This window comes from Uloborus diversus, chromosome 3 (genome assembly GCF_026930045.1).
Source record: "Uloborus diversus isolate 005 chromosome 3, Udiv.v.3.1, whole genome shotgun sequence".
Classification (NCBI taxonomy): domain Eukaryota; kingdom Metazoa; phylum Arthropoda; class Arachnida; order Araneae; family Uloboridae; genus Uloborus; species Uloborus diversus.
The window spans coordinates 140,593,601-140,665,689 of record NC_072733.1 but is presented as its reverse complement, the minus strand read 5'-3'; the positions used below and the strand labels follow the sequence as shown (position 1 = coordinate 140,665,689).

The 72,089-nt window shown below is 34.1% G+C and overlaps 1 protein-coding gene across 1 annotated transcript; it reads right to left on the bottom strand.

Annotated features, from left to right (window-relative positions):
- Positions 1–14,485: 14,485 nt before the first annotated feature.
- LOC129218167 (probable G-protein coupled receptor 158) lies at positions 14,486–63,822 on the bottom strand. Its single transcript, XM_054852381.1, has 11 exons — positions 61,985–63,822; positions 59,816–60,201; positions 58,377–58,491; positions 57,406–57,753; positions 55,032–55,100; positions 52,201–52,310; positions 50,236–50,471; positions 45,744–45,885; positions 35,982–36,087; positions 23,898–24,077; positions 14,486–15,073 (listed from the first exon to the last, which is right to left on the bottom strand). The coding sequence occupies exons 1-11, from the start codon at positions 62,345–62,347 to the stop codon at positions 14,762–14,764; spliced, it is 2,367 nt and encodes a 788-aa protein (XP_054708356.1). The 5' UTR covers positions 62,348–63,822; the 3' UTR covers positions 14,486–14,761.
- Positions 63,823–72,089: the final 8,267 nt, after the last annotated feature.

Below are 72,089 nucleotides of genomic sequence, written 5' to 3'. Positions count from 1 at the left end.
AGAAGCTTTAATAGGTTTTTTGAAAAGAAGTGTAAGCATTTTAGTTAAAGAGAAATGGTCATTTCACATCGGAGGGGGGGGGGGGCGTGGATTTTTTTTTACCAAACGAATTTCCTCTAACTCTTAGCACGGGCATCGCCGTGCGGATACTGCTAGTATGATATTTAGCTGTGCAACTACTTTTACTTTCTTTTACAAGGTAAAGGAAAAATTGCAATAACTAAAATTTTCGACTTAAGTTTCAACAGAAATTTTATTTAAAATCACCATTTTCTTTACGCACGAAAAAAAAAGTATTGGCAACCAATTGTTTATACATTTCGGCCGTCTACTAATAACTTTACTTGTTTCATTGATGCGGATCTATCTTAATTTTGAGGCGTATTCCGCATTTTGCAAACTGAAGTACTGTCTTAAATTAGCGACATATCTTCAAACTTTCGTCAAATTTCTCACCAAAATTGACGTGCCGAGTTCATAGTTAATTTTTAATGCAGCCGATATTCGGCACAATTCCTATAGAACCAATGTTAAACACTCTATGTTTTTGTTCAACGTTGCATTTAAATAGAGGGTGTATAAATTTAAAATATTATTTTTATAACTCTAAGGATCGTTTTTGCAGTGTTGGCAGATGGTCAAATCCAGATTTCCCCAATTTCCTTCCAACTTTTCCCCAAAATGCGATGTTTTCTATCAAATTTCCCCAAATTCAAAAATTATTTTTCCACTAATATTTTCATAAAATGAATCGACTTCCTCTGATATTTTTGTCTCATGAAATTTTTTTTCCCCAAATAGACAAATTTTCTTATAAAATTCCCCAACTTTTTTTTTCTTCCCATTTTCGTTTTTTTTTTGTCTTTATCTTTTTTTATCTTTACTAATAATAAAGCTGAAAGTCTCTCTGTCTGGGTCTCTCTCTCTCTCTGTCAGGGTCTAACGCACATAGCACCTAGACCGTTCCACCGATTTTCAATAAATTTGGCAAAAAATTAGTTTGTAGCATGGGGGTGTGCACTTTCAAGCGATTTTTCGAAAATTCGATTTTGTTCTTTTTCTATTCCAATTTTACGAACATTTTCCCGAGCAAAATTATCATAAGATGGACGACTAAATTACCAAGTTATCATAATGTGGAACCGTAACGTGGGCAAGCGAATTGGCGAGAAATTCATCATGCATTATTTGTATATATACAGGGAAACCAAAATACCTTTTAATTTTCTACTACGGGCAAAGCCGTGCGGGTGCCACTAGTCATAAATACAAGCGCCTGACCGAGAGATAAGAAGTAACCAAATATTTTTTTCTACTCGCATTTACTACTCTGCTTCTGTATGTACATTTAAACTATGATTTTTGTATATATTTATCCAAGAGCATCCTTCATCACACTTATTTTTGCCTGTTTCACGTATCAACTAGTTACTCACGCAGAACTGTTAATGCGAATTCCATAAAGTTGAGCAAAGCTAAACCAACGCTGTTTGATACAAACAATGTAACTACCAGATGTCAAAACGCGAATTTAAATACGAAAAAAAAAAAAAAATTCAGGAGGTTCTTATTTTCCCCACGTTTTCCCCAAGAAAAAAATTTATCCCCAAAAAATTCCCCTCAAAACCCATTTCCCCAAAATTTCTCCAGAAAGCACCATATTTCCCCAAAATGAGGAAATTTCCCCAAATCTGGCAACACTATGTTTTTGTCAGAAAAGCAAATATTTCATTAAAAAATATATACTAATTCAGAATTACAACATCCAATGCGCGTTTATGAGGGAACACATCCATTTTTTATTTATTAAAACTATGCAACATCTGTACAAAGAAGTAATGTCAAGTCTGTATCAGATTTTGTTTCCCAAGTGGGCGATCTAACTAGATGTTCCGTCCAGAACTAAACGAGCTTACCTTCTTGTGTTCTAATATCGACTTTTTATAGTATTTAATCAGTATTCTCTAAAGACTGCAAATTATGCGAAACATACTTTTTCAAAACATTTTAAGCTGAGTTCCTGCAGCAAAATATGCCTCGCTCATCTAATGAAATAGATACATAAAAAATAAATAAACTAAGAAATAAAGTAGTAGCTCTTTTTTAACAATGCAACTAATATATTTTTTCCATTGAAAAACAAATCCTTAATCGCTTTCAAAAAGAAAAATAAAATAATAAGCTCATTAAAATTAATAAATTTCATTAAAAAAACAGTTCAAGCTCTTTTTTCCAAGTAACAAAATATACTTTAAAAAATTTATAATAAATAATAAATGTCCATTTAAATAAATAATTTTCATCATCAAGAAAATGCTCATTTCAAGCATCAAAGGAGGCATTTTTGCTCTATCCAAGAATACTTACCTGATCCTTTTCAGGTTTGATTATCAAATTTTTTCAAATTGACTTCTTTCAAAGCAAAAAATGACCTTCTATCCGAAGTAAAAATTGGATAGCATTCTAGTGTTTTTGCTCAAAATTTTAAAATTTTTTGGTCGTGCTTCCGACAGAAGATATTATTTGATAAAAAAACAAAAGAAAAAAAAATTATGTCTGTAATGTCCATGGGTATTGGCCATGAAAATTTTAAACTGTTCTTACATCGAAAAAACACTTAATTTTAATATAGAAACGCAAAACTACTTCATATACACTGGAGTAAGAAATTAAGATAATTTTCAGATTTGATCGATTATTTCCAGAACTACTGGACCAATTTCAATGAAATTTGGTATGTGCATACATTGAGACAATACGAACCAAATAGCCATCTAAAATTTAAAACACACCCCCATGGTCATATAAAACGCTCGTTATAGTCGGATGGTGTAAAACAGCGGTTGCAAAATTGAAAAAAGAAAAAAAAAAGGGTTAATAGGGGATATGATCCCCTGTAACAGACATATAGGCCTCGCAGTGTGACTCCTTACTTAAAATGAAGCAGTTTATGGGATCCTGGGGCAATTTTCTCCACTCGTTCAACAACGCTATACTTAGGCTGTAGAGGGTCCCCGAAGGGGTATTTCGAGTTGCTATTGCCCTCCCGAGAGCGTCCCAGACATGCTCTATAGGATTGGAGTCTAGAGATCTGCTTGGTCAATCTATCCTGGGAATATCCTCCCGTTCAGGAAATTCGTCGACCAGAAGAACTCTATGTAGTATTGTGTAAACATCCGTTAAAATTAACTCAGGGCTAACAGCGCCCTTCAAGAGGTGAGCGTAGGGCTCCAAGACCAACATGATGCCTGCCCAGACCGTCAAACCTCTTCATCCATAATGGTCGATTTCGTTGTTATTGGAGGGCAGGTAGTGGCTCCCGGTTCAGCTTAACCGACTATTATTGCCCTACGTTCATTGGATAGAAGCAGGAACCCACTACCTACCCTTCAATATGCGCGAAATCGACCATGATGTCGGTGGTGGTTTGAAGGTCTGAACAGGCATCATGTTGGGTGACCGAAAACCCCTCCATGTCTTTGTGAGAGGGGGTGATATCTCTTTGACAGTTTCAAGGAATAGAGATGTGGTCTTGGAGCCCTATACTCACCTCTTGAGAGGTACTGTTAGTCATGGGGTAATTTTAATGGATGTTAACGCAAGGCCACATAGAGCTCTTCCGGTCGACGAATTTCTGGAAGGAGAGGATATTCACTGGAGGGTTTATCCAAGCAGATCTCTAGACTCCAATCCTATAGAGTATGTCTGGGACGCTCTCGGGAGAGCAATAGCAACTCGCAACACCTCTCCGGGAACCATCCATAGTCTGCGAACAGCGTTGTTAAACGAGTGGAAACAGTTACACCAGGATCCCATAAGCTACTTCATTTCAAGTCTGGAGTCACACTGCATGGTCTATAGGTTTGCTAGAGGGGACCATACCCCGTTTAACCCATTTTGTTGTTCAATTTTGCTACCGCTGTTTCATACCATCCAACGCTAACGAGTGTTATTTATGATCATGCGTGTGTATTTAAAATCTTGGACGGTTATTTGTTTTGCATTGTTTCAATGTATGTACGAGGGTTTTTTTTTTTTTTTTTTTTTCAAGATCCGATCGATCGCGGAATGAAAATCAGAAAGTCAACCCGATTATACTGTGAGTAGATTTGTTGCGGAGTCTCTGAAGTAAGATACTGCTGTGCATCAGGTCGCTCTGTTTATTTCGGAGCACGCAGTGAACGAGAAAACATGCCTCGAACAATTGCATCTCCCGCCAAGTGTGAAGTGCGTGCTGTAATTCGATTTCTGAATGCTGAAAAAAAGGGCGACTCAGAACAAACGTAGAGGAATGTTGTCATTAGGCATTGTCCTTCTGCACGATAATGCGTGCCAACACACTGCTGCTTTAACCAAAAATCTTCTGCGACAGTTTCGCTGGACAGTGTTTGACCATCCTCCATACAGCACTGACTTGGCGCGTCTTCCGATTACCATCTCTTTGGTCTCATGAAACGCTGGCTAGGAGGACAGATGTTTGGCTCCGACGCCGAGCTGCAGATTAGCGTACAGAATCGGCTAAAAGCTTAGGCGGCTGCCTTCTATGACGAGGTGTCGAAAAATTGGTGCCACGCTGCGACAAATGTCTTAATCGGAGCGGCGACAACGTCGAGAAGTAGTTGGAAGGTGTGTGTACATATTCCATATAAAAGAGTTTCCATTGTCTTTGTGGTCTTTATTTCGCGATCGATCGGACCTTGGAAAAAAAACCCTTCGTGCATACTAAATTTCATTAAAATCGGCCCAGTAGTTCGACCATATCTGAAAATTCTCTTAATTTCTTACACCAGTGTAGATGAGTAGTTACAAATTGTAGATGGTCATTTAAAGTATCTGAATTCACGGATGATGAACCACTGAACTGTCACATGTTTTTTTTGCGGTAGTACGAATTGGTTTTTAGTAGTTGTTCACAAATTATGTCGAGAACTGTCTGTTCGTATATGTATGAGAAATGAAAAAGTACCATTAATTAATAAATAACAATATAAATTTACATTTATTCATTTCTGATACAATATGTCTAAATGTATTTCACAAGAAACATTTTACAACATAATTATTTCGTAACTAATTGTGTAAAGAAAAACAAATGAACACAAGTTGAGTAAGAATATAATGAGTATTCTTCAGATATTCTTTTTATTAAATCAAAATCTGTAAGAATGGTTTCACGCAATAAACTCATTGCATAAAAGCTCTTAACAATCATATAACTTTCTCTTTCTAAAAAAGAAACTTTAACAGATATTGTTATGCTGCGTAAAACTGAATTAAAATTTATTTCTTTCAAAAAAGACAAAGTAAAACATTGTGAGGAAACATAAGTACAATGGCTTAAAGACGACTTGTTGGCTACTGAAAATTAAATACTCTAAGAGGATATATTATTTATGAAATGTGTCGGTATGTATAGTCAGTATGTTAAAAGAAATACTTACATTCATTGAATTAAAAACACGTTGTCTTTTTAACCAATTCCCTTCTGATAATTCTTCTGCTTTTTGCTGCGGTTCGAAACACTGCGATTCTATAACGCTCTACTTAATTGCAGAAATAATTAAGAAGAGAAAAAAAAAAGCATCATAAGGTAATATTTTGATTTTTCGTTCAAATAGAAGTCTCATTTGCTTTACTTTATAATTTCTAAATGGCATAGACGGTTCCTGATTATGGTATTCTTCGATTAAACGCACCACTTGACAAAATTGTGCAAAAAAATAGTGCAAAATTGTAGCGAAATTTAATCATAAATTGTGGCAAAAGTTACATATACATATGAAGCATGATCTCAATCTTTCTTAAGTTATTTTTTACGAAAACATTAGTGCACGCTAGTGAGCGTGAGCACATGATCAGTAAAATTTATAAGTGAAGCTTTTGATTTTTGATAAACCAAAAAGATTTTTGTTGCCACCTTGAAATTGATTGCTGTCGGTTTTGTGTCTCACAATTTGGCGCAAAAAATGAATCTTCGAAAAAGTAAGCTTTATTGTAGTTTCTGTCAATCGAAAGAAATTAAATAAAACTTGCTTAAATATACAAGCTAGCTAAAATTGATTTTAATATTCAATTTCAAAACTGAACTGTGGATTACGTTTCGCTTATTATTGGAAAAAAAACCATAATTGTTTGATTGCTCAAAAAAAAAAAAAAAAAAAACTTTGATGTTTTCTTATTTGACGGAAAAAAATATATCGGTCAGAAACATTACAGAGGATTTTTACTGCTTATTTATTTTATTTATTTTTTGCTGTGAATTGGAAAGCAAAGCTGATGTGACGGGGAAACTGCAGAAAACAGTTTATTGCAGTTTCTTCAGTAATTAATTTAAATTTAAGTCTTTATCAGTGCTGGCAAGTTGCTGCAACCTGCAGTAGGTCAACAGAAAACGGCTGTCACATGTGGGCAGTTTTGAAGTTTTTAAAAATATATATTGTTTTCACAGTCTTGATCTCACTTTGAAGTATTTTACAAATATACTTTTAGAGTGAAAGATATTTCAGGCAAGTGACATAATTAGGATGACTAAAAATCTGCATTTTTTAAATTTTCACCTTAATAACATCACGTAAATTTAAACATGGAATAACAATAAAATACTATCTATATTTCATCTAAAGCTGAAAGCGTTATGGGGGTAAAACAATTTTCACAATTAATCTACTCAGCAAACATTCTGCTTTCAATTAGAGTTCGGAATTTTATTTAATTTTGCTGTTTTTGTTTTTACAAAATTCAGTAACAATTTTTATAAAACTTAATAATTCAATAATTCTAGATTTTGAAACATTTGATAGAATTTCAGGCTTTATTTTACAGATACTGCAAAAAAACCCCACTTGTAAGCTCTGGAGAGAAATTATGTTCTCTACTATTAATAAAAAGTTTGCCTAAAATCGTAGCTAAATGAAAATAAGATATTAAACTTTTATGGCATACGGTTTTGTCCACGCTCTGGGGTAAAATGTAGAAAATTAAATTGTGTTTTTGATCTTCATTTCATTTTTTGTTACAATGTACTGTCACAGTTGTATTTTCTATAATAATAGTACTACATGTGATACATTAAAACCAATCATTATTTTTTAATAACCAAAATATATGATGATAAAGTTAGCTATCTTGTTTTGGACAGGTTTTAATTATTCCTTGAAGGAGATAAAAACAGTTTTACAAGATAAATTACAAAAAAATATGTCCCAATCTGAAGAAAATAAAATAGATTTCAATGCTCATTTTTTGACTCGAACTTAGAAAAGATAAAATTTTAAAAAGTAACACGATGTGTTCCACAAAAGAGGTTAAATGTTTTGACGTAAATTGTTTGACTCAAAAAAAAAAAAAAAATTAACCTAAAATTGTTATGAATAAAATTTTACCGAGTTGGCATCATGACATTAAAATAATATTAACTCCACATTTAAAATGACAAAGCAAATTTTCATCTAAATGTGGACAACCGCATCAACATGCATTCCACGGTACCAACAGCCCATGATTTATTTAAAGCATTTTGTCTCCATTAAGTTGAAAAATGCATATATCTTTGGGAATATTAGAGCTTTTTTAATATACTTTTTTAGATATGAAATATACTATAGTTACGACATGACTTCCTCTTTATAGCAAAAATTTTAGGCTACTCATCTGCGAAAATAATATTTTGTGGTATGAAATTGTTTTCCAATGAGCAATTATTAAATTAGTATTTGAAAAAATAAGCTCATAACAGAATGTTTTCTGATGGGGAAACACTATGAACTAACCCTTATGTAGATATTCAAAATTTAAGCTTAAAACAAAAAATAATAATAATGATAATAATAAATATTATTATTATTGGGGTTTAAACATTTGTTGGGACTGTTCATGAACTGCATAACTTAGCGAATAAGAATGCCTGAAATTGGCTTTTGCTTGAATTAGATGTCCGGTAGCGCTTCGATACCATAGTAGGAGAGAGGAATCCACATTCAAAAGATCCCGAGTTCATCTCTCACCATTCTTTATCATGGATGTTGTTCTCATGTCAGCATACATTAAAACGACACATCAATTCAAATTGCACATGAACAAAGGTTCTTTAGCGGCTGAAAATCTTTTGCACTTATATTTGGTAAACCAATGAAACACAATGTGCCTCAAAAAATCACTATAAGCCTGGAGGTTAAAACTAATTCTGAGCCACAAAACATAAATGGAATTAGTGCACTATTCATAATATCCATGGCTTGGCAGGATTTATAGATAGGGGTATGGCAAAGGAGCCTAGTGCTTTACCACCTGTGTTTGTGAGTTGAAAATGAGAATTGAAAACGAAAAATTAGAGCGTTTCAGAATATAATATCCAGTTCACCACCAGCTTTCGCAAAACTGTAAAAATAATGCAGCATTTAAAAGTGGACTGAACCTTTAAAAAATGGAATGAAGTTTTAAAAACGGAATGCAGCATCTAAAAATGGAATGTAGTATTATTAAATACTCTTAGAAAGATAAGCCGGTGTAACCGGACAAAACCTAGCGGTAGCGTTTCATACCAGCAATGGTTGTACTAGAACCACCTCTTTTCCCCTTAAGAAACATAAAATTATGAGTTTTTGCCTGCACATGGTGTCACAAGATGGCTTAAAAACGTAACTGTTAATTGCGAGTTTATGCAATTTACACTAAACAAAATTTCATGCGTGAAAAACAATTTTAGTCCGGTTGTAAGAAAATGTTTAGAAATTAATCACGTGAGAGGGATTTGCTACTAACGTAAACATTAATTGATGGGGAAACAATCTTACTTATTTATAACACAATTTGTTTTTGCAATATTACTTAACGAAGGTTTCTGTTTTCAATGTTTTTAGTAAACTTTATGGACTTTAGTAAACTTCAACGTGAGCACCATTAGTTTCTAAGAGAACATTCTGTTTTTTCTCGATTTCCGCTTCAGACATTTAGAAACTTACGCAGCCATGGTAATTGTTCTTAGGAGAATCGATTTCACAATTCTCCAAAATTGAGAACGTCTGTATTCTAACTCGCAAAATCAAATCCCCATCAGAAGAAAAACCGAGTGGACTATATATCCTCCGAGTTATTAGTTGTGTTCACGGTGTACAAAATACACAGAATATGAAATGTATTTTTTATACTAAAAAATCTGAACTATTGAACATAATTCAAGATTTTTTTAAATCTAAACACTAATTCTACACTTTTTATAGAAATTTCCTAAACAGTGATTAATTTATTTACACTCTGCATGCATTTGAAGTAAACCTGCATCATCTTATATGTAATTATTATGATTAACTAGCCAATTATTTATAACTAAAGCAAGTAAGAAAATAATGTCTGATTCACGTTTAGAACATGCTTACTGTTGTAATTAATTTGAAACACATCATTTAAAGTTCACGATTATGAGTAGTTTGAGACAGCTCCAGTTTTACAGGAATTATTGTTACGTACTCATTGTAAAATGTTTAAATTTTTATAAGTTTCTTTATTTAATGTAATTTAAAAGTTGAAAAAATAGACTTGAGCAGGCTAACTTCAATAATGAAATATATTTTGTGAAAATATTCTGTAACGTTGGTCATCATACAGAAAATACAGTTTACAGTTAGGCTGGCAGTGTCACGATAAGTTCATTTTAAACATAATGTAAGTTTTGAAATGAGTACTTCAATATTAACAGTATATCTGTTTAAATAGTTATTAAAAAGATCTCAAATGCCATCGATTGATATATTTTATTGTTAGTGTAGTATCGCAATTGCAGTTAAGTAGCGTCGAGTATCTATTTTTGTTTATTTCTCTTTAGGACAGAACATTAACAAAAAGGAAACTTATTAGAAATTTGTAAGGTTAACAATCTTCAGTATTTCTAATGAACACGCATTGCATCAGACAACAATGTTTTTTAATCAAACAGCTTTAATTCTAAACAATTTTTCTTCGATTTACCAATGTTTGTGCTTTATTTAATATCAAAACGGCTAACAATAAACTGAATTTTAAATGGTTTTAAGTATGAACTGAGTAGCTTCAAATGTGGAATTTATGAACGAAGTTCACCAATAAAAGTAAATCTTACATAAGATCCGTTAGTGAGGGTCCAATTTTGAGACATTCACGCATTAGAGTTTTAAGGGAAAGAATATTGACACAAAAATACAAAATATCGTCGATGATATTCAGTGTCTATGGCTGAAGCAGGAAAAATGTTTAAAATTATTATATCAGACGAAATTTGACTTGAAGCAGTTGAATGAAATTTTTGTTCTCAATTATAAGAAAGAATTAAAGTAAACTACATTAATTAATTTAAAAATACTGCAAGAGTTCTCAGCTATACCCTGCGACGAATTTCATACCTTTGACCCCCTACTAAATTAAAGACTGAAAAAGCTAGAAAAACACAGAAAAATCAGGCCAGATGCCTGTGGAGTAGAGGATGACTATGTACGAATTACAGTTGAGCATTGAATTCTTGTGAAAGATTTGTTGTTTAAGTTGACAATGATGTGTTTCTCACAAAGCAAAAATATAGGTGCCAAAAGATCAGCAAAGAATGAACAGAAAGGTAAGCATAGCAAATTGAAATACCATTTTATAATCTTGTACATTTTGTACAATTTATAAGTTCTGTTGACTATTTTTTCTTTGAAAGTGTCAACTGCTAATACATTAACTACTGGTCGTTTGTCTAAACTAAGGACACCCTTAATTAAAAGAATAATTTTATCCAATTGAAAAATATTTAAGGAAATTGCAGTGAGCTTAAGATATGGATGTAAGGGTATTTTATACTGAGCTTAGACGTAAGCAAGCGCAGATGTACGAATCGATGCTTTAATTTTAAATACCATTATATTTCTATGATTGTCTAAATTTATATTTTCTTCGTTTGAATAAATTATATTGTAAAATAAGAAATAACAACGTCAAAAGGCACAAATTTCAGATTGAAAAAGCGCAATATGCAGTAATCTGTAATTTTTGCTTTTTGACATTGTTATTTCTTATTTTGCTTTTTAGCACAAGGGTATTTTTTTATTTATCTTAAACTATACTGATTCAGTTTAAATTAAGGAATCGTGTTGAAAAAGTTTTGTAGATTATCATTTGGATATTAACAGTAATGACGACTGCGTTTTAAACGGCACTCTGAACACTTATTCAAAATATGGTTATAAAAGTATTTTGCATACTCCGGAAGTAAACACTTGCACTGCGTTGTATAAAAGGATACAATTTCGCTTGAAAGAAAAATTATGCTGATTTCATTAAATTCTTACTGACTAAACTCTACCAAAAAATGTCAAAGCTTAGTAGACAGATGAACTGAGACTGGGTACGCAACACGTAAATAATGCCTTTACTTTTCTGTTATAATCGCGCACGCGTATGTGACCTATCAAGTCCGCTTTTAGGTGTTTTAATCAAAGGAACAAATGTTCGAAACACTGAATAATTTATATTATCGTTTGAAATTACCTAAAGTTATAGGAGATCTATTTTTATACCATACCTTTTAAAAAGAAACAAAAAAAAATATAAAAGGTCTCCAGTAACATGTTAAGGCCATTGTCACCTGGAAAGCACAAATAAGAACTTGAGAACAAAAGGTTGCTTTAATTTTCTAACATAATAGCTCATAATATTTAGTATCAGAAATCTGTACACAAGTTGAGTCGATTTGAAGTTCTTGTAACAACACGTGCAGTACTAATTTTGAGATAATTCCCAAAAATAGTTTGATACTTCGAATCATTACACAGCTAATACACTATTTAAAATCTACAAATTTCTAACATATGGCAGTCCTAGATTTAGATAATGATTGCATTGCAAAATGTCGTACCAAAATAATTCTAATTACTTTTCTCGAATGTAGTCTGGTTTGAAGAAGCAATGTAAGTTTTTTTTGACTCAGCTCAAGTTCAATATAGAACCTTTTAAGTATCACATAACAAGAAAGTCTACAAAAATGTTTATTATTATGAAATACTAGTTCTTAAACAATTTTAGAATTTAACTTTAATCAAGTAATTTTATTTCATGATACACTAAAAACTGGTGTACCGCTTGTGAGAACTGTGATTTAACAACGAAAAGCGTCTTACTGAAGGGAATGGTGGGGAAAAAGTGAGAGAGATAAAAAAAACTTACCTCTTTAAAAAAAAAGGATATTTGTTTTAAAAATTACAGTACATAAGAAAAAAACAACGCATGCTGTTAAGAAAACTTACAAAAAGCATTGAAATATTATTTTTCTCTTCTAGCAGTAATTATATACCTTAAAAAAATTGTGGAAAAAAGATTCTATTTGTTTATTAAAAATATTTTTCGTCAAATAAATGAATAAAGAGATGATAAAATAAAAAACGAATAAATATATAAATAAAATTAATTAATAAGTAAGATAAAACAAATGATTGAATAAATAAGGATATTAATAAATGAAGGAATGAAAATGACTTAACTAATAAATCATAATTAAGTGAGATCTAATGAATGAATGAATAAGTAAATGAAATGAACCATTTCACGCTGTTCCATTTCTTTTGCTCTGCGTGCACTTCCCAAATTGTACTAAAAATTTGAACTCAACACATGCCTGAAATTAAATAAACACTGCATAGGACATCAGTAAATCTCAATTAATATTATGAATACTAATTGCAAATTTTATCATTTTACATTAATGAGAATTATTTTTTATAAACTACAATATATTACAATATTTGTATCAAGTTTTGAAGATGACTTGTATTATTATTATATCTTGATCTTTAGACTTATTTATATTTTGCTTGGAATAAACTACATGTTTAATAACATAATTAAAATATTGCTAGATGGGTGACGCTATAAATTGTGTAAATATCACCCTTTCACGCTACCCGTTATTTCAAATTACTCCACTTTCCCATACCAAAAATTAGTTCACTGTCTATTACTCGGAAAGAAATGTTACTCATTTCTGCTATAGAACCGTCATTTATACCCAAGAATACAAAATATTTGTTCCAAGGAGAATTTTCTAAAATTCTGCTCAAATCTCTTTCCTTCATACTGTAAAACTAGAGCAAAACATTTTGCCATTTTGGAAAGCCAGGCAATAGCTTTGGATTTCAGTTTTGTCAATTGAAATGTAAACCTGCATTATTTCTTCCTTACCCCATATAAATGTTATTTAGAAAGAGGAGTGACTCTGCTTTGAAATTTGCTATTTCACAAAAATATTTCAGATTACTAATACCCTCTAAAATATTTTTAAAAAATATCCAGGAAAAATTACACTAAATGTTAAATGCAGAATGGAAATACTTCGAAATCTACCTTACATATGGAAAACTAGAAAAAAAAAACATATTTCAGTAAAATATTTTATGATAAACATACATGCATGCATGAATTATTCACATCTTTGACGAATTCTACATAAAAATGTCATAAGTTTTAAACCACACTACTTAATCCTGGATTTCTTCTGATAGTAAACATTTTCTAATGTCTCGCTTTCTCAAAATAATTGCGTGTTGCTTTAAAAAATAGGTAATAACACTTATCTTCTTCAGAAATTAATTATATTTCTTTTTCAAGTTTATGCAAACTTCAGAACGAAAACTACAACATAAAACATATAAACACACTTACTTCACAGTTACAAATTATAGTTCTCTGTTTTATATTTTAAAAATCTCATTTGGACTGAAGCAAAAACTGAATAAAAAATCATGTACATTATTTGCTTCAGAACAAAAACAAATATAAAAACAACAACAACAACAATTGATAAGCAGAGATATGCATTAACTGCAAACATAATCTCTGCTCTTTCCGCCAACTATCAACGGCAATGAACAGCTAGTTGAGCTTGTGAATTGAACAAATAGACCACATTGTAAAATGCTTTGTTTGACAAAAGAGCTTTTCACGAAATTTTTTATGTTAAAAACGTTGCTGTATAGTTCTCATTTGGATTTTCAATTTACTGCTGACCTTCAGAAATGGTTTCTATAAAAAATTATACGAATTACTTAAAAATTCAGATCTTTACTTATGATTATTCTATATGCACGACCCATTTTAAAATAAGTTTTATCATTCTCCCTCGATCCCATCAGCATACTCTCCAACATTGGCCATTAATTTCTCCGTAGCACTTACCGTACTATAACCAACGTAATATAAACACGACGGGCATCTTTTAAAAAACCTTAACAAATATAGGTGTTTTAAAATTTCATGTCAATTTAGGGTCAGTATTTTCAAATTATTTTAAGAATTTATTTAGTTTGAATTTGATTTTGAATAATTTTCAGTGTAACTATGGAAATTCCGTAGCAGTTGGAGGGTATCCACTAAGCCTCCCATGTATGCACTTGCCAAGGATTTGCAAGTACTACAACCAACATAATATAAACACGACCGACATCTTGAAAAAAGACCTTAACAAATAGGGGTACCTTAAAATTTCGTGTCAATTTAGGGTAGATATTTTCAAGTTATTTTAAGCCTTGATTTAGTTTGAATTTGATTTTGAATAATTTTCATTATAACTACGGAAATTTCGTAGCAGTTGGAGGATATGCACTAAGCGCTACACGTAAGCACTTGCTTAAGCATGCGCTTGCCAAGGATTTGCAAGTATGTACCTCTTCGTTCAAAAAATGCATTTTAAAAAGCGGTCTAAAAGCTCTGTTAGTAAAATTCAGTTTTACTACTCATAGAAATCGCGAGCAGTGAAGTAGTATCACTTTGGGCCATCTTTAAAAGTAACCGTCGGAGTACTAGAATTATGTTCGTCGCTGTGTTTCGTGGATGCATTATCACCAGTTGCAGTTCCTGTACCATCCACGCTTGCTGTTGATTCCTCCGGCGTCTTCGACACCTCGGTCACATCGTGGTCATGATAGTGCTTATGTCTATGGTGAAAGGTCTGCAGAGAAAAACGGCGGTGCGTGCCTTTCCGTCCCCCACGACGACGACTGATGTGCGGATTCCCCTTTCGCATCGTCAAGTTCCGTAGAATTTGAAGTTGGGTATACACACGGCGTAATTCAATCTGCAACATCCAAAAAAAAAAAAAAACTTTCGTATCTTAAAAAAAGGTTCAATGTGCGCATTGACCATTGCACAAAGCAGTCTTGTGTAATTCGCACCGTACAAAGTTTTGTTTGTAACTTTCGAACAATTCCATTTTTTAAGTCCGCTTATTAGAATATCGGTTAAAAGAATATCTCACTTAATGTAATACAGTTTCAATGTACCAAACTGTTGTTATCTATTTTTTTTTAATCCCGTTTAATGGAATATCCCGCTTATTTGAATAATTTTTCGCCGAAAATTGGCTATTTCATTTAGCGGGCTCGACTATATACGTATATGAGTCAAATACAGTGAAATCTCGTTATTATGAATACCAATACAACGAAATATTCGTTTCAACGAAATAAATTTTAAATCCAGATTTAATTTCCAAAACAATAATTAAATTCCACTACAACGAAATTTCCGTTACAACGAACAAAATTTAGTCCATTGAAGTTCGTTGTAACGGGATTTCACTACATACGTTTTGAGGGTTAACAATGAAGAATTTGCTTCAGACATAGCTTTTTCATACAATTCTCGTTGAAGAGAAAAAAAAATGACACACAATTGCATATGCGCTTTGGTGATAGCACAAAGCTGTCTTATATAATCCTTACCATCTGAAGTTTTGCGAGCGACTTACGAGGAATTCTATTTTTGTAAGGGTAAGTCATTGTTTGGGAGATAATAATGGCAAAGAGGTTAATTCCTTTAAACATTACTACTTTTATGCAATGCCCAATGTAGAAAATGAAAAACTATAAACAGAACCTTGTACCTGCTCTGTTTTTTGAGACATAAATGCTAATATATGTCTCAAAAATCATTGAAAACTAGAAACGCGACTTGATGGAAGAGAAAGCAAAAGCGGATCATATACATTCAATGCAAAAAATACTAAGAGAAAGTCATACAAGGAAGTTCTGTCACACTGAATACCAATAAAACGAAATAAATTTTCAGTCCCGATTTAATTTCTATTACATTGCTCGAATTCCATTACAACGAAATCTCCGTTATGACGAAAAGAATTGCTGTCCCTTGAAGTTCGTTGTAACGGGATTTCACTGTATTTACTGTTAATGTTCAATGTTTGGTTTTAAAGCTGTAAAAAGCAGTATTAATTAACATATCATTAAAAGCTATGCTGACTTTAATGTTGTACTGAAGTTTAGAATTATCTCAAGGGCGAGTTTCAGACATGTTAGTCGTGGAATGAAAAAGAAAAAAAATGCGCTTATACTCACGTATACACGTGAAAGAAGGTTTGCTTCTAAAATTCCTACAACTCTTTCTGAATTTTTGATGTCAACTTTGTTTATATAAGGGGTGTTCAAATGAAAAGATACCAAACGATACTGCGGGTCTAAATGAAGACTTGATTCAAAATATGGAGCATACACCTGAGAACCACTGATTAACTAACCGAAGGATCCCTTATTCCCAGAATTTTTGTGGCCGTAACGAGACCAAGTATTTCATAGTGTATTTGAGTTTGTCGTCCGAGTAGACGCACTTCCCTTTCAAATGCTTTTTCAATGAATCAAACACATGGAAATTGCACGGCGATATGTTCTTACTGTAGGGCGGATGGCCAAGCTGCTCCCACTTGAACTTGGCCATTGCCGCTTGGGTGAACCTGGGTGCTTATTCCAAGCTCGAAATTCACCTTGCGAGATTAGTTCTGATCGCCTCACTAGATGGCGCTATAGGGAAAAAAGCGGTCTCGAAAGGAAATTCTCGCAAGTGGCAATTCCAAGCGCCAAAAGAAGGGGAAAAGTGACTTTTCGGGCGCTTATTTGCGGAGCGAAATCTCGACTGCCCTAAAGTAGGTGAGATTGAGCGATTTTTGTGATACAATTTGGGAGTTTGTCTTTCTGAAAGGTATTGGCTCGAGGAAAACGAATTTGGATGTTGCCAAACTTGGAGATGGTGCAGGGGGGCAAGGGGGGGGGAATAAAACTGCACTGGGGGGGGCAAGTGGTTTTCCGTTAAATTTTTGTGACACAAAAATGGGAGTTAGTTTTTCTGAAAGGTATTGGCAAGCAGAAAACAAATTACAATGTTACGAACCTTGAACATAGTGAAGGAGAGGGAGGGGGATTAAAACTGCGCTGGGGGGGGGGAGCAAGTGGTTTTCCGTTAAATTTTTGTGACACAAAAATGGGAGTTAGTTTTTTTGAAAGGTATTGGCAAGCAGAAAACAAATTAGAATGTTACGAACCTTGAACATAGTGAAGGGGAGGGAGGGGGGTTAAAACTGCGCTGGGGGGCAAGTGGTTTTCCGTTAAATTTTTGTGACACAAAAACGGGAGTTAGTTTTTCAGAAAGGTATTGGCAAGCAGAAAACAAATTAGAATGTTACAAACCTTGAACATTGTGAAGGGGAGGGAAGGGGGTTAAAACCGCGCTGGGGGCAAGTGGTTTTCCGTTAAACTTTTGTGACACAAAAACGGGAGTTAGTTTTTCTGAAATGTATTGGTAAGCAGAAAACAAATTAGAATGTTAGGAACCTTGAACATAGTGAAGGGGGGGTGAAAAAGTGGTTGTCCGTGGAATTTTTGTGATAAAATTACGGCAGTTGGTTTTTCTGATAGGTATTGGCACGAGGAAAACGAATTAGGATGTGGCCAACCCCAAAAATGGTGCAGGGGGGGGGGTTATAACTGCAAACATAAAACAGGTATATATGCAAAATTTTTCGCTTTACAACAAGTTTTCAAAGCTTAAAATGCTTAATTCAACTAATAACAACATTATAATGCGCAAACATCCGATTTAAATTGCAGACACATGTTTCGGAAGACACGTGTTAAGAGCTCCTTTTTCAATGTAAAAAATGTTTATGAATGAAAATGCATTAGGCTAAGGTTGATAACTTCCATTGATTCCAGTAACCAAACTCATCATTTTAGAACTAAGGTAAGAGTGGGGGGGGGGGAATCGGGGGCACTCCAAATCTTCAAGATATAATGCATTTGAAATAATTAAGGGGCTAGGAATTTCCTACTCCCTCTTATTTTTTTGACCGCTCGACGGCCTGCACAAATGCGTCTAGGGGAAATTTTATGTAAAAAGCGTTTATAAATTTTATTTTTCTTTTGTACATTATCCCACTTAAAGTTTAGTTTTTTCACAAAAGTACTAGTTGTTTCTGAAAGTTGTATGAATTTCAAACTTACACAGAATATACAATCCCTTTTTTTTGCGTTTTAGGGGGGGGGGGGTGACATCACAAATTATCGCCCCGGGTGTCACCCATGCTGGGTACGCCACTGACGTAGGTATTTTTTTATTTTTTTTTGTCTTCTTTTGACATAAAATCCTCCTCCCCTTTTTTTTCCTAAATTCTTTATTTATTACCTACTGTCAATATTCAATTTCAATTGAATTCAATTTGTAAGAAAATTTATTTTTCTTTATTAAAATTTGATATTGATTTACTAATTACAAAACAGAACAAATACTGGTAATTTCTGGGGAATTGTTTCTAAAGTTTGATTTTCCATTTCGCCGACATCAAAATTAGCAATATTATACATGTATTCGATTATCGTGTGCGCATTTGTAAATTGGCTGCTATGTAATATGATGCATTTCAAGGAAAAGAGAATGCTTCAAAATGCTCCTTTTTTCTTTTCTTCTTCAATTTAGGATCTTTCGTTTGGGTTGAACTTTAAAGTTCTTTATCAGCTGAAGAGAAATAATAATTGAAAAATTTATTCCTTTTACGAATATTTTTCAATATACATTTACAGAAGCAGAGTATTTATTTATTTTAAACTGCTCTTGTAACCAAGATTACTGTTTTGACTTTTTAATCTTGAAAATAAAGATGGAATTGTGTAATCATAGGTGGGGCATTCCAAGGTATTTTTGACATTTATGTAGAGTCCGTAACATGACCTTTTTTGCCATAACTTTTTAATTTACTGTTTGATTAGCATATTGTTTTATTTTGATCTTTTCCTACCAACACACCAGCTCAAATTAAAATAATTTGCAAATCAAACTGTAAATTAAAAAGTTATGGCAAAAAAGGTCACGTTACGGACTCTACATAAATGTCAAAAATACCTTGGAATGCCCCAGGTACAAGTTGCTTGTTTTGAAAAAGAATTCTAGAAAAGTACTGTTTTGAGGATATCTTTGGAAAACAATACCTAGAAAAAAATGGAATTTGAAAACAGGAATATTGAAGAAGTAATACTTTTTATTTAGTATATGCTTATTAAATAATAATTTTAAAGGAGAAGAGAAAAAAATCTGGAACATATCTTTGAAACTGAGATTGTTGTTATAATTGCAACTGGGAGCGGGGGGAGGGTTGGTTTTTACATTACTAATCCTAATATGGAAGATTATATATTCTGTTATGTCTGCTCCCATCCCCAAAAGCTCAATTAGCACAACAAACCTTTTACATTTTGTAGGGGTGTCCTCCCCCAAAATATCCGGAAGACTCCCCCCTCCAAAAGCAAGAGCCCCCCAAATAAAAAAATACCCCTCAACCCCCTTTAAAAATTTCAATGGCGCAGTCAGCGCCATGCCCTAACACCCCCCTCCCTGCATTTTAGTGTTTTTTTTATTCAATTTGAATTAGCAGATTTTTTCATCAAGACTTTTGAATGCCTCTAAACCTTTCGCACTCTGCACTTCATTAGACACGGCAACAACATAATATTCAGTCCACGATTACGAACTATTTGTATTTTTTCGTCTGCATTTATGAGGGTTAAGATTTTTTTTTTTAGTATCATTATTTTTTTATTTCGATTATAATTTCTTGGGAAAAATATATTTCATATAAGACGTTCTTACTAATATAGATGGTGTTACAGGGTAAATCAACAAAATTTACGGTTAATTTTTATCATATTTATGTATTGGCTGTTTTCACCTTTTCGATTTTTGTTTTAGACACTAATATTGAAATATGCAAAAAATATGACTTACTTTTTGCCATTCGACTAAGCTTTTTGCACCGGAGCACTCGGCCATTTTTCCTTTGTGTACTATTTTGTAAAATTCTCGGAGAATTAATTTTTAAGAACATCTGGGTTTGCTTCAAGAAAATCTAAAATTATTTCGGTATGATTCTTTGTAACGTAAAACGTATTCTTTGAAGAGTAGCCATTAGCGTGCCAGTCGTCAAAGTTCGCGCTTTTCTGTGCAAGAATTAAACAAAACAAAACTAGCTGCGCTGAAAGGACATTGGTTGGAAGAAGTCACGTGTACCTCCTGGCCGACCAAACTAATCGAAAAAATCGGCGCCTCTTCGAGAGACAGCTGCGAGCTGTTCAGAATTCAATGTTGCGAGATTTTTTCGACAACATCGATCACGTGACGGGAAATCTCGAAGTCGAAACGAGAATAGTTTGGAATGAGCGCCCTGGAGACGTGTGAACGCGCATCATCACGGAGCAGAACCGCTCTTCGTGAGCAGCCTTGGTCTTTTGTTCTTTAGTGAACCTGCGTAGGCCTTCGTTCTCCTGTGCTCGAGGAATTTAACAATTAGCGGATCTCGTACGTCAAAAGAGACGGTCGAAAGGACGGTGCTCTTTGTAAGAGCTTCTGATCTCTTCTGCGCATGCGAGACACGTGCTTCGATTCAGGCTGGATACCCTAATCGCATTCCTAGATGTCTCACTACGTTCTCTCATAGCGGCATGCTCAAATATAGTAACGGTTACGTTGTTGTGACGTTTAGTACCTTTTCATTCGAACACCCCTAATAATAATTCTGATCCTAATAATAGTGACCCCTAATAATAATGAAGGGCACAGAACAACGTAGTCTAAAAGAAAAGCAGAGGGATGCATACTATGAGCTACAAATACAAGAATATCAAATGCTCACTAAACAATTACGAACAAGTGGAGAGAATACTAAAGTAAAATGAAATACAGTGAAGTCTTGTTATTACGATTACTAATACAAAGATACAGAGTGTCCTGAAAAAGATTCTGTTTTCAAAAAATTATAACAGGAGAACAGTTAATGATAAAAAACAAATTCTTGCAGAAAATTCAGGAAGTGGGCAATAAATTTTTTTTCCTTAGAGGTCCAAATTTAGTTCAAAAATGTTTCAATAGATCGCACTACACCATAGTATGCCGTTAAGTCAAAAAAGAAGAATTGAAATTCACCGATTTACCCTCCGATTGCGACATAGGATTACAGCCGACGATTGTTTGAAAATATTTTTTTTTTCATTATTTTTGAAAAATTATGATGTAATTTTCTTTTTTATTTATTTTTGATTTGCGAGCTTACCATCTGCAGCGCCATCTGTTGGAAAAAATTTCAACTAAAATTTGGAATTCAGAGGGGGGGGGGGGGATTACGATCCACCACATTAATTTTTTGCAAGAATTATTTTTTTATCATTTACCGTTTTCCTGTTATTAATTTTTAAAAACAGTCAGTCTTTTTCAGGACACCATGTATATTCGTTATTCGTTTGTTATGATCACGTTTTATTTTATTGCCTTAAAGAAATGCGTACATAAAAAGCTAACTCATAAACTGCATTTAAAAATAAAAATTAGATATGTGTTGCCAATTTTGTTGCATGCAATACACAAAATCAGCTAAATTAATCGACAAATTTTCCTCGACGGGTTTTGCATTATTTGAGGAGCTATGAAAGTTGCTTCTATACCTGATTAGGGTAGACCGACCAGTGAATGAACAGTTAAGCACAATTTCATTTTTAAAAAATCCTAGTAATTTTAAATTCTGTACTATACAGATCGTGATAGCTAAAACATTTTAGTTGCTCTATGTAAATATCTCAAAAAAATCGCGGGAACTTAAATGGTACCGCTTCCGACTTTTTTAGGTGTTTTAAAAAAAAAAAATGGCGCAATGACCCAGTGAATGAACACCTTCGACCAGTAAATGAACACTAATTGGTCCAGTGAATGAACATGATAAATTTTGATTCAAAAAAAACTAAGTTTCTTTGAGATCTATCTATCTATATCTATAACTATATATCTTTCTATCTATTTTTCCATCTATCTATCTTTTAATCTATCTACTTATCTCTATCTATATATCTAGCTATCAGTCTGTACATCTAAATATCTACCAATCTATTATCCTAATCTATCTACCTATCTATCTACCTGCTTACTACCTGTCTATCTATTTACCTATCTATCTACTTATCTATCTATCCATCTATCTATCTACTTATCTATCTCCTTTATATATCTATCTATCTCCTTTATATATCTATCTATCTACTTATATATCTATCTATATATCTATATATCAGTCTGTACATCTAAATATCTACCAATCTATTACCCTAATCTATCTATCTATCTCTTTATCAGTCTATATACCTATCTATATCTATCTATTCACCTATCTATGTCTATCGGTCTATCTACCTGTCTATATATCTACCTACTATCTCTCTCTATATCAGTCTCTCTACCCAGCTATCTATCTCTATATCAGTCTCTCTATCTACCTACCTATCTATCTATTAACCATTACATAACCATTTATCTATCAATAAATCTTTCGATCTATCTCTCTACCTACCTATTCTATCTCTATATTTATCTACCTATATATCTACTTACCTCTTATTTTTAATATATCTATCTCTATATCTTCCTCTATCTATTTATCTATCTATATACAAACATACATACATTATTTTCTCTCTTTGTATATATATATTTATATTTCTCTATCTCTCTATCTACCTGTCTATCTATCAAGAGAGGTAAAGATATAGATATATAGATAGATGTAGGTAAGTTAATATACAGATAGAGATGTAGTAAAAAGTGCATTGTTTGCAAAAACAAAAATAAAGAAATTATAAAATATATAATAAAATACATAAATAAAAAAGCACATAAAACTATCTGCATTACAAAAAAGTACGAAAAAAATCTAAAAGAAACTTAAAATTTCTTTTTAAATCAAAAGAAATTTTGCCAGTGTTCATTCACTGGGTTTTCGCAATTTTTCGTACCCCAGTAGCTGAACACCCCTCTACCTGAAAATCTACGCATTCTGCATTGACTGAAACAATTTAAATCCATAGCCTAAATATGTACACTTAATTTTTCTTTCGTAGAGTTAAAGAATAAAATTTATCAATAAAAATAATATTTATCAAAATAATTGCTAGCACGAAACCAGCCTTATTATTTTGAAAGAGAAAAAGAACGATTCACGGCAGTAAAAATTTCAATTTTTTTTCAGGAAAAAAATACGTATCCAAGTAACCAATTAGGTGTCAGATAGCTTAGAATATCAATAAAGAACACTTTTGTAGAGAATTTATTTAGAAAAAAATTTTGGAAGCTTATTTTTTTTAAAAAAAATGACGCGCTGTTCATTCACTGGGTGATGTTCACTCACTGGTCGGTCTACCCTATATCCAGAATGTTCGGAAAGTTTTTCTACTATTTATACACCATAAAATATAAATAGAGGATGATATTCACTTAAGATTTTCTTATATTCAACATAAAAAAGTTCTATATTTTAAATTAAAATAATCCGAAAATGGCAATTTTATATTAGTTTGACGCAAAAAGCATCTTCTACTAATCTTTAACCCGTGAGACTGACGAGTTGAAAATTCTAATTACAGTCACTAACAAGGTTGAAATCACTCCTATGCTTCTTAGCTTCATGTTTACTGACTCTATGTCTTGCGTGCGATTAATAGTGGCCATATTGAAATGCTTTAAACTCGGTGGGGGAAAGATTTATATTGCACGTACAATAGTTAAAATCACTTAGCATTCAAACTTACACGAATTTCCTCTGGATCCATATCGCTGAGGTTAATATCCGAGAAGTCAACATCTCCGTTTGAAGTGATAGCTTCTCGCAGTTTGATGGCTTCCATCTGATCACGCACATCTCCACTCGACGACAACTGCCGGCCCGACTGGTAATCCATGAGGTCGGGTGGACGAGCGTGGTACCAGAGCTGATGAAAAGAAACATCAACATGAAAAACAAGACTTTGGGCAAACATATCGGTAATATTTTGCAGTAAGTTATCGCCCTAAGCCAGGGCTAACGCAGAAATACATAAAATACACCGCCAGCTCAGTCATTCCATCCGAGGACTTCCCGGAATAGGGTGATGAGAGCTAAAAAGCACAAAACTGCAGTCCTCGGATGGAATGACTGAGCTGGCGGTCTATTTTATGTGTATCGGTAACAGTTTTATAATAATAGACAGAGTGCATCAATAAGAAAGCGAAATTTAAGTTTTATAAAAGAAAACTATAATTAAGTTCAAGATGGATTTTCTTGCATCATTACAGTGAATTAATATTCCAATTTAGGACTACGTTTGGTCTATGTGATATGTTTTGTATTCAATTCGCAACACTCTTTTCATCCGAGTCCTCTCTCTCCAGGATAACCAGAACTGCCCACCTAGCTTGTGCGGGCGTACCCTTTGTGACTACTTCCTCTTGCGCATTGGAAACCAAGAGTCTTTTTTAATGCACTCTGAAAAGTAAAAGAAATCAAAGTGGAAATTGAACATGTTAGCCTCGCTATTGTGCAAGCGTATGAAAAAGTGATTTAAAAGTTCACCAAGAGAGGAAAGTGTCGCAAACCAAGTCGGTGGGGGGGGGGGGCTTGCATGCCGTAAATTGTGCTTCTATTTCAATATTTCAAGCAAAATGCTTATTTCAGCAGCACCGGCGAAGCTGTGCGATCTGATACGTCTTTCACTCTGCTTTCATAGAAATGAAGTTTGTTTCAATTGTAACTAATCTAAACTGCTCTATCAAAGTTCTAAGAAAGAGGCTATACCATCCACTCTCATTGCAAATAATAATAATAATAATGAAGTGTACTTAGTAAGTCACTCATAAACTAGGTTACGACGTAAATTACGTCGTAACCTAGTTTGTTTTTATAAATTTACCTTTGTTTTTATAAATTTAAAGATACAAATGCCAATCTTGCGTACCAAAATGGATGGAAATGCTATAACATCAGAGATGAGATCGATTTATGTCGTCATAACGGATGGAAAGGATATATTCATTAGAAAGGAGATCGAATTATGTCGATGAGAATTTCTCAAAATGGAAGCAATTTTACAAAACATTTTAAAAAAAAAATAATCAAGAACATAAAAGATAAAACATTAAATAATATAAACATTAAAAAAATACATCTGACGGATGTGCTATGTTTTGTAACAATGTCTAGCAATGCAGATCTAACTAACTAAAATAACATATCAATAATATAGAAAGAAATCATCGATCAACATTGCTGAAAAAACCACCGCTGTTTTACTTTCAATTCGCTAGAACGTGCCCAAAATCTTTATTGTCCATGCTGTAATTTTGATTTTCTGGAAAGTTTTGCGTTTTGACAAATCTTACACAACCTATTAATGGTTCTCTTTTACTCGAAAGTATCTAATACTGCGTAAAGTAGGGTCATTTTTGTTGCGCTAATGGATCTTTGATTAGAGGACCGGCAGTACTTTATTGACTTCTTTTTTGGCTTTGTTTTTGATTGATCAATTTTCTTTTAATGTTTTTAGTTTGATTAAATATTTTTAGAATTTCTTTCTCTCTCTTAGGTGATTAATTTTATTTTTCGTTTGCTGCATTCTTAAGCTTTTGCGTATGGATTTCGGTCAAAAGAAAAGACCGGATAATTTTCAGTTGTCCTTTCCAGATGTCCTTATAGGTCTCCAATTTAGAACAGAGAATGTAAAACACATTTATCAGCATTATATGAGGTAAATACTTTATTTCTACTTACTATAGAGTAAAAGCTTATCATATATTGTATCAAGACTCATTAGACATCATTAGAGTGATAAAAGTGGAAAACAAGTTCAGTTTTTATGCGAAATATTTTAAAGTTTCTTTTCATTTTGTGTGGAATAATTCGATTCCACTGGAAGTTGCTCAGGAAACTATGAAAAGAAAGTTTTCCACCGATACCTATGAGTAGTAATACAATTTGATAATGATTATCGCAGCCTCATTTAACATTTCTCTTTCTTTCTTCTACCCCTGGCTTAGAAAAAGCCTAGTTTCCTTTATATGAAAAGTCATCGAGAATGTTAAGGGTTGTTGGGTTTCAATTTCTTCACATTTGTCCTTATCACTGTCGTTTTCATTATTTTTTTAATCTGCATTAGTTTGAACTAGAGCTACAATATCCTTGGAAGTGTGTATCTCCTAAATAACAATATTGTCAACAAATATGATTTTCAAATGCTTCTTTACGCCACAATTAAAAAAAAAAAAAAGACATTCATAACTTATTCTCATGATTTATAAAAATGTTAGTGGAATGTTAAAGGAATTTTTATAACTAAAGATAACCTGAGCTGGAAGTCAATAAGAATTACTTGCTGTAAGCGAGGTTAACTCGTTAAAAGCGACTCATGCTTCCATACACTTAACATTGTATCAATCAGATCTTTCAGGTTTCCTCGCTAAATCTGGGTTCTCGTTAAATCAGGTTTCGATGCAAGCAAATTCGACTAATATATATTTATTAGTTGAACCAAATATATATACATACAGCTGGCTCTCTGTTGAACGACGCTCTATTAAACGACTTATATATATACATTGTAACGGATTCGGTGCGACTTCCACTTTCTTGAAATGAAGACACAGTTCTTGATTAAAAATACCGGAAATTTATTTACAATATGTACAGGAAAGAGCGTCAACAACTGCTAAATTATTCATCAGCAACTAAGCAATTATCACACAACACCGTAAACTCAACGGTTACACACGTATTAACTTCCAAATACGAAAACAACACAGCGAAATGCCTCGCTATAAACAGAGCTAATACACACCCTCAGTACGAAATCTCAATCGAAACTCTCTTTTTATCCATCGCTAACGGCTTATATACACATAGAAAAGAAATCTCTCAAATATTCCACACGCTTCTGGAAAAAAAGTAGACCGTTATCAAATTTTATCATTGAACAAAAAGGAAATAGGGATATCGTATACTTTAGCCATATGAAAAGGGGTTGTATATTCATTACGGGAAACTATTTACAGGTTACGTTACAACAATAATTACTATTTACAGGATTTGTAACATTGCCCCCTTCCTAAGGACTGCATGTAGCGGGCAGTACAATCCCCAGAAAGGGTGCCAAACTTCTATCACAAGTTCACAATTACACACTAATTAATAACTAACAGATACAGAAAACACAATTATAACAAGAAGTATTACTAAACATTAAAAGCAAACATTATCTACAACTTTTATGTTATCAACCATGGTTGTTTACGTAATACTCATGAACTATGGCCATAGTAGGGGGCTAACCGATCATAATGTATAACCCTAGGTTTTGCATTAGGTGATTTTTGGATCCTCACTACGACGTCATTCAGTCGGTTAAGGACTTTGTAGGGTCCATCCCAATGCGACTGCAACTTGGGTGAAAGACCTTTCCGTCGGATGGGATTCCATAACCAAATCTTGTCGCCTTCGTTGAATTCATGTCCAGTAGACCTTGTGTCGTATCGGGTCTTCATCTTCTCCGCCGCGATGTTGATTCGCTCTCGTGCGAAGTTATGAACGTCTTCCAACCGGGCCTGGAGATCCTGGATGTACTCCTCAGGCGATGCAGGCGCATCCGAGAGGACGACCGAAGACGAGATCACAAGGTAGCCGAAGCTCTCGTCCGAAGAGCATCTGAGATGGGGCATATCCGGTAGTCTCGTGGACAGCACTGCGGTAGGCCAGCAGGAACAAAGGTAGCTTCTTGTCCCAATCCTGTTGATTTCTGGATACCATAAGCGAGAGATTATTCAGGCTTGTGCGGTTAAATCTCTCCACCATGCCGTCCGATTGTGGGTGTAGTGGTGTTGTCCTAGTTTTCTCAATTCCGAAAATTTGACATAGGCCCTTAAACACAGCAGAGATGAAATTCCTCCCTTGATCGGAATGAATCTGCAAAGGTGTTCCGTATCTCGCGATCCAATGTTGGACTAGAGTCTCTGCTACGGTGGTAGCCTCTTGATCTGGAATGGGATATGCTTCCGGCCATTTGGTGAAGTAGTCGATGGAAACAAGAATGTATTTGTTCCCATCAGCAGTTCTTGGTAGAGGACCCAGGATGTCGATCCCAATTCCTTCGAAAGGAGCTCCAACGTTGTACAGATGTAGCTTCCCTCTGCTTCTCTTCTTCGGTCCTTTACGAGCAGCACAGGCGTCACAAGAATGGCACCACTTCTCCACGTCATCCTTCGCCTTGCTGCAGAAGAAGCGCTCCCGAACTTTATTGAGGTTTTTCAAGACACCAAAATGTCCTCCAGTCGCACTACTATGTATTTCTTTCAGAACATCTGAAATCCTTGATCGGGGAAGTAGTAACTGCCACCTAGATGTTTTGCCGTCGTCAGATTCCCATTTTCGGTGTAGCACGCCGTTCCGTAAATGGAGCGAGTTCCATAAAGCCCAGTATCTTTTTGTTGCAGGACTGAAGATGGAAACGTCCTGCCAGCTAGGTCGCCGACTGTCACTTTCCATGAACTCCAAAATTGGTTTTATGTCGGGGTCTTCAAGTTGATCTTTTCGAACTTGGTCGTCACTCCATGGATCAGGTTCTGATGATATTGGAGTCACTGTCACCTGATAGGCGGTAGGGCTAGTCGTTCCATACTGTTTCTCGATTCGAGAACAATAATTGCAGTTTTCAGGACAGGGTCTCCTTGCTAAAGCGTCTGCATTACCGTGAGACAACCCTTTTCGGTGCTTGATCTCCATGTCATATTCCTGGAGCCGCTGTATCCACCTGGCTATCTGGCCTTCTGGATTCTTGAAGTTCAAAAGCCAAGTTAACGAGGCATGATCTGTCCGAAGCAGAAATTTTCGGCCGTAGAGGTAATGATGGAAGTGTTCTACAGCTTTCACTATGGCCAGTAACTCCTTTCTGGTGACGCAGTAATTTCGCTCCGACTTTGATATGCATTTGCTCCAGTAAGCGATGACATGTTCATTGCCGTCAATTTCTTGGGATAAAACAGCTCCGATGCCTTCGTGGCTCGCATCAGTGTCTAGGATAAAGGATTTTCCAGGCTGAGGATATGAGAGAGTCGGCGTTGATGTTAAAGCCTCCTTCAGTCGTAGAAATGCATCTTCGCATTCTTTGGACCATTCAAACTTTTGCTTGCTTTCCGTCAGCTTATGCAAAGGTCGTGCAATGTTGGAAAAACCCTTCACAAACTTCCTGTAGTACGTACAGAGCCCCAGGAAACTTCGCAGCTGATGGATGTTTTCGGGACGACTCCAACTCTTGACCGCAGATACCTTTTCCGGATCGGTTTGTACACCCTCAGAAGAGATGATGTGACCAAGGTAGTTCACTTCCCGGCGGAACAAATTACATTTGGACGAGCTTAACTTCAGATTGGCTTCCTTAAGCTTTTGCAGCACTTTCCTAAGATTAGCCAGATGTTCATCGAAGCTGCGTCCCACGATGATGATATCGTCTAAGTAGACCAGACAGGATTCGTAGGAAAGTCCTCTTAACACTGTCTCCATAAGACGCTCGAACGTAGCTGGGGCATTGCAGAGGCCGAAGGGCATCACTTTAAACTGCCATAAGCCTTGTTCAGTTGTAAACGCTGTCTTCTCTCGGTCATCAGGGTGTATTCAACCTGCCAGTAGCGCCGCTCTTCAAGTCCAGGGTCGAAAACCACTTGTGTCCGGAAAGAGTGTCCAAGGTGTCGTCTATCCGTGGAAGAGGGTAACTGTCTTTCTTGGTGATTTCATTCAATCGTCGGTAATCGACACAAAATCTGGTGGAGCCATCTTTCTTTCGGACCAAGACGATGGGAGAGGCCCAAGGACTGGACGAGGGTTCGATGACATCATTCTCCTGCATCTCTTTCAGGAGGGTCTCAACCTCTTCCTTCTTGGCGAACGGTAGTCGTCTTGGATGCTGTTTAATAGGGGAGTGTTCTCCAGTGTAAATCCTATGCTGCGTTAAATTGGTACGGCCAACATCCTCCGATGTAGATGAAAACAGATGCTTGAAGTCGTCCACCAATTGTTCCGCAGCAGTTCTTTGATCTTTCGATAATGACGCACTCCCAATTAACTTCGATGTTAAGGACCCAGAAGACACAGTCTCGGGGAAATTGATTCTTCTAATGATGCAGTTTACTGGAGTACAAGTTGCCAACACTTCACCCTTTCGGATATTCCTTGACCTTTCACTCACGTTGGCGACTCTCACAGGAATTACATCCTTAGAAAGGTTCACAAGCGTCGATGCTACCAGCACTTACTTTTAGGCTATTGTTTAGGTTAGGGTATTCAATGAGGCCGAATCTAAAGCTGTTGTTTTCTTCAATGGAGCCAGGTATCAATGATTCTGACCTTGAGGGAATTGGTAAATCTGTTTGGGCAATTATTTGATGAGCGGATTTTACATCACTTTCTGCGGGAAAAACTGCTATGTCTTCTCTCGTCGAGTGTAGCTCGTTAGTCTTGAAGTCGAGGTTGAAGTCATACTTCTTTAAAAAGTCCAATCCGAGAATGAAGGGGTCTATGATAGCAGCAACGAATGCGGTATGATGGTAAATGACATTTCCAAACACAATTTCTAAGTTCACGTTACCTTCAATCTCGATCTTGTCACCTGTCACAGTTTGGAGGGTAACGCAGGGCGGCGTCCACAGAATGTTGAGTCCAAATTGACGAGCCACATCTGTTCTAATGATTGTAACATTGGCTCCAGTGTCAATAATCAGTTCGCAGGGAAACCCGTTTACATATGCGTAAACAAACAGTCCATTACTGCCGCCACTCGTCGATGAAATCTGGAAAACATTAAGATGGGGCTCATTCCAATTTGGCGACCTCCGCCCCGCGAGATTGCCATGGATTAGTTTTCCTGGACCTGAGAGGGAGAGGTGTTCTTCCCTCTGGTTTGGCGAGTATCACAGTTTCTTCGTACGTGACCCTCGCCGCCGCATTTCCAGCACTTAAGTGGTTGTCGATTTTGGTCCTTGGGCGTCGAAATCCTTTTTAGGGTTCCTGCAATTTCTTTTATTTGCTTTTCAAGTTCAGCAAATCGTGACGAAACCGGATCAGGCTCATCAGTTTTCACGCCGCGGATTGAATGGCGATCCTTGCGGGTTGCTTGCTGGGCGGCCTCCAACTTCAACGCATACACAACAGCAGAATTTAGGTCTTTGACATCCGCCATCCGTAGAGCTTTCTGGATTTCCGGATCTCGAACCCCGTCCATGTAGTAGTTGAGTGCCAGGTTGTCTCGAACATCCGCAGGACAGTCGCAAAAAGCAAGATGAGACAGTCTCTTGATGTCCGCCGCAAGCTCTTGCAGGGTTTCCCCGGTTTTCTGGAAACGGGACTTCAACTGGAGTCGACTGAAATCTTTCTGGCACTTCTCACCGAAGCGAAGCTCCAACGCAGATTTGAGGGCGGCGAAATCCAGGCGCTGGCCGTCCGGAAGGGTCTGAAGAATGTCCGCTGCGTCACCTCTCAGGGATGCTGAAAGATGGCAGGCCTTGGTAGCAGAGTCCCATTCGTTCGCTTCCGCCACTATCATGAACTGAGTTTTGTAAACCTGCCACGAAGTTTTCCCATCAAATGTGGCAAGTTTAATGGACGGTCGAGCAACCGATGTGGGAGCGCCAAACTGTACAGAGCTGCTTTCCGCGGTCGCCAATCTCCTTTCCAGGTCTTTAAAGATGTCTTCTTTAAGTTGATGAAATTTTCTATCTTCTTCTTCCAGTTTATTTTCTACAGCATTGCATCGGCCTTCAACCAAACTTAATTTTTCTTCAAATTTCTCTTCGATTTTATTTTCCACTGCGATGAATCGGCCTTCAACTGCCTCAAACTTTCCTTCAATAGCATCAACTCGATGCTCTATCTCATTAAATTTATTTTCCATCACAGTCTTTACAGAAGTAAGATCGTTTTTAATTTCCTCTTGGTTAGAAACTAGGTCATTTTTCAGCACCGTTAAATCACTTTTCAATTGGTTTTGATTAGCCGCCATATCAGTTTTTAATTGTTCTTGATTAGCTGCCATATCATTTTTTAATTGTTCTTGATTTGCTGTAAAACTTTCAGTCAAGTCATTTTTTAATTGTTCTTGATTAGCTGTAAAACTTGCAGTCAAGTCACTTTTTAATTGTTCTTGATTAGCCGCCATATCACTCTTCACAGAGGTGATTGCTTCAAGAAGTTGTTTTAATTGTTCATCTATTGCGCGAGTAATCACCATAAAAATAAAGTCCTAATTCAAAAAAAGTCTTTATGAAAAAAAGTCCGAAGTCACACTTACTCCAAGAAAGCCCGGAAGAAGCCCAGCGTTGGGCGCCAAATTTTAACGGATTCGGTGCGACTTCCACTTTCTTGAAATGAAGACAGTTCTTGATTAAAAATACAGGAAATTTATGTACAATATGTACAGGAAAGAGCGTCAACAACTGCTAAATTATTCATCAGCAATTAAGCAATTATCACACAACACCTTAACCCATATTGTACCACATTAAAAAATAATTAATATTTTTCCGAAAAATTGCTATTACAGACTAATAAGAGCTCAAGAAGAAATATAAAATTTTAAAACTTACCAAAATTTTATTAGTTTCAGTTTAACAAGCTGTCCTATATATAGGACGATGGTACAATCCGCTACCGTGTAAGGTTTTCCAGTCAAGCATCCTGGTATGCGTGAAACGGAAGAAAACATTCCATGCAAAGTCCCAAATTACATTTTTTGCAAATAGTCACGGGTTTTTTAGTGCAATTTTTCAGCTGACATCTACGCTGTTTTCCATTCGGGTTTTTAACTAAAATATGATCACTCTGCAACTTCAAAAAAGCTGCGCTTTTTTGCTGAACACCCAGACGTCTTCCTGCAACATTTCGTGGTACACATAAACCAAGGTAAGCAATAGTGACATTTCTACGAAATTCAAGAAGTTCCAAAGATTGTTCTGTAGAAAAGAGTTTCGATATTTTCCAAGCAGCAACCAGTGCAGTTTCAAAGGCATTTATAACTAAAGGCCAATACCACTTTTTACCTTGTATGGAAGAGTAATATGTTTCCATATGATTGTCGAACAAGTCAACACCATTTTTATACTTGTTATATGAAACAACACAAGATGGGATGTCTACTTTTTGTTTTCCACCCTTCATTCTTCTTTCAACTTTTTTAAAACACCTCGTGTCTTCAAAATTTGTGATGAGTGATACTACTCTATTATCGTTCCATCGAACAGCTGCAATCTCATTATTCACGTCAAATTTCCTGTCGGATGTTCCGCGATCCATATTTCCTAGGATTTTAGAGGACTTTAAAGGACATTTTCCCATTCTGTTTTCCCTTACTGTTCCTGTAGCAAAGAATTGCTTGCTTCTCAAATGAGAGAAAAGATTATAAGATGAAAAAAAATTATCCATATAAATTTTATGCTTTGCTGGAGTTTCAATAATGGATAGCAACTCATCAACAACTGTTTCTGATAACAACTTCTGTCCCTTTTTCATCATTTTAGTTTCGTTAAAACTAGTGGAACCATGTTCAGAAATGGGGTTCTCTTTTCGTGCCCCTTGATATGGTATAATATGAAAAGGATAACCATCAAAAGATGAAAGTATCCAGAGCTTGTAACCAAATTTCACAGGTTTCCCTTTCATATACATTTTGCATCCATGTCCTCCAAAATAACGAACCATCCTTTCATCAATACTTAAATGCTCCAAAAATACACCAAATTGTTGCAAAGCTTCATTCAAAAAATCATAGAGAGGACGAACTTTATAATATCGATCTAAATCAATAGTTGCATTGTCGTTGAAATGTAAATATCGCTTGATATCAGAAAAACGCTTTCTTGACATTGCTTGACTAACCAGAGTTGTTCCTGTATCAGGAGCATTTTCCCAGTACATTTTTTCTCTTGGTAGAATGTGATAACCACTGTAGAAAAGTATGCCTAAAAATTGTTTGAATTCGTCCATTTTCAAACAAAAATCATGGTTATTTTTTTGTCCAGCATATTTGTTGCTTTCTTCTACTGCTTTCAAAATCATATTTTTAGCCAAAACCTCGAAAAGCTCCACGGGTGATTTTTCTGAAATAATGTCCAATACCTTCTGATGATTTTCATTAGAAAACTTTTCAGGATGTGATGAAAACTTTGGTACACGATTAGTCCATTTTGGTTGTGATATATTTATTTCTTCATTGCTATTTATTCCTTTTAAAATTTCAATTGTTCCAGCAGTTTCCTCTTGAAGTTTCTCATCAAAAATAGCGTGACCATGTGCAGTAATAGAGGTTTCATCAATTTCTTCATCATCAGTGACTGTGTCTGGATCAGGTGGCACTATTATCATTTCAGGATCACTCTCATCTGCTTCATCATCTAATGACATTAAATATTCCACAGCTTCTTCCGTTGTTAAGAATTTCCTACTTGATCTACTAAAAGTACTCATCTCTACTTGTTTTTGACATCAGCTCTCACACTTCGAACAACAATAACTGAGCGAATATTTTAACCCAGTGCAGAAGATAGCGTCACCACGTGATAAAATGCTCATGGTAAATTAACCAACAAAAGCATTCCCCCACAAACACCAGAGAAACCAGTTCCTGCTCACTTTGTTACAACAAAACTGGATAGTATTGACTTCTGGGCCCATCTATTCTGTGAGAGTTCAGATCTGTTCATTGGGAGCGCACAGTAGGGGATTTTACTATCGTCCTATTTACAGGACGGCTGAAAAAACTTCCATAAAACCTATTTAAATGTAGTTTTTTCTCTGCAAATTTTCTTTAGCGTTAACGGATACGACTAAAAGTAATATATTGTGGACAGAATTTTGGCATATTTTTTATAAAATGGATTTGATTAAAAATTAAATTTCGCATAATAAAACAGCAAGAAATCGCTAAATTCAAAAAAACAAAATAAAATAAAATCCTCAAAGTAGAATTCTCAATTTTTGTACTTAGCACTAATCAAGTGTAACGTTTATAACAGTAACAAACATAAGTTAAAATATGTGAAAATACTTATAGTATCGCAAAAAAACTGAGCTGTCCTATATATAGGACGATAGTGAAATATGGGTTAAACTCAACGGTTACACACATATTTACTTCCAAATACGAAAACAACACAGCGAAATGCCTCGTTATAAACAGAGCTAATACACACTCTCAGTACGAAATCTCAATCGAAACTCTCTTTTTATCCATCGCTAACGGCTTATATACACACCGAAAAGAAATCTCTCAAATATTCCACACGCTTCTGGAAAAAAAGTAGACCGTTATCAAATTTTATCAATGAACAAAAAGGAAATAGGGGGGTCGTATACTTTAGCCATATGAAAAGGGGTTGTATATTCATTACGGGAAACTATTTACAGGTTACGTTACAACAATAATTACTATTTACAGGATTTGTAACAATATATATATATATATATATATATATATATATATATATATATATATATATATATATATATATATATATATCATAGGTTAAATATTTATAAATTTAAATTTCATGATACACTTAATCTCAAAATTTTCATTAAATAAATCCCAAGTTGCCAAGTTGCTTTTTAACGTCATTCCTTACGTTGGAAGATCAGCAGGAGCAATGTAACTAAACTACAACGAGATTCATTTTTCGAGTTAATTTATTTCAAAGCTGATTAAAAAGGAGATCGGAGCAAAAGAAGACGTTTAAAAAAAAAAAAAAACCTTCTCTTGCTTCTAATGATGTTCCGGCGAATGAAATAATCATTCCGAGCTCTTCTCACTAAATGAATTCGCTTCACTTACTTTGGGTGCGAAGATGAGAAACAAGATGAGCGTGACAGTGCACTGGCAGCGGAGAAAGTACAAAAGGTAGATGTAGTCAGGCTGCAGATTGGACCACACAACATGCCTGTGAGGAAACATTAAGAACAATACGTTATCATATTTGCCAGTTTCTGATTACATATTTATTTAAATAAAGAAAAAAAAAATGCACAAGCGAAAAATATAGATGGTGCTTTTCTTTCATATGAAATTCCTGTTCTCTTGATCGTCGCAACGATCTGATTATTTACCTATCGTACACCCATAAAAAATACCACCATAAATATTAGGAGGACCGGAAAGTAATGTCGTTTTTTTTCAAGCAGATACATTTTTACAGGTTTTTATTTTTAATCGACGAAGTAATTACCTTCGCTATCAACAACTCTTTTCCGTGTAGTGCAAATTTTTCACCACCGGGTAGATAGAAATTAATCGATTATTGAACAAATATGTGAAGATTACCATTTGGATATCGGACCAACTCCAAAGTTTCTTTTTTAGTCACGTTTAGGTCGGAAAAAGGGAAATAAGATGATGCCATGTCAGGTGTAATAAAAATGGTGGGTAAAGCAGTTCCACCTCAGCTCATTATTTTTTTTAAGGATTCGCCTTGAGCAGTGTGGTTTTGTATTGTCAGGTTGCAGAATCACTCGTTTTCTGCTGGTAATAGTGTAAATATTCTCGTCATAAATTGCACCATCTGATTTCTCTTTCTTCCAATCGCCAACACACTTTCAATGGGACAAAAACTTGAAAATTTGACTTGCATCCAAGATGCCATTTCCAGATATTTTGCTCCAAATATCAAATGGTTTTTATCTATGTGGGATGGAATTTTTTTTTTTAGATGGCAAAAGGCTGATAATAACGACCGTTGTAGCATCATTGATTTAAAATAAAAACTTTAAAAAAGTATTTGTTTGAAAAACAAAAAACCAAATTACTTCCAGATCCCCTAACAAATTTTAATTTGTGATTTTATGGCAGTTTTGCTGTGGTAAAAGACTGGACTTTGAAATGAAATACAATTAAACTTGATTATGTTTAATATCGATAGTTAATTGGAGAGTGTAAGTGTATTTCTAGGTCCAGCATATTATCACTGTAATACCACCATAATGCCAAAAATTAAAGATTTGCACTCATGTCGGTATCTAATTGGCTGTGCGATATATTCGCCCCAAATTAGTTGCTACATTAGAATAATTTTCAGTTGATTATTGATACGGATGATTTTATGATCTTTTTACGCACATTTAAAACTACTTTTCAAAAATGAAGGTTTTTTTGGAAGTTTTTATGTATTTTCGGAACATTTTAGAGAATTTCTTAAGATCGGTTTATTCTTAGTTAATGTTTGAACAATGACTGTAAAAAAAACGGAAAAATACTAGATGAGTAATGGGTAGCTCGTGTGCCGAATTTTTTCCAGTAACAAACCTGGCAAAGACAGGAGATTTTCCCACTAAAAGTCAGTAACATTCCCGAAATACACCTGAAATCTTTCGGAATAATTCAGAAACCTTCGTAATAAAAACCAGTCACGTATCTGGAATATATCAGGAACCTTTCAAGAAAAATTAGATACGTTGATAGTAATAGCTTGTCACCTTCTTGATTTACCAGGGAAGCTCCTAAAACAAGGCGGTCATTCCAAGCTCGTCAGCTTGCGAGATCGAGATTCTCGCTCACGTGATCGGTTGTGACGTAATGTCGCAAAGTAGTATTCTAATCTACTCGAACCTAGCCGCAAGCTATGTTCGAGTAGATTAAAATACTACTTTGTAACATTTCTACCTCACAACCGATCACGTGAGCGAGAATCTCGATCTCGCAAGCTGACGAGCTTGGAATGACCGCCCAAATATAGCAGAAGCTAAAGCAGAATTCCGTGCAAATACCAAACAGCATTTACGCATCCAATTCTGGAAAAGCTACAATATCCAGAGACGCCACTTCACCCTTATTTTAAGTTCAGCCCATTTAAAAGGACCGTAACTGAGATTAGGGAGCTGAGTATATCTCTGCATCAGAGCTAATAATGTTTCCCACAACAGTGAGAAGTTTGCAACTTGTAGCGCTTCTAGAAAATTTTCTCTATTGTAGGATTATGTTTGGAAAGTGAAATAGTTAAGATAGCTTAGTTTTTTCAAAATAAAAAATTTGAAAATGTGTTTTAAGAATTACGGTGCACAAAAAATAGCAATATATTTTATAGTAAAACTTGCATTGAATTTTTATTTTTTTATTTTTGGTAGTAAATTTGTACCTCCAAAAAAAGGTGGAAAATTTTCACCTTTTTTTCAAGGGGCAAAGGGAAAAATTAAATATTTTATAATGAAATATTTTCCTTTCGATTATTAAAGATTTGTTTGATCAAATGAATGAGTAAATAAAAGAAAATGAATGAATAAATTACAAGAAAATGAAACAATAAATGAATAAAAAAGTAAAATAATAAATACATGAATAAACATAAATGAGTGGATAAAATAGTGAATGAATAAATAAGGGAATTGTTAAATGCAAAAGTGTAAATGAAACAATTAATAAATAAATACGGAGGTGAATTGATCGAGGATAGAATATATAAATGAACTTAGCTATTTCACTTTGACTCGCATGCACTTGACTAACTGTACAAAGCATTTAAAATACGATTACGCTTAGTAGTAAATAAAAAATAAATACTGTACCGAATATCAGTATACCTCAATTAATATTTAAAATTTCAATAACTAAAACTAAATCATTTAATAATAACAAAAACAAATTTTGTCACATAACAAAATATTACAATATGAGAATTAATTTTCGAAAATTGCTTATACAGTAAAACCTGTCAAGTTGACCACCCTTGTAAGTTGACCACCTGTCTATGTTGACCGCTATTGTCAGGAACGGAATTATTCCTATCTCATATAATGAAGGAAAACCTGTGTAACTTGACCACCTCTCTATCTTGACCACCTGTCTATCTTGACCACTAATGTTCGCCAAATTTGGTTTGGAGTATTGTAAAAAACCCTTTGTAAGTTGACCACTTGTTTTTTTTTTTTTTTTTAGCTTTCTTAAGCAAATTATTTTATTTTATTATTTATTTATTTTTTATTATATTTTTTTTTCATGACTTTCTAAGAATGTTTTTAATGCTTTGATGACGGAACAGCATTTTACTAACTAAACAGCAGCATAAAGCTTAACGCTGCTCTTTATTCTCTAAACTTGTTATTCATTTGTTGTTCTATTTGAGATAGCTTTTTGTACTCTGTTCAATGAAAATAGGTGTCAGTAGTAAAGTTCAAAGTCTTTTCTTTCAGTTGCAATTGTTGTGACAACACAGGAACTGTGCTAAAAAGAACAGGCCCGGATCTAACATTTTGATTCCACTGCAACAAAATATGTAGGGCCCATACCTACAGGCCAGCAGTGTCTCTTAGTAAAGTGAATAAATCTTAGTACTAGTTTTTTTTCTATTCTTCAATTTCCAGGGTCGTTAGCCCCTTTAAGGACGCGGGCCTCTCGCACTGCGGTACGCAGATCTGGGCTTGCTAATGAGTAAAGTTACATGTTTCTGGTGCAAGGGATTAAGAGATAGGACATTTTGATTTTGCCTTTATGAACTGGGAGAGTCGAGCTTGTTGCTCTTTGTGCTATAAGTTTTACATAAAAAGGCTTCAAAAAGAAAATTAGCTGAATTTGAGATTAATAAAAAGTATGAAATATTGAAATTAACTGAAAATGGAAAAAAACCAGAGAATATTAGCTGGCATATAAGGAATTTCTAAAACTAAAGTGTCTAATATAGTTAAAAACAAGGAAAAACTATCAAAATTATTTGAATAGTATTTTTAATTATTGTTTCACTTTCAATAATATTAAACAATGAAAATGAGTTGAACAGAAAGAGTAAGGGTGAATTCCTTAAAAAGTGAATACATGGTGCAAGAAATGACAAAAAATAAAAAAAAATATTACCGCCCTTCATAGTTAAACACCTGTCTAAGTTGACCGCCAAAGCACTGCACCGCGAGTGGTCAACTTTCACAGGTTTCACTGTACTATCATATTTTATGATTTTTAGAGGTAACTTTTTCTTGACTAGAATAGTCTACATATGTTACTATATAATAAAAATATTGCTAGATATGTGGCGCTAAAAACAAAGGAAATATTTCACCATTTCACTTCCCCCCGCTATTTCATTTTACCCTCTTAACTTACACCCTTAAAATACCGGAACGCTGCCCAGAAATAATGTGAAACATTTCGGAATTTTCTTACAGAGAATGTAAACTTTACAATCAAACACCTCTAAATTTTTGCTTCTTAAAATTACTGAGAGAACTCAGTGTTTGGTTAAGGATAAAAAACTCAAGTGACTTTCTCGATCACTTAAGTAGCGAAAATTCATTCGAATAAGTAATACATATCTGAATATTAGTCTGCAAATTTTGAATGATATTCACTCAACTAGATATTCCCAACTCTTCGTCAACATTAATATAAGAAAGTGATTACAAAATGAAAACAAACGTATCATTTACTACTGGATGAATCTCAAATGAATGGTGGTTTTAGTACCCCGCTGAGCTACCTTTAACCTGAATGTGTGAGGCGATGCAGAGGCCATTGAGGTATAACAGTCTCGTACAATGTCCTACGTCATCTGATATCTCAGTTATTTAAACTCGCCTCTCATTTGATCAAACTCACAGGCTGTCTAACTTACCGTCCCAAGCGATCCCAGACATGCTCGATCGATGACAATTCAGATGATTGAACAGGCCAGAGATAGTGATAATGTGCCATGCGTGCCGACGCATGTGACTGAAACATGGCACAAGCGTACCGTTAGGACTGTTATGGTCTTGTGAATTATATTAGGGGTGATCATGTATCATATGCAAGGGAACCCGATAATATCATTACAGCTGCGGGTGTGGTATGCAATGTAAATGTAAACAAAGGTATACGATTATTGTTTTCACACTCATTTCATTTGGAGTAGCATCCCACCCGACGGTATTAAACTGCAACCAAATGAATAGAGATAAAATCTTTAGCGACGACTTGTGGAGACCACGTTGGGAAGGCCTTAGTAGTGCCTTTGCTTTTCAGCAGCACACTGCACATGCAGTTGGTATGATACTATTGAGTTGCTTCGTATATGAAACATGGTCACTCCTAATATTAATCCACTACACCATGACAGCCTAATGGTAAGTTAGTGTCATGTTCCAGTTACCGTAAACTGGGGCTGCTTTGGCCCTAGGATTTCTCTATGGCCCAAGTTGAGAAAAAGATACAACGTTCTCTGTCAAACTTCAGGAAGCAATTTCTTAACATATTTTGACATATTCCACTAGAGAGCATCCCTTAGCACTCGGTAATATGTTCCAAGTAGCTCAGTACTCTGCTCAATAAGTAACACTAGTGGTTCTGCGTTCCTTGTGCTAACATGTGTTTTCATAACCTCTCAAACTTTAACATGTAGAAGCAGTTTTACATCAGCTGAGAGTTTGTTAAGTACCTATTTATGAATACTATTGAATACTTTATGCCGTAGTTGTAATTCTCAGTTCTGTTAAGGTTTTTATTTAAAAATTTCAGAATAACAACATATCTCCTCACCTAAAAATTACTTTGGCCAGCCTTAAAAACTTTAAAAAATTCGTCAGAGAGATTTGGAAAAGAAAAGAATAGCTAAAAGTAAGACAGTAAACAGGAAAAACACAAGAACAAACGTGTAATTCTCGGCAACGGATTAAGATAGCGATTACAGACTCAAATCTTCAGGGCTCAGTTACATGGCTTTTATTATGGAAGATGAAGAGGAACTAAAAGTTGCTGGAGTTTAAAAAACGCTGACCCCACAGTTGAATCTACTTCTCTCAAATTTTGTTTAATTTCTTGGCAAGTTTACGGAATTTTGTTATTGCAAAATGGAATGAGCTCAGGTTTCCAGGGATAGCTGTTCATGTGAGAGAAGGAGCTAGTGCTGATAGCATGGAATGTACAAAAAAGTTTTTGATGTGACTAAAATTTTAGGATCCTTTGTTTTTTCGAATGGTGTACTCTTAATAAATTATTCAACTTCCAAAACTAATGAAAAGATGAGAGTTCTCCATCCGTAATGGCTGAGACAACAATCGGTCTACACAAACATTTTAAAAAATTCTTAATTATTATTAAAACAAATATGTAACTCAAACTGCTTGTAAAATGTATTTTTCTTTCAAATAAATAGTTTTTCCTATGAACATGCGTCTCTCTTTGACTCTAGTTAGTTCTAAAATGATTTTAAATAGGGAAAACCAGCGTGGGCCCAAAGTAACCCAAACGTAAGAGTAACATTGGCCCAAATAAAAAACAACAACGAGCTGATGTATGCATCACATGACTTTCTTTTACTCCAATTTTAATGTCATTTTCCCATTATTTGCAATTTTAATCTGATTCAACAGTTTACTCTAAATATCACCACTAGTGGCCAAATTAAAACAAGATTTTTAAAAAAATCGCCAAATTTGTCGCCAACTTGGCGATAAAATATTACGACCAAAAGACTGGCGATATATCGCCAAGTGTCCTCCAAATTGTAACACCACTTGAGTATACATCGAAATTAACAATGATTTCCCCACAAAAAGGGGCAAAAGACCCCTTTAGAAACACCCGAATGCAACCAAAAGGGGAGGTGCACAGCTAGACCCACTAGGAGTCTACGTATCAGATTTCAACTTTCTAGAACATACCGTTCTTGAGTTTTACGACATACGTACATACATACGTACGTCACGAGAAAAATCGTTGTAATTAACTCCGGGAATGTCAAAATGGATATTTCGGGTGTTTATACGTTCTTAGGCACTTATCCGCGTGTGGTCGGGTTGAAAAAAAAAAAAAAAAAACCTCAACATTAATTCGGGGGGTGAACAAAATGGAAATTAAGGCTGAATTTTGAGTGAAAATTTTTTTGCGAATACAATACTTCCTTTTTGTAAACGGAAGTAAAAAATGGTAAAAATACTTGGAAGTAAAATGATCACTATTCAAAAATTGAATAGAGAGAATTCTAGATGGGTAAAAAAATATTTCTACAGCTTGAAAATAGGAATAGCTTCAAAATTATTGATAAAAGATGAGAAAAATTCCAACATATGGGCCAAAGTAGCCCGCGTTTACGGTATATGAATTAGCGCCCCGGGGGGGGGGAGCAGTATTTTGACGGGACACTAATCTGTCACATACAGCAAGGATGTCAGAGGACTTCCTCTTCCACATTATTACCTTCTCTGTCCTGCTCAATTCCCTGATTTGTCACAGATCGAGCATACCTAGGATCGCTTGGGACGGTAAGTTGGGCAGCCTGCGATTTGGATCGAATAAGTGACACTTACGGGAAGACGTAGATCATAGGAGACTGTTATGCTTAAATGCTTGCTTGTATCGATCGCCTCGTACATTCACGCAAGAGGTAGGTAGCTCAACGGAATACGAAAACATCCATTATTTTAGGAATTTTCTAGTAAAAAATGATTATTTTGTTTTCCTTTTGAAATCACTTTTTACTTCCTTTTACAAAAAAGGGAGTATTGTATTCGCGAAATTATTTTCACTCAAAAATCGGCTTTAATTTCTATATTTTTCACCCCCGAATGAATGTTGAATTTTTTTTCTCGACCCGACCACACGTAGATATATGCCTCGGAACGTAGAGATACCCGAAATATCCATTTTGACGACCCCTGAGGTAATTACAACGAATTTTCTCGTGACGTCCGTATGTACGTATGCACAGGGTGCGGAGAAAGTTCCCACAATTTTGTTTAAAACTTTTTTTAGCGTTAAAATCGTTGTTTTAGAGTTAAAATCGTATTTATTTGGCACATATTGTTTATTGGCATTAAAAGTATTTGAGGTTTAATCTTTTGTTCTTTGTTAGTTCATTGAGTTAGTGAGCTATGAATCGTGAAAATGTGCGTGTTACTCTCGTTGGATTACACAAGAAGGGAATGAAAACAACCGATATTATTCGAACGACTGGATTCAAGAGTAAAACAGTCTATGACGCTGTGAAACGCTACAAGGAGACTGAACAGACCGTCGTTCAATCACTGCAACGACTCCAGGGAATGTGCAGAAGATCCGCTGTCGCATCCGTCGCAATCCAGAGCACTCAATGCGAAAGATGGCCAAAGAACTGGAGATCAGCGAAAAAAGCATCCGAACCACTGTGAAAAACGAGTTGGGGCTTCGTTCTTACAAGATCAATCGCCTTCACTTCCTCAATGACACAATGAAGTAGAAAAGATTGATAAAAACTCGACGGATGCTTGGCTTGACCGCTGGTGCTCGCCTTTCGAAGGTTCTCTTTACCGATGAGAAGATCTTCACCATCGAGCCGTTAAAATAATCGCCAACTGCTTTAGAAGGGTCAAAAGAAGACCGCTGATGCAAAAATCATCGGACACAGTCACTTTCCAGGCTCCGTAATGTTCTTGGCTGGCATTTGTGCCATTGGGAAGACAAAGCTTGTTTTCATTGACAGAAACGTCAAAATTAATGCTATGAGCTATCAGTTTCGGGTTCTTTACGATGTACTGAGGCCATGGGTAACAGAACACTTTGGCCAAGATGGATTCACACTCCAACAAGACTGGGCTCCTGCGCATTCGGCCCGATCGACAATTGCCATCTGCGAAAATCTGTTTCCAGGTTTTTATGGCACGGATGTTTGGCCCCCTAACTCATCGGACGTCAGTCCGATAGATTATTCGGTGTGGTCAATCGGAGGAAAAAATATCGGGAAAACGATACGCCACGGTCGACATGCTCAAAACGACTCTGAGGCGTGCCGGGAATGAGATAACGGTGGAAGCGCGCGCGAGCATCGTCGGCAATTTCAAACTGCGGCTCCGTTAATGTATTGAAGCCCAAGGAGCCAATTTTGAACAGTTGTTATAATTTTTTGTTTAATGTTATTAGTATTGTTTCAATAAAGAGTTTTTATTGCTTTAACTTGTTGATTTGTTGAATTATGTGTTAGTTACAGCCTATTGAAATATGTAATAAAATTGTGGGAACTTTCTCCGCACCCTGTATGTGCGTATGTGCGCATGTATCTCGCATAACTCAAAAACGGTATGTCCTAGAAAATTGAAATTTGGTACGTAGACTCCCAGTGGGGTTTAGTTGCGCATATTCTCTTTTGGTTGCATTCGGAGGTTCCCACGGGGGTCTTTTGCCCCTTTTTGAGGGAAAATCATTGTTAATTTCGATGTAAACTCAAGTGGTGTTATAATTTGGTCATCTTGGTTAATATCAAGTGGTCTACCTCCCTATATCGCAATTGCATTTTGAAGATTTCCAGAAATAGTACATAAGAATTTTTTTTGAGAGGGGGGGGGGAGACTTAGTAACGGGGGGGGGACTTTTCTTATGAGATGTGTCCATTACAGAGCAAAAATAGATAAATCAGTAAATTAAATATCGTTTCTGCAAATCTTCAAATTTTAATTACATTATATGGAATTAAAACCCATGATCTCCATATAGTTTATGCTTTGAAATAAGGATGTAGCATGATTTGAGTTTTTTTCTTTTTTTCTTTGAGCCGGTTGTGCATCAGTTATACGTCCGTTACCAAGGAATCGCCGTTCAATAATTTAGCTTCAATTATAAAATAATGGTTTGTCTGTGAGAAAGTTGTATTGCATTGATAACATTAATTACCTTATAGTGTACATAAGCAGCGAGACCAATGCTTCGATATAAATGGACCACGCAAGCATTTCTTTTTCGTGAAAGCAATCAGACTTCGCATTGCGAACTTTATATGTAAGGAACACCCCAAACAGTAGAAAAAGAAGCTCGCCTGTAAAAAAGCAGGAGAAACAATATTATGCTCAATATAGTAGTATTTCAACTAAAAACAGCAAATTAGAATAAATATACTTGAAACAATGTTTCATCAAAATATTATACTTTAAATAAAACACAGTTATTTTTTAACCCTAGTTATAAAGCCAAATTGGAGGAAAAAATATGATTTATCCTTCTGTTTTACAAAAAAGTGTATCGAGAAGAGCTCATAAAATATTTTTTTGTCTGACAGAAGAAAAAAAATCAGTTTATGAAACTATATCAATTTTTGTTTTAGTGTAATTGAACAGTTTGACGGCTCCAGTTGGTTTTATAGCTTGCTTCTAAACTTAATAAGCATAGAAATAATAATAATTGTGAAAACTCCTTCGGGAAATGGGAATAACTCCAAAGAAAAAGTATAGTTCAACGAAATCGGGTTCATTAGAGGAGACTTGTCGAGACGGCTTTGGACTTAACATCACACTCCAGGGTTCCCCGTACCTACCACAATTTGTAGTTTAACCGGTTGGAGGGCTTTAAATACAGTTATGTTTTTTTTGATCCAGACCAGGAGCCGAGCAATTCCTGATCCAGCACACCAGAGGTGTATTGATTCACTTGAGGACTTTGTAACCTGGACTGTTGTAGACTATAGTGCAGTTAAAAAAGAAAATAAATGTATTCGTCGACTACAACCAGTATTTTAAAAGTCCTAAATGAGTTCGAAAGACTAGACATAATGAACAAAATTAAAGGCAAAATCATATTTAAAAAAAAGAAACTTTATACCTCTTTCAATACACATTGTGATCTAAAAAAAGCAGAACTTTAATATTTTAAACTCCATAAAAATTTGTTGGTGATGATCGCATCAGTCGCACTCATGTTTACACGTAACTTGCACATTTTAAAAATGACCGTGACGATTTAAATGATTCAAGACCTTCACTACCAGAAGTCTCAAACCGAGAAAATTTAATGGAAAAATTATATGAAATAATCCCTAAAGATTCAAATTGTACTGTGAGAATGCTGGCAGAAGAATTCAATTCATTTTGTTGCACAATATGCAAAATAGTAACAGAAGATTTGGGTAAAAGGAAGGTACAGTCGAACTCGCTTAACGGAATAGGCATTTTGCCACGAAAAGATATTCTATTAAGCGGGATATTCCATTATCTGGGATCAAAATAACACATTACATTGGTTTTTACATTAAAAAATGTATTATATTAAGCGGGATATTCATTTAACCGATATTCTAATAAGCGGGCTCGACTGTATGTGCACGTTTTGTTCCATCACATCTCTTAAACTAAGATCAAAAAGTTAATCGTGTAGTGAATTGCAAAGACATAATTTCAGCAGATGAAAAGGATCTAGATTTTCTTGATTAACGTGATAACCACTAGGCCATGGTTATCAGGGGAACCATGTGACTCTTTTCTGCTCCAGAAACTGAAAACTGCAATGAAAGGAGCTTTTTACAATGATGTCCCAGCCATTAAAGCAGTTTCGATACAGGTACAAAACCACATTTAAAAAATCTATAATCATTTAAAACGCTATATCGAGTTAAATGGTTCCTATTTTAAATAAATATTTCCTTTAAAACATATTTAAACGATAATTTTATTCTATCACTAAACAGTTCGGTTATTTGCAGCAGTGATGTTCTAATCAAATTTTCTGAGGGTATACTCCCAGTAATCCATAACGCACAATATGCATGCGATCATATCACATGTCATAATATGAAAATTTTTGAAGCTTGAGGGTATGCGCTATGTGTCTGAAATATGTTTCAGATTATACGGCGTATATGGAATATACCCTATGGGAACACCACAGATTTCCAAATCACACTGTGAATGTCAGGAAAGTTCAGAAATTGTCTCGTTAAAGCTTAAATAGTTTTTTCTTTTTGCGTAATAGTATTCTTAAACCGAAGCACAATTATTTCCAAGTGAACGAGCACGAATAAACTCTTATTTACACTCAAACGACAAAACTTTTTTCAGTAGTAAGCTGTAAGACTGATGGTTTGTCGAAAATATCCCGATAGCAACATACAAAAATAACTAAACAGCAAGAATTTTGTTAATCTAACACCTTAAAATACCAGATAAATAAAATAATGTTGCAGCTTTAGCGCATGAACGTAATTTCGTGAATGTAAATTACGAAATTCAGTATTAAAAAACGTTTATGTTTGAAGGTATGCTAAATCCTTAGGAAATCGTCCATTGCCCTAAATAACTGTTTCAAAAATAAGAGCTTAGTTTTAATAAACAATATCGCGAGATCCTTTTAAATGGTCTAAATCATGGAATTGTTTTTATGAATAAGGGTCATTCCATAGAAATGTCAACCTCAACCTCAGAAATTTTTTTTCCACAAAACCTTAATTGTGACCTATCATTTCATTCAGCATACTTTCTAGTACATAAATCCAATAACAGTTTGCAAAAATTTCATTCGGTGTTTTTCTTCTGGCTCAAAACGTGCGAGGTTGTAGAAAAGGCGTAGGATGTGCAAAAAACATGCGTCTACGTTTTCTTGTGTAATGTAAAAATTTTTGCAAATTTTTAAAAGAACTATGTTTATTCTAAATGAATAGATGTTGGCCCAATAAAATTGACTGTTCTTTTTGCATGCATTATAAGATAAGTCTTTTAATTAGTTTGGTTATTTCACTGAAAATATTTACGTTACGTTAGTCACGAAAATGTACTATTTTCTGCTTAAAAACTAAACCATATGATTGAACCAAACAGCACTTTTTATTTTCTTACATCTGTGTCATATCTACCTAAAAAGTGCAAAATATTCATTTTAGTATCAGTAGATGTAAAATAATTAGTGTGACTAACGTAACATTTGAGCTGTGACTAACGTAACGGTTTACATGTGACTAACGTAACATTTTAAAAATGACTGCTAATATTTAAAATTTATTTAATTTAATGTAATTTTTCTTGAACAATTTTGAATATGTAGGCATTCTATATTGATTAAAAAAATAAAGGGTGAAAAATACCACTAATATTACATTGTAGACCTTCTGTTTACTTAGAAAAATACTTTTTTAAAGGTCTTTATGAAGATACTTCCAATTTTAAAGAATTATTAAAAAAGAAAAAAAGTGAGTAAAGCAAAATGGGTACTCTGCTGAATGTGCATTCAACACAAGAATCCAGGCTTAAGAATTAAGATAATAGAAATACAGTCTTAACATAGAAGAACGTCTCTATTTTTTAGAAAATACATCTCCACCTATTATTAAAATGAAGTAACGGCTGCTCGTTGGAAAACATTTGAAGATGTTACATGATACAGTGACAATAAGCACTGCTGTCATATATTTCAGAAAATGCAAGCATGATCATTTAGAAATTCAAACATTTTCGGTGATATCTGGAATTAAAATGCATTCTGATAAAACGTTCGAATATTTTTTTTCAATATTACATTTTAATTCAAAAGGATGCACAACACTATTCGCTCGATGAATCAGTAAACCTTGAAAAATAATATGCCATTGAAAAGTACTACGGAGTTTCTTATAACGATAACTAGTATATCAGCAGAACACTAGAATTCAGTAAAACTACCAACTTGCAAAAAGTTAATTTTTTAAAAGAGAGATATTTAGGATTTAATTAGACCAAGAATGTTGTTATTCAGTTTGTAAAAGCAGTTTTTTTATTTGTTTTTTTTTCGCACATTCAAATTGAGTTAATTGAACTGATCCTTCCATTCAATTTCTTACACTAATATAGAAAAAAAGAAAAGAAAAAACCATAATACAACACAAAGAAAGTTCCTAAAAAGTGTAAAAGTAATATAAGAGCAAGAAATTAATTATAAAAGGTTTTTTATATGCATTCATTGCTTGTTATTCGATGGTTACGTTAGTCACACACAGTTTTTCGGAAAAGTACCATTTAGGGCCAAAAAAGATTCGTCTGTAACAAATCTATAGTACGATTTTAAAAATAGATTGTTTACCTCTTACAAATATATCGGCCCACTTTAAATGTCTGCGTAAGTTTCAGAAAAAATTGGCTCGTAACATAAGCATTGTTTCTCATGGTTGCGAAAATGTTACGTTACATGACGCCTTTTTTGGTGAAAAAACACCTGCTAGCGCTTATTTTGCTTCAAATTCTTGGTAGAAAAAAAAACAGTCACCTTGTAAATTTTAGATCTGCATATTAAACCAAAACACATTTATTTTTACTCCCGGTGTGAGTAAAAAGAGTTTGAAAATCAGCTGCGAATGTTACGTTAGTCACTATGGAATGACCCATAAGGCAAAAGCTTGAACGAACTGAATATACAAATGGCGTCGTCTCACCAACTTCAGTAACGTAATCCCACCACAGAGCTCTGCAGATGACGTATTTAAGGCCCATTGGCGTCTGCTCATGAACAACGACACTATAGCCTTCATCCATATTGTCTATGATAACAGCCGTCCAAGCTAACAAATATCCAATCACCACTGTTATGATAGCCATCAGATACTTGAGCAAATCTTTGTCACGAACACACACGCGATGCGCTTTTCTTGTCTGAAACTCAGCAAGAATTCTAAAAATAGAAAGAAGTTAAGAAATGTAAATTTTTTGAATTGAAAAAGTTAAAATCTGGTGTACAAATTAGTTTTAAAGGGATTTTAAAGAGAGGGCGTCACAAGTATTAAATCGAAACGGACAGTGTTGCAACTAACTTCATTTTATAACCTCATCGTTAGGCTTTCATTTTCAGTATGTGACATTTAGCTGAAGTTTAAACAAGATAGTTTTTGTGTGCTCTGAAATGTCAACTTTTGTGCCAACAAAACACAATTTGCGGGACGTTTACTTTTCTGCTTCCGTTTGAAGAAAATTGCAGATGAAGGCCATTGAAAGCTGCAAAAAGTTTACGAGAACATGCTTCACCGATTTCCACATATGAGTTTTGGTATAGACTTTTCGGAATAGGTGATTTTAATACCAATGACAAAAAGCGCGATGGACGACCACAAAAGTTTGAAGATGCCGAATTGGAGGCTATATTGGACAAAGAAGAGTACAAAAAAACTTAACCGAACTCAATGCATTTGAAGAGGAACTACAAAGTAATTTTGCCTAATTTTACTAATTTTTAATTAAACATAACGCTCGGCCGCATGTTGCGTAGCCGGTCAAAACATACCTTTATAGGCTGAAAAGGGAAGTCCTACCCCACCCGTCACATAGCCTATTTATTGCCCCTTCAGACTAGTATTTGTTTTCGTCAATGACGCATGCTCTTGAGGATCAGCATTTCCTTTATTTTGAAGAAATCCAAAATTAGATCACTTCGTGGATCGCATTAATAGACTCATCGATTTTCGAGATGTCCTTCGAAAATTGCCAGAAAGATGCTGGGAAAAGGTAGTGGCCAACGATGGACAATGCTTCGAAAAATAAACATGAAACGATTTTTTCACAATAGTGTCAAATTTGGAAAAAAATCCTTTAAAACTTATTTGTACACCAAATAATATTTTTAAAAAGAAAAAGAAAAAAAGTTAAATCTTTAGCAAAGATAGATGGTATTTTTCTGTTATAGGAATGTCACTTGGCTGGGTGATTTTTCTACTTTCTCCTTTCTATCTTGGCGAAAAGAGAAAAATAACGTTTACATTTCGCCATGTTTGCTTCTGTTTTGCTCATTTTACACTTTGATGGAACTTTTACTGTTTATTCGACATAGTGATTGACCGCATTTTTTTTAAATATTTTAATATAGCTTTTACTGTTGTTTTATTTAGTTTGCGGCTTGTTTCAATAAAACATTTCAAGGTATATAATGGCATATTTTTCTTATTTGGCGGATTATCTGCATTTTTATCTTTATCTAAATATTTTGAGGATTATTTTACTTTTTAATGGAACTTTTGTTATTGTTTAATGACTTGTTTTTTTTCCTTTGAAAGTTTTTTTTTGCTCAATAATAATAATAAATTAACATATGGTTTCCCCAAATAAGTATTTTCCATGTAACCCACAGGACGGCAATGAATAAATGAAAAGTAATTGCCAATATTAAAAATGCGCCAGGGGGGGGGGGGGGCACCCATGAGAGAAAAATACCAGATAAATGCTTGCATGATTGTTTTTTTTCTTCCCCACTACGTCGTTATTATACGTAAGATTCTGTCTAATTGGATAGTAAAATTTAAAACAATATTCATGATGTTAACAACTATGAGAACTTACAAAATAATTGAATTGGAATTAAAATTTTCCTAAAAAGAGTTTTTAAATGAAAATAAAAATTGTACGAGTATTACCTGTATATTTTCAGAGTAATTGCTCCATAGCAAATGGAAAAACCCAATCCACGAAACCATGGCTCTAACATGCAAGTAATAACGTTTGGCTCGAAATAACGAATGATAACCTGAAAGGAAAAATCTTTTAGCAATTTGAGAATTTAATTAGTAAAAGATTGGTTTAGGATAGTAGCTGAAGTGACAATGATTGAAAGTTATATTGATTTGTAAGTAAATATACATAACGTCTCGTTTTTTAGAACCTGAAGACAGCAATTTCTTTTTTGGGGGAGCGGGGGGGGTCTTTCAAAATTTTCCTTGTTGAGCCCGAAGAAGGGCAAAATTACCGTCTCTGGATGCTGTGAAACGAGCTGTTTCGTACTTGCTTGCAAGTATGACGTAGCTCCGGCTATGAGATGATACCTTGTAGCTTTATGTGTGTTTATTGAACACATTTTAAATTCAGCTTCGTATTCGGTTAGGACAAAAAAAGTTTAGTTATTTTAATCAAATATGAATGAATACAACGAATATTAAAGTTCAAAAGAGATCTCAAACAAAAAAACAAAAAAACAAAAAAAAAAAAAAAAAAAAACAAAAAAAAAAAAAAAAAAAAAAAAACAAAAAAAAAAAAAAAAACGTTTATAGTTAGCTCTAAATTGCTGTCGTTCAAGTTTGCTGTTCCATATATGATATACTGCAACCTCAGAGTTGTGCTAAGGTGTATGTTTTGAGAACAAATTAACATTTCGAAAGTCCGATGATATTTATGTATTTTTAAACTCTGTTCGGTAAAAATTTAAAAAAAAAAAAAAAAATCGGTGTTTTATGTACAGATTTGGGACATTACGTTTGAAATTCTGTAAGCAAAAACAAGGTAATTACGAATACTAAAAGCTTTAATAAAACCTTCTACCAACAAAGCGTTAATATCTAAAAAAAAACGCAGTTCGATGGTTTCACATAGTCTCTGTACTTTCCAATAACCATCTTTGTTTAGAGCAATACAAGAAGAGTTTTTTTTCCCTTGGATAGAATTAAATATTGAAATGCTAATATTTTACATTTTTTTCTCCGTTTGATTGCAGAAACATTTAGAAGAATAAAAAAATAATAATTCCTTTAAATTATTTTGCACTTTTAAGTAACATATCATATTTCAAAGCCGATAAAATATTACGTTAAAAAATACTTATTTTGCTTTTAAATTTTCTTTTCCTTTTTCAAAAGTTTCGATGCTTGGCAGTTCTGTCATAATTCTGCACTATCCTATTTATCTTTCCGTCTTTAACAGCTAAGTATTGAAAAACAAGGTTTAACAATTTGTGAGATTGAATCTGAAGTTGCTTTCACAATTGCTTCCTTTTTACCCGATTGCGCGTGCGCGACGCAAAGGAGGGTAATATTTTTATGAGTCTATGTATGTATGTTTGTTCCTATGTGGCGTAGTACAGGCTAAACCCCTTGGCCGATTTTGATAAATCTTAAGTCAATCAATTTTTCTTAACCTTGGGAGTGTCACTAAACACATGACAGTAATCAAAATTCACCAAATCAACAACCAGTAGCCATATTTTCAGTTGGGGATCGTGTCGCACCCACATGCTACACAGCGTGCTACAAATGCAGGTATAGATTGACCACGAAAAGAAGGCAGATGACCTTGAAGCAAAAACATCATTTGTATCATTTGTGATAGATTGTTTTTTTTTTTTTGGAATAGATAGGATTAGCGAGACCATGCCTCTTACTACTCAGTGCTTTCTGGCAGATTCTACCTATTACAAATAATAGAAATGACGTTTCGCTTCAAGGTCATCCGCCTTCTATTCGTGGTCAAGCTTTAGCGTTTTCAGTGCCTGAATTTTTTGTTTACTAAGTGTAGTAATGCAATTTTCATCTCTAACATGTTGCATTTGTTTTTGTCGTGATTCAGGGGACTGAATTTCACGATGTGTACTCTCTTGACGGGCTTTTTTAGTTTTGGGAGAAAGATTTGACTGACGGGGGGAGGGGGATGCATTTCCACGCTGTTAATATAGCTGTGGTTGACTTAAATTCGCGTATTTTTGCTAAAGATCCAGCATATGTAGCTTTAAGCCGAGTAAAGTTACTTAATAATCCTCACGATATAAACTTTCTCAATAAAATGACAAGATTGCGAAATTAGCCCTCTTGTGATCATAATAACTAAGTCAATGAATATTAACTAAAAAAGGTAAAATAAAAAATAATTATTAAATGGAAACAAAAACCAGACTGCGTGATAATCAAAAAAAAAAAAAAATATGTAAACCCTGTAGTTTAGAATTTTATTAAGTATCACTGAATAACTACTCCATTGAAATAGTTTAATAATCGATACACACCATAAGACAAATCATAAATTCAAAATCAAAATAGAAGGATCAACAGTCGGATCCCATTTAAATTTTACGATGATTTGTCTTATATGTGTATCGATTATTAAACTATTTCACTGGAGTAGTTATTCAATGATACTTAATAAAACTCCAAACTACTGGGTTTTTTTCTTTTTAGTTTTTTTTTTTGTTTTTACGCAGTCGGGGTTTTTTTGTTTTTATTTAATAATTATTTTTTTGCAATTTTAAATACATTTTCTTTCAAATACTTCTTAATCAACAAATAAAAACATCTCAGCTTTTTAAATATTTGAATGAATTTCTTGATTCTTTTGAAAATAAAATTCGTTATTTTTAAGGAACTAAAATAAATATAAAAAGGACATTGCTACTATGGTCTGAGCATAGTATAGATGTTCGACCTAGATTAAGATTGTCTTCCAGTAATCATAAGTGACTTCAGTAAAGTAAATTTGATAAACTTACCGTCTGATAAAGGAAAAGGGCACCAACAAGTACTGTTTCAAGCATCACCCACATTGAAGAAGAAAATATCTGCAATATTACATTTAATAGTTATGAATAATATAGTTTAGTATCTAAGAATTGAATAATGTATCAAACGTTTTTGAATCGCACATATGCTGTAAAATAACATGTAGCAACGTTTTATTACACAAAATCTGAAGACTACTGAAGACACGTGTTTCGGGGTTTAAAGGATTCCCTTTTTCAATGCAATGATGAGTGAGCTTTAGGATGAAAAACCCTTCGAGACAAAATGTACTAGTCAAAAACAAAATCTCAACGCTAAGAAGGGGTTTTGAAAGCATATATTTTCAGATTTTTTTTTTTATCCTACACCCAGCCCAGGTCAATCGGACAGGGTTCAGTCCACACTTTTGAAAGATACCGTTTGTTCAGATATCTTGTAAGGCAAATAAAGTGCCGCGAATAGCATCTTGTAAGAACCTGTAAATCACGTTTAATTTAAACAACGCGACGTGAACTTTGAATTATAGTTGTCATTCAAACCTGATAGGGAACTATGTTTTAGGTAAGAACCCCTTTAAGGAAACAAGAAGTATCGGCAGCCTACATAATTGTAACAAAGTCGTACTGGGGGGGTACGTAGATAATGGACATGGATTTTCTTTATTGGAAACTAAAAAGTCGTCGTCGGGATGTATCCACTTCGCAAATTCGGATAAGGAACAGAGAAAAGTATTGTCTAACGAAAACCAATGATTCTAGTCTCTAAAGAGACAACTGCCAGGGAAAATCGTCTGCATAGCTGTAGCATATTGAACTGGGTTCTCTTTCTGGTTACTTAATATTGTCTGAGTGAGGTGACTGATGCATCATACGTAAATCTAACATTTTACGATATTTAATTGTAAGATTCTGTTTTTCATTTCATACACAAGTTTAAATGAAATTCAAAGTTTTGTCGTTTGATGGTGAATTAAGATTGATTGAATACAGAATCATCTTTTTTCTCACCTATAAAGTGATCCCTTTTTACAATGTTTTTAAATACATTTTTTAGTGTTATTATAGACTGCTTTTGCTTCATTTTAAATAAAATTTAATAAAAGACATAGTTACAATTCTTGGTGCATGCAAGCATTATAGATAGTTTCTTTTGAAACAAATAAATTGTCATATTGGAAAATATATACACAGGTATCCCTCGTAACACGGTTAGTTCGTTCCGTGTAGTATCAAAACCGTGTTATACGGGCATTTTAAAAATAAATTTTAAACTTATTTTGTACCCTAATTAATCATGTACATAGTAAAAATAATGTCAATATGTATTGTGTTGTATCGAAACCGTGTTATGCGAAACTTTGAAATAATGTGAATCAATGGATGTGTACTGTGTTATATCGAAACAAATATCATAAAAACAAAGTAAAAACTTATTAGAGTTATTATCAAGCATTAAGGAGGTCCGGGACACAAAAATCAACACATTTTGCAATTTTTTTTTTACCATTTATAAAACTTCTTCGTTTTTTTGTGCTTAAAAGGACGTTTGAATCTTGTTTCTATCTTAGTTAGAAGTAAAGATATAATTATTTTTGTTGCATGCATTTAACTAATATTATATTAACTTTTAACGTTTTTCGCCATTATGCAATTTTTCCTGAGTTTTTACATTCAAACTCTTATAATTAAAGAACTGATAAAGATAAAATAATGAAATTTGGAGCGTATCTTTTTCAAATAGTTTACTTTATTTTTTATTCGGCAAATTTGAAAAAAAAAAGTTTACTGCAAAAAATAGGATTTTTTTTTCGAATTTTTCGAAATTTTTCTTCAAATATTTTCTATTTTTTATTGAATTAATATTTTTTAAATCACCGAAAAAAATTCTTAAATATTTGTGCAAAATTTTTTGAAAATTGATCAAGAATATTTTGAGTTTTAGCGTTTTAAAGCAACATTTATTTTTTAATAAATTAAATTGAAAAAAAAAAAACTTAAAAAAAAAAACTATTTATGTTATGGTTTTGCTTATGAAATAGATGGTGAATCAGTGCAAAAAATTCAAAATTCTAAACAGCTTAGTAACAATTTTTTTCAAAATTTGTCCCGGATCTCCTTAACAGAATGTGTTAAACAAAAATGAAATTCCATCTATTTTAAACATAACTTTCGTGTTATATCAAAACCATAAAGCATTAAATTAAGTTTCGTACAGTGTAAATTGAAACTGTGTTATAATAATCGCAAATTTGGTATCGTGTACTATCAAAACCATGTTGTACAAGTACCGTGTTATACGAGGGATACCTACATATATTAATTTCTTAAAGAAAAATATAGAAGAATTTATAACTTTTATACTTACCCTAGTCTTTCTCAAAACGAAAACTACAACTATCAATATAACAACGATAGTACTGCAAAAACTCTGGAAGCACAGAACTAAGCTACGCAACAAGAGGTCATATTCCACATAACATGGTTGATCACCAACACACATGTCGCATCCCACTCGACAAGGAAGGCATCGAAAATTATTGGAGAACTTGTCTTGTCCACTAAGCATACTAGTTACATAGGCTGTCTCAATAACTTCACCATCGTAGTAATCAACTCCACGACGCTGGGTATCAACTGACATCGGGTAATAATTGGGCTTACAATAACATTTATAGGCTCCCCGACGAAAACCTTTGCCAGAAATGGGCAAGCACTGCAAAAAAAAAGAAACATTTTAGACAGAAGTTTTTTACATATTCTGAACTTCTTTAAAATTTACCGAGCCTTATCGTAGCATGAAATCACTTTTTTAAAAGGAAAAAAAATAATCCTTACATCTTTGGAACTGGTTTTAAAACATTTTTGGATGAGTTAATTATTCAAAAAGCCATCAAAAAATTGGTTAGACATTAATGTGTCATATTTAATGTTAGTGTGCAACTTGCAACTAACATTTACTTGAAATAAAAATTTACTTGTATTTATCATTAAATTTCCGCAATGTGTTTCAAAAATCTCTGCCACACAACACTTTCACTCCTAAATACGGTATGACACAAACTTAGGAAAATCCATACTTATTGCCTTTAATTTATCTCACAAGTTAAATTTTGAATTAAAGAAACAAACTCATTCTTACTTCCAAATTTTACTGTATTACAAAACAATTAAAAAGCAAATTACATTTTTAGCGGTATTCTCTTAAGAGTTTGAGATTGTATAAATATTGTTTGAGATTGTATAAATATTATTTGAGATTGTATAAATATTATTTAAGATTGTAGAAATATTATTTAAGATTGTATAAATATTATTTAAGATTGTGTAAATATTAACCTGAGTCGAAGTAAGATCACAGTGGTGAGAATTGGAAAAGGTAGCGAGGTGGACATTCCCATCGCACTGATCAATGTCGACATCAGCCACTGGCACACTCACGGAGACTGCACCCCTATAAAATAATCTATAGTTATTTTTTAAAAAAGGTTTTATGCAAAGACACTCGGATATGTTGCTAAGAATGAAGTGGAAAAACGGGCTCGAAATGATTTTTCAATATTCAAGACATTTATCCGGTTGCAAATAAAAAACATTGCATGAAAGAATTAAATCGATTCTTCTCTTTGTGAAAAAATAAGTCATTTTGAATTTTTATAAATTAAACGGATACCATCCAATCAAAATCTATTTAATTTATAAATGATGTGTGAATGAATCAAGTCTACGGAGAAATCATTTGGATTTTTAATCACAACTTTTTTTTACTTCATGAAGCAAAAAATTTAAACTGTGTTTTAAAATTATGAAATTTTCTCAAATTTTGGGGGTAAGTGTTTTTTAAGTAATGATATTAATTTTTTATAGCAAAGGATTTGAATTTCTCTAGCAGAGATTTTTTTTTTCTAAAACAGCTGCTCTTTCCGTTAAAATGTGTGTAAAAGTAAAGCCGCGCCTGTCAGTAGAATTTATTTGGATAACGATTTTGCGATTGAGCCAAATGCTTTTTTCTATTGAACTGCTCCATATTGAACGAAACATTCTACAAGCAGAAAATGAAACGCCGGAATATGGTGCGCTAGACAAGAGTTTAAGAACAAAAATTTTTTTTGTTAATAATGGACCAATCCCTCAAAAGTTATTACAGGGTAGACGAACAGATACACGCTTTCTACATGTTATATGCCGTGTTTCTAATGTACTAACTCAAATGTTTTATCAAATTAGTTTTATTTTCGAACTTGTTTTTGTTTTTGGGAGATAAGACGTAAACTGCCGTGGGCAGGTAAATGGCAGTAACTGCAAATTTTTCATTTCATTTTTTTAACATTTTTGTCATCTATTGTACGTTAGCTAGCGAACAGTATGTTAGCTAACGAACGTAACGAAGGAGATAGTTCCACTTTTTACGATGAGAGAGCTCATACGTATAGCAATTCATTATGCATTGGTAACATAGATTTGATTGAAATGTCATTGAAATTGGTTTCATAGAGATATATTCTAATATATTATTAAATATAAGTTCAAAATATTTAAAACGAATTTAAAAAAACGTTTCGTTTTTGTGAGCTTTTAAAATGAAACTGACCCCTTTTCGAAGGGAAGTCTTCAATTACTCGAACTAATTTCACATTTAAGTTTAAGAAAAATATTGTAGCTGCAATGAAATGCATTTTTTCACCATTTCGTGTTAAATAATACCTTTTCAATGAACTTGTTAAACTGTTTGAATGGAAAACATCGGGTAATGAAAAGAAAACTCATAAAGCTCTTACTTGAAATAAAATTCTTCATTGCTTTTCGTAAAAATAGGAGCACTGAAAGTGACATGCCATGTAGTTGTTAAATTACAATCAATGTACGGAGCCGACCAATAACCGTCTTCTGTGGTTACCATCAGGTCCGATCCATTTTTTATCTGATCAAAAAGCTCTGAAAAGTTTCTTGATTCCAGAATCCAGAACCATTCGTTTCCAGACCATCGATCTAGGAGCGAACTTCCTAAATTAAATGTCCGGACGGCTCCATCATTTCTTCTGTGTGCTGAGGGCATAAAGAACTCACCCGAGTCCGAAGAAGAAAAAACAATGCTGCTACTTGACAATGAAAGATCACTTTCCACGTTCGTTTTCACCAGAGAGTAAAAAAAAAGTGCGTCAATCTGAAAGAGAGGGAAGAACACGAATGGACGTTTTGTAGTCATAGTTAAAAATGCTAAAATAATTTTTTCAAGTAACGCATCATTTTAAATGATAATCTAGAAAATAATTTAAAAAAAATAAATAATAATGGATACAAAATAAGAAAAAATACTACACTTAAATTAAATTAAAATTAAAAATAATACGTACATTTGAAGACTAAAAATTTGTAACAGCAATTTCTTATTTTTAATTTTGAGATCATGGTTTGTTTCTACAGTAGTAGATGCAATGCAGCAATGTTTTTAGTTATAATTTAGATGTAAGTGTGAGTGTTAATATTTTTTATCTATTGTATACACTAAGTATCTTTTTTTACCTATTTGGATTATCTGCTGCTTTCGCTTATTTGCGGTTACCGTGCCCCCCTATTCCGTGGAAAATCGGGAGTTAACTGTACTTTGAAGATTTTTTTTTTTTTTTTTTGCTATGATTAGTAGATTCTCCTATTCTGTCGTTTGGAAGCAAGGGCAGTATCTGCTAATTCCCCCCCCCCTTTTTTTCAGTTTTTCATCGATTGTAATTTAGCTTTATTGCACAAGCTTGCTAATTTGGTTTTCACTGTAAATAAACCGCGAAAAATGCTTCAAATTCCAGCATTTCAGTATTGTTAATATGAAATTCATAACGCACTTCTACAAATATCTCAAAAACTCACTTTGCAGATACTGTCTTTTAACTTCTTATGGCAGTATGTGTTTAGACATATTCACGTATGTCACAAGATGTTAAGGTTTGTAAAAAACAGTTTTTTTGCTGAAAGCAAAACTTTTTGCACTTTAATAGTGCTAAGTTAGAATTAAAAAAAAACAATAATGTTTAGGTAGTTTGCCCCATTATTTCTAACTGTAATATTTTTTAAAGGAATGTTGTAAACAGCGAAAGTTGCAGCAAAGTTATTATTTGTTGTTTAAAATTATTATTGAGATGGAAGTGGTCGAAAATGTAAAAAACTAAAATATCGACCAATTTTCCCTAATTTTGTCTTAAAATTAAAAACTCCTTCTTGTCTGAGTTACACAGATCTATTATAAGTTGAAACTTCTTACTGTAGAAGTACTCTTCTATTCTCAATTTTCCACTGGCTAGCATAATATTCATGGAGAATATAAGGCTATGAGAGCATTTTATGTTTCAAAAGTAAAATACGTAATTTATTTTAAAATGCGTGAGTCTTTTTCTTTTTGTATTGGATGCATTCGAGTTTTAACTCTGTAATTGATCTTAACTTTGATTGACTTTTTTGCTGCCTACCAACAGTAGAGTCCAGAAAACTCGACACGCGATAACGAGGCCGAATCCAGAAAACTCGGCTATACCCGGGTAGGACGAAAAAAATCACACACATTGTTTATAACTCGGCATTTTGAATCGCTGCCACCTTTCTTTCTTTCTTTTGGTGCTTAATTGCACAGGTATATTTTTGATGAGGACTACAACCTGTGTGCCTTGCCTCCCTTACGTATGATATATATATTTTTTACCCACATAATAAAACACATGAAAGAATTTACATCAGAAAGATGGGAAAGTACAACCGGAGCGAGGGTGGGAGTCGAACCCACCGCCTCAAGTGTGCCAATGTCAAGCAGTCACTCAGACCGCTCGGTCACTGAGACCCCTGCTACCTATCGATCCACGTTAAGCCGCGTTTTCGGGACTCTACCGTATTTTTGCCTAATTGCAGATTCCTAAACGTTTAAAACATAATTTGAGGTTTTAAATTAGGAAGTTTGTCCTGACCTCAGTGTCGTTAGGTGCTGTAAGGAAGTAATGATTAAGGACGTTAGCCGTTCGGAGAGCTGCTTTCATCTGCCTGTCGAATATCGTCATCTTGCTAAGCTCCCAGTCAAGTGCAAAATCTCTGAGAGAGACTTTCCGGCAAGTGGAGTTGTTAGCGGCAACGTTCTCGATGACTTGAAGGGCGGCTGCCAGTGCTCCTTCACGTTCAGCTAGCAACCTCACTTTCTCGTCTGGCCGCAAGTGCTCAGGTCGCCTTGGTCGCCCTGTCGGAGCGGACACTGGGAAGGGCGGGATTCCTGCCCGCGCGACCCCCATCGCAAGGCTCGAGATCGCGCAGAAAACAAAGGCCGCACTGCAACCCATGGTGATCCAAGGGCTCGGCGACACTCGATCAGATTTCCGGCATCATTCTTTTCTCTGAAATAGAAAGCACATCTCCGACATACAAATGAATCACACTAATCGGTTGCTAGAAATATGCATCATCGTTTTTTTTTTTCTGAAATAGAAAGCACATCTCAGACATACATATCAATCACTCTACTCAGTTGCTAGAAATATGCGCCGTCGTGTTTTTTTTTTTTTTTTCTGAAATAGAAAGCACATCTCAGACATACAAATGAATCACACTAATCGGTTGCTACATATGCACAATCGTGTTCCACACTTATTAGATATAGTTTGCAAGGAGTCTTTTGAAGTCTCACGTATTTTCTTCCTCCAGAGCAAAATTAATTATGCATTCGTAAATTGTTTTTTCATAAAACTCGATTCCCTTAATGTTGGATCTTGTTGTTCTAGCTCTTAATGCTACTCAGGAGAATCAAACCCCATTCACGTATCGAGTTTGGAGTGACTCTTGAGTAAGGACTCTACGACACGAGTCTAACATGGCATTGATAGAAGGCAGCACCACCTTCATAATTTAAGCTTAGTTCTGAAGGGACTCGGGAAGTCTCTACCAACCCTAGCATCCATGGTTACTGTTAACAACCTACCACAGGACTTTCGGACCCGCGAATTTTTACACACACGTACTCAGCTTGTACTTGATGGGTTTTCGGTAGTGTCGGGCTCTAAACCTGGACACCTATAAATCCGAGTCTAGCTCCTTTTTCATTAGGCTACCCTCGGCCACGCTGAACTTTGGTATTGACCTTTCGCAATGCACCAACTCTCTTGTTAAGTCTCATATTTCTTTTTTTGTACTGAAGATCAAAAATAAAACAATGAAGCAGTCTTTTGAGATGGGAAAATGTTTGTCTCCTAGGCTTTTTTTGTCTTTCTTCCGCAGACGACCGAATGGAAACATCCCTAACTTAATACAATCCATGCTCTCAGGATTTTTGCGCAACTAGTTTTAAAGGGTTTTCTGTTTTTTTTTTTTTTTTTTGTTTTGTTTTGGTTTCGATACCATTTCTTTATCTACGGGAATGAAAAAATGATATCATATCTTTCTATCAATCTATCTATCTATGAACCCTATCTTTCTGAAGCATATAAGAATCAAAAGCGATTAAAGGATCAATCATGATATTGGCATCTGGCGTAAAATTCTCATACATGAATTAATAATTATGAAACGGATGAAAATAAAATTATTATTAACTGGTTGCCGCAAAAAACATGGAAGCTTGGATTCTGTTAATAAATAACAATAAAAAACCTGTGCAACGATTATACCGACATTTTTGCGCACTTTGAAAAAAAATTCGGAACATTTACGGTAAAAGTTATTGGCATCCATGTTGCCAGTAACTTTTACCGTAAAATCAAATTATACTAGAAAATTTTACGGTGAATAAACAAAAACAAAATTAAACTAAATTTTATGGTACTTTTTACCCTAAAATCCTATTTTACTGTAAAAGTTTACTATAAAAAACGAAAAAAATGTACCGTAAATTTTACATTAACATTAATGAATTACAGCATATTCTACCCCAAATTTTACGGTAAAATTTACAGTTTTCGTTACAGTAACCTCTCTCATGTATGTAGGTTTCTACTGAAAAACATATGGTACTTATTACTGAAGATTTTACAGTAATGATTACGGTGAAACCAAAACAAAAATTTTACATGGGACGTGCGCAAAACACATACAAACAGCTTATTTTATCATTTAATTAAACACCTAAGGTAGATGATCAATTCTCGGAAGGTTGTAAAATTAAAACTCTACAAAGTGACTATTTCAAAAGAAAATAAGCGGTTTGAAAAGTCCCTTAACTGTTTTGGTGAAAAGATGATGTAAAACAAATTACACACCATTTATGCCGAAACCAAGAGATCAACAATGATCAGAGAAATGTGCTGCAGAGTGCAAAACATCTGAAAATATTAATTGTTAAAATGAAGGAAGTCGTCCATAGATGTTCATGGAGCAGGAATGAGTAAATGGAGGGATCAAGTTCAATCGTTGGCTTAGCAAAAGCTGTGGCCAAGTCAAAGACACCAAGTCATGTGACTCAAAAATGACGAATGGTTGGCATGGTTTGCATGAAACCAGCGAAAGAAACCTGATTTCTTACAATGCTTTGCTTTAAAATCTATCACGTGACTTGGGTTTTTTTTTCACGAATGAAAGTCTTCACTCCCTCCATTTTATCTCTTCGCAATGGAAATATCCTCAAAGACGTGTTAGTGGATTCTACAGTTTTAAATAATGTAACTAATAGGCTGGTTAAATGGAATTAATATGGGGCTGGTCGTGTTGGATATAGAATTAATGTGTACCAAATTAGTACTTCAGTTGATACTATAAGTTTTTGGCTAACCTAGAAACGCTCTTTAAATAGCTTGCACAACACTGCCGTGGGCTGGTAAAGGGCAATAATAGCAATGTTTTAATTTTATTTATTTGTATTTTTGGCATTTATTGTATCTTAGCCTTATTCTACAATCTTGCTTATTAAGTTTCTGCTGAAAACAACGTGAAAACATGTCCAATTCTAACATTTCCGTATGGTTAGAATTGAATCCAAAACCGCTTGTTCAAACATCCCGAAAACTCATTTCTGCAGATACTGCTGTTTATCTTCCCACGACAGAAGTAACGAAGCAGATCAGTCTGCGTGAAGGAAACTTCTCATTTGGGGATAAAGGATTTAAGACGTGTTCCTGTGAACAGTCCAAAATACAACGTAACGCAAAATGGTGTTTCTGTAAAAAAAAAAAAAAAAAAGTAAGCTGCTTTGAAATTCGATGTTATTCAAATGAGTAACGTGTTAAAAAAAAAAAAAAAAAACGAATGAGCATTATTTATTATTAATTACATTCACTAAAATGTTTTAAATTTTATTAGAAATATCCTTTTTTAATAAAAAATATCAGCTTAAATCTTTATTTCTTTTTATAATTACTTTCAAATTAATAATTTGTATTTCAATGACTTTGTCGTACGGTTTACTAAACAAATATTTTTTTAATAGCTAAACAATATTATTTCATCTTTTCACTGAAAGAATTAAGGGATTTGGCTATATATCTAACTTTTTTAGGTAAATCACCCCGCAAAGTTTTAATTCTAACATTTCGGCGAATTTCTCATTTAACTTAGAGATTCTATCAAATCTTCGTTTGTATCACTTCCCGGTACAATATGTATGGATATATATTATGCGTATAGATTTGAACAGAGGAACTAACACTAATTCACTAATCCTCGTTTTTTAACAGAAGTAAGAAATAAATAAAATTGCCAACACACTGAGAAGTTAGAGTTGATGTGCCCAAATATCTAAGCACAAACCAATATTATGGACTAAATTAATAGAATAAGTGCCTAAATGCCGGCAGGATAGTACAAAAACATACATGTTATATGACCGAATTCCGTCATACGATACATAAAGAGAACAATATACCAATTCCAAAAGAGGGGGGGGGGAATAATCATCAGCAATAACTTGACAAACATTTGAATGGGTGTCTTCCTTCTACTAAATGACATCCACCGTTATTTCCTTTAATTTATTTATTTCATTTATTATTTATGTTGTACCTTTGCGAATGGCCTGGCAGCTAGCCAAAGAAAATGTGAGGCTACGTTCCTCCTATGACAAACGCCCCTTCGACTCACGTGAAGACCAGCCACGTTAATCCTCTGGTTGCTAGGTTACTGCTTTCGTTCATCGTTTCTCGAGAAAGACTGCTGAAAGCCTCTTTACTAGCTTATTAATCTAGAAAATGGATGAAAATACAAATTTATTGCCGAGAGCTCTTCTCTAGTCTAGCAATGAATAATGTAAATTCCTTTTGGTTCATCAGTCTTCTTATTAATATGGTTTTGATTCTTGAATTTTAGGGATGAAGTTTTTGAAGCACTGGATTCAAGCTAAATGTTACCGATGTTTTTTTTTTTTTTTGAAAAGTCTTATTATAACAGTAATTCATTTGAGTAGATTAATTAACAGTGTTTCGGTTAAATCAAATCCTTTTCATTTCTCTTACTGTACGTGGTTTCAATTACATACAAACTGAACACACCAGTATTATTTTACTTTAATTTTAAAAACACAAAATTTTCAATTTTGATGTTTTTTTTAAAAAATATGTTTCCCAAAAAATGCATAGGGCTTCAAGAATTTCAGAAAAATTGCGCCCAAATATGGCAATATCATAAATTAAAACAAATTTCTGATTCTTTAAACAATAGTTAGCAAGTTACAACCGACGCAGATATCTTAGAAAGTTTTGACAATTCAACCTGTTGCTTGGGTAGTCTGGTGCAGTTTCTATTTGTTTTTCTACTCGTCCGTCGCACGTATTTCCATTCGTTCGATCATCACTTTTTCCTTTGATGTAAGTTTATACTGCCAACTGCTGTCGCTTATTTTTCCGAGTAACGCATTAAAAACGAAACTGTAACGCTAAATTTGAAGCATTTCAGCGTTACATTTAAATTACCGTTATCTTATACGAGTATTAAAGGCGTATCACTAACTCGGCAGTTCCTCTTGTTGAAAGCATATCATTATATCGGCTCCTTACTGAAAGAAAAAAAAACTATCCAAGTAATTTCCATCATATGAAAATTGTACGAAAAGAAAAAGTATTCATATGAAAATATATAAAGCAGACATCATGAAAAATATATTCAAGGTACATACATAGATCTAGTATAACCATATACACAACTCCATAGTGTATGTGGAACGATACGTTGAAGATAGTTTAATATTGAATCTGCAATACTAGGGCAACTGTACTTTAATAAAATTAATTTATCATCATTGATAATTGATTTATGATGACTTTGTTCAGTAAGTTGTCGCCAAACACCTCATATATACTAAGCTTCATGAAAGTTAAGTGAACTATGTAAAAGTTTTTTCTCAACAAGCACAGTGTTATTGCACGGAAAACAGCCAACGCTATCTTTCAGTTTCACAACATAGAGGCTGATGGGAAGTTTTCCTAATTCTACGTTTTTTAAAAGTTAAACGTTATTTTGCTGTCCAGCGACTCATTGACAGCGCAGTATCAACACTGCAAATCTTAAAACACTTTTAGAGCACATTTTGAGCTCTTTTTGAACGCAAACACTTCTATCCTTTTATTGAACATTTTAAAACATCTTTTTTGAAAAAGCTTTCAGAACTCTTCCGAAAACACTTTTCAGAATATTTGTTTCGGTCAGCACGCGTTTTGAACTTCTTTGAGAAAAATTTAAACGTTCACAGTCTCCGCCCTCTTTTTGTTGCACACTTTGTTGCATACTTTTTGGGTCACTCTTAAGAACATTTATGGAGCACTCGTCTTTTTGCCTGCACTCATGCTAATGCAATAATTAATCTGTAAAATCCAAGGAGCCCAGCCACAGGGCCATGGATGGTCTGTGACCGAGAAAGATCTGAGAACATACTGTGTAAAGGCGTACGAGGTGTCAATCAATAATTTTGTAACAGGATTTCTACTAGTATCATACTGAGGGATTCTAATGAATGGAAGTTAAAGAAATGCTATAGTCCTCTGAGGACTGTATCCTCTGCTATAGAGCATGGATATTTGCTGTGTACATGCAGTACATAGGTCATAAACAACCATACTTTTTCTATTCATTGTTGTGACAAAGAAAGCTACGGTTTCATAAGGATACCCTACAGGTAATATGCCCCCAATGTGTTTTCAAATGTTATCTCAATCTGTTTTCAAATGCGTTCCTACATTTATATTTCTCTAACATCCTGAGCAAAACACACTCCAGTACATTTGTTTAAAACGGAGCACATTCGTAACACTGTGGCGCTCACCTAGGTCTCTCGAACACTTTTTCAAAATTAAAGTGTTCAAAACATGTTCAACAAACGTATGCTGAGAATTTGCAATGTAGCAAAATAACATACCTTTCTTGTCTGCCAACCATTTTAAAGCGGAAGAAAATGTAGGGGAATATGAGGCAAAGTGAAAAAGCGGGGCAAACTGAAATGGTGAAATATGTACTCTGCTTTTAGCGCCTTCTAACTGGTAATATTTTAACTATGTAGTAGCAAATTTAGTCTATTCCAGTCGGGAAAAAAATACCACTGAAGAGTAAGGCATATAATAGCACAGGTATTTTTCAAAAGATACTCATATTGTAATATTTTGTGGTAGATCAAAAATCATTTTTGAAATTATAAAATGATCAAGTTTGTGTTATTAACGTTAAAATATTAATTGCGACCTTTTTAATATACGGTGCAGTATATATTTAGTTAATATTAAGCTTGTTTGTATTTTAAGTATTTTGTACAATTAGTCACATACATGGGGGCAGGAGCAAAGTGGATGGGGTAAGGTGAAATAGTTTATTTCGTTTAATAAGTCGATCATTTACTAAATCACTTGCGTACTCATTTAATAATTACTTCATTAACATTTCTTCATTTAGTAATTCACTCATTCGTTCATTCTCTTATTTTCTTATTCATTCCCTTTTTTATTCATTCATTTATTTTTCTTCACACATTAATTAATTAATTAATTAAATTATTCGTATATTGTTTCATTGTCTTTTCATTTATGCAATCGCTCTTTAATTAACTGATTTATTTGATCAAATATTTTTATAAACAAATAGAAAATATTCCATAAGAAAAACATTTTATTTTTCCTTTTGCACCATGGAAAAAAAGCGAAAATTTTCCTCTTTATTTTTAAAGACTCAAATTTACTGCTAAAAATAAAAAATACTGTTTCAAAGCAAGTTTAATAATGAAATACAATGTTCTTTATTGATTTATTATAATTTTTCAAACGAATTTCCAATTTACTCTTTTTTGAAAAACCTCTGTCATCTAAACTATTTCACTTTGCCCCACATTCCCCTACATATAATGCCATTTTCAGCTTCTTTTTTTTCCCTTTTTGCTTCAAGTTCATCTTGTTAGTAAAAACTCATTCACATACAGATATAAATGCCAAATATTTGGAAACTTTGGCTAGTAACACTAAAAGCAAATACACTTGCATTTGTTTCTCTCAATTAAACATTGTTACATAACGTTACACTCGTATTATTTTCATTATTATTATTATTTGAAAATGGACGTTTGACTCACATCAGTTTTTTATAGAGCTGTCTATATCAAACCTCCCTTAGTTAAATGTGATGGTAACCTTTTCAATTCGATAAAATTTTAAGCACGTTTTAAGAGAAGTGTAGCTTTCAGTTTAATTTCAAATTTTCTTTTCAGCTTATGATTTTAGTCATTAAATATGCATTATAAGTGCTCATTTTAAAAACTTTATGTAAATGGATTATTCAGATGAACCTTATTACAATTTTGTTGGGCAACTTGTTTAACCTTATTTTAAATTATTCGATCACAAGTCAATATTTCTTTTCTTGTAACTGAAGTTAGTTTTGTAACCCCATGAAAGAAACCGAATTAAGTTGGAAATAATACTTTTAGTAAATCTGTTCAGGATCAGAATCTGATGAAATCTAATCTTTTGAAACATTCATAGTTGGGTCAATTTAATGCTTCAATTTTAGGTAATATTTTGATTGCATATCATTAGAGCTTATCTATAGAGTCATTAATTGAGAGAGATTCCGCTGTAGCTTATTAATTAAGTTTACACAGTTTAAAATGTTGCAGCAAATTAAACAGTTTATTATGGTTATTAAAAGTAGTACTACATATCGTCGCCTCAGAGCAACAGTAAGATATCTTAGTGTTATTTCTGGGATTAGATATCTTACTATTGCTCTGAGGCGACGATATTAGCAAACTAGCAGCTAACTAGCACTTCGACGATTCTCCAAAATCTTAACAATACTGGTCTGGGAAGGAAAGCACAAGAATTGCTTCACCCACAAAGTTTTTTTTTTCATTGTTAGAAATTATTTCCCTAGCGTATTTCCTGTTATATGAAAACAATAACTCATTTATTTTTCCAAAGAAACTTTTTCAATAAGCCGACAGTCAGTCTCCTAGGCTGTCCGAATATTTTTCTCAAATTTACTTCATTTATTCAAAATTTTCTATTAACATTCCGCAAGTTAAATTTGTAGTATTTAATTAAACATACTTAAAGTTGTAAAGTAATATTATTTTAATCAATTTAATTATTCAAATAATCTTGGTACATCATTTAAAAGTTTGTTCCAAAATGTTCATGTCAGACTTCTGGCGGACGAATGGGTTAAATATAATATTACACGGATAATGAAGGAATTTTGAATATGATCAATAGCAACCCTGTTTATTCTCACCGTTTTGTTGGATTTCTAGAATAGTTGTAGTTCTGATTTCCCCGGTGGTCTTATTATAGTTCTGAAATTCAAAACTGAACTGTTCTGCTGTCAGTCTCCTGGACAACATGTCTGCTTTATGTAAAAGGCGCTTTTTAATTATTTCTGTTATGTGTAATTTAGTTAAAAGATATGAATTATAAACTGACATTTGAACCCGAAATAAAGTTCACGGCTTTGTTAAAGGCTTTGTAAAGGGTGTCCCAAAATTAACGCAAGATTTGAATTTGCCACAATTTTTGCTGTGAATTGTTGGCAACCACGGAAAAAGAACAATTTGACAGCTGGGAGTTTAGGGTTAGTAAAAATGGAGTGTTATGCTATTATACAGCCAGCGAAACAATTCAATCACTGCATAAGGAATTTCCTGTTCGTGTACTCTCTCGTTTCGGTGATATGAATTGTACCCTAGATCGTGTGATTTTACATCATTAGACTTCAACCTATGGGGTTATTTGAAGTCAAACATCTATGTCAGCAATCCCACAACCACCTGCGCATTACCATATCGAGCGCCAATAACAGTAAACTGCTTGACCCGCCCAAACTTTCATTATTTTTCAAATAATTGTTCGATAATGAAAATGCATTATAGAATCGAAAACGCTCCATTTGTAATAACCCTAGACCCTCAGCTGCCAAATTGTTCTTTTTTCAAGATTGCTCACAATTTATTGCAAAAATGGAGGCAAATTCAAATCTTGCGTTAATTTTGGGACACCCTTTATAAGTAAAATGTCATCTCCTGGTAAGCAAAACTATCACTCTCTTGGCATTTTCTATTGAAAAACAGCATAGTTATAATGCAATATAGTTAAAGTGAGATGCCGTAAATTTTATAGTATTAAGTTCCTTGTAAAGACTCGGTATAATTTTTTTAAAAAATAAAACATTTATATTTTTAAAGAATTTGATCTATGTGCAAGAGCGCCATTATGCAAAACTTAAAGGGGGGGGGGGCTCAGTTATTTTCCCCATGGTTTAGCAGGATGTTTTCCCCACAGAAACCGATTTCAGTACAGATTAGAGTTATTAAAATTTGACATTTTTAATAACTTACTCATTAATTGCTGGAGAAGAAATGTTTTTACATTTTTGCAAAGAAAAAAGTACTAAAAGCAAGGAAGTTCTAATTTCAAAGGAGGGGGGGTCTTGAGTCCCCGTTTGCCCCCCCTCATATGGGTGCCCTTGTATATGTGTGTGACCCATATAACTCAGTTTCACATACTCGCAGTGCAAGAGTATTCAAAGGAGAAGCCATTAAACTTTTTACTCCAATGCTTCGAGGAACAACTGAGAAAGTTTCGATACTTCTAACAGTCAGAATCTTTGCTCTTTTAACTCAATTCTTTTAATCAT

Bases quoted from the DNA above. Each gene is read 5' to 3' on its own strand.
- LOC129218167 (XM_054852381.1), bottom strand. From the start codon at position 62,347: ATGGGTTGCAGTGCGGCCTTTGTTTTCTGCGCGATCTCGAGCCTTGCG. The intron at 45,886-50,235 runs GTGAGACGACGC...GCTTTTTTACAG, and splicing joins GGATTACGTTACTGAAGTTG to GCGAGCTTCTTTTTCTACTG. The intron at 24,078-35,981 runs GTAAGTGAAGCG...TCTTTTCATCAG, and splicing joins TTCTCATCTTCGCACCCAAA to CTCTGGTACCACGCTCGTCC.